Consider the following 71,475-nt stretch of genomic DNA (forward strand, 5'->3'; position numbering starts at 1 on the left):
TTAAGTGATGAGGTAAAAGCCTGTTTACAAAAAGTGGGTGAAAAGAGAGGAAGTGGAAGTAATGAGAGTAAACACATTTGGTTTTTTCTCTTCATACTTTGGTTGTGAAAGGAAAGAGGGACATAGGGTAGTATCTTGAAGTGTGAAGAGAAAAAACCAAGTATGAGGGCAAGAGTTGGGATGGAGAGTAAGACTTTTTTTCAGGTACCAAATTCCTTGAAAAAGGACTGAGAATGGACTGACCAAGATGAATAGGAATCTCAGCTCACTTCAGGTGCTTAATAAATGCTCATTTATTAAATACCTGGGCTACTTTCCTAATCTGAGATTCTTCAATCCTTAAAAAGATTTGTGATTTTCTGGGTTTAAATTCCTTAATCCCTGTGTAGCTTGAAACAATTTACTTATCCTTTCTGTAACCAAGAATCCTTTCTACAGTTTCTTCAGTATTGGTTGTCTAATCTTGTTTAGACTAATACTGAAGATAAGTTGTTGTCATTTTCTTTTTTTTAATTAATTTATTTTGATTTATCAACAATCACTCCCATAAGCTTTGGAGTTTTAAATGTTGTTGTCATTTTCCCAGTTACTTTGAGGACTGGGGTAGTGTCAATCAATAAGCATTTATCAGGCACCTACTATGAGCCAGGCACCGTGCTAGAAATGGGAAGTACAGAGATACTTATGAACATGCCCTTGTCCTCAGGGAGTTGTTGGGAGGCATACTATACACTTGTATACAGGCGTATTGTTGTTGTTCAGTCATTTCAGTTGTGTCTGACTCTTCAGCACCCCATTTGGGGTTTTCTTGGCAAAGATACTGGAGTGGTTTGCCATTTCCTTCTCCAGCTCATTTTACAGATGAGGAAACTGAGGCAAACAGGGTTAAGGGACTTGGCCAGGGTCCCCCAACCAGTAAGTGTCTGAGGCTGGATTTGAACTCAGATCTTCCTGACTCCAGGCCAGCACTCTTATCTACTGCACCACCTAGAAGAGCGAGTGCAACAGCACAGAGAGGGAAGGGAGAAATCAGAGTTTGGCTGATCCGTGGAGGGCCTGGAGGGGAATCACATGTAATAAGGCTGGAAAGATAAAATGGGGACGAGGCTGTGAAGACCTTTAAATGCCAGAGGAGTTTATATTTGATCCCAGAAGAATTGGGTAGCTACTAGAGTTTGAGGAGGGAAGTTAAACCTGCACTTTAGGGAAATCATTTTGGCAGCTGAGTGAGGATGTGTTGGAGTATCTAGACTAGTACAACATATACCAAAACCTTGGACTGTCCAGAGGTTCATACCCCCTGCCCCAAATGGGCGCCAAAGGGGCAAGAGGACCAGCTTTTCAGATAGATCTCTTGGGGGATGGGTACTTCGGAAGGTGGGAGGGCAAATGAAAGAGCTTGTTCTCTCTGCTGGGCTGGGCCCCAAAATGGGAAGAGGCCTCTGGCCACAGGAAACTTAGAAATGCTGACAGATATAGGTTAACAAAATGAGGAACCCACAAAGGGAAAAAATAACAGTTCATTTCACCTGCCAACAACTAAATTTCCTCCCCCTACTCCCCAGATAGAAGTGGGGATCTAATTAGCACCACAATTGAAAAGACAAGCCCTAGATTTGAGTCATATAGGATTATTGAGGTGTGGGGGGGATCTCTTAGGTGAAGTGGTTTTTGAAGAAGTGATAGGAGAGTAGAGGGGACTCATACATTAAAAGACAGAAGTGAAAATAAAAGATGGCAAACATTAATTTAGCTGGAATAGAAGGGTCAATAAAGGAACTGGAGAAAAGAAAACTTAGTGGGTGGCTTGACTGCTAAATGCAAATAGCCACAGGGCTGGTAGTAGAAAAGAGGACCATACTTCTTAGGTTTGGCCCCTACTGGGGTAGAATGAGGCATAGCAGTTGGAAGTTGCACTGAAGCAGATTTCAGCTCACGAGTAGCGTGGAATAGTGCACCAAGAGCCAGCCCTGAAATCGGAAAGACCTGAGTTCAAGTCATGCCCTGACTCTGTGACCCTGGGCAGATCACTTGACTTCTCAATGCTCTAGGCAATTCTCCATGATTATATCTTGCAGAGAATGTTCCCACCTGCATTGGAAAAGTTTCCTCATCCAGGAATTCCCTATTTCAAAGAAATCATGGATCTAGTCCCTATCCCTATGAGGGGGACAAAAACTTCCTAATAATTGGAGCTGTCGAAAGGTGGGTAATGACCTTTCTCCATCATGAAAGGCTGGATGGCTACTTGTCAAGATTTGTGTCTATGTATAAATTAGACTAGATGACTTCTGAGCTCCTTTCCAATTTTGAGGTCCTCTCTAAAGTTCTGTGAACAAGTGAGAAATAGACCTGCTGGCCTGAGTGGGGACAATTAGTGAAGGACAGAAAAATGTGGGTGGGTGTGCAGGAGGCAGGGATACCTTGGAGAAGGCTGTAGATTAGCCTGGATTCAGGTGGTGGCTCAATCAATCAATCAATATTTATTAAGCACCTCCTATGTGCCAGGCACTGTGCTAAGTGCTGGGGGTATAAAAAGAAGCGGAAGAGAGTCCCTACCCTCAAGGAGCTGACAATCTACATGCAAACAAATGTATACAAAGCAAGCTCTATATAGGAAAATTAACAGAGGGAAGGCACTGAAAATAGAGGTTGAGGAAGGTTTCCTGTTGAAGGTGTAGTTAGTGGGCACTTAACAGAAGCCAGGAAGGTAAGTGATTGGAATAGAGGAGGTAGAGTATTCCAGGTATGGAGCACAGTCAGAGAAAATTCCAGGAGTCAAGCTGAGTGTCTTGTTTGAGGAACAGCCAGGAGGCAGGTTATCACTAGATTGAAGACTACTTGGGGAGTAGGCTAGGTTATGAAGGGCATTGAATGACAAACAAAGCACTTAGTATTTGCTCCTGAAGTCAATAGGGAGCCACTGGAGTTTAATGAGTAGGGGTTGTGTGTTAGGATCAGATCTTTGATTTTTTTTTTTTTTTTTGGCAATGGGGATTAAGTGACTTGCTCAGAGTCACATAGCTAGTAAGTGTTATGTGTCTGAGGCTGGATTTGAACTCAAGTCCTCCTGAATCCAGGGCCGGTGCTCTATCTACTGTGCCACCTAGCTGCCCCCATGTTTTTTGAATTTTTAAAAAATCACCTTAGTGGCTGAATAGAGGATGGACTGGAGTGGGGAGAGAGCGGAGGCAGGCAGGCCCCCCAGCAGCTAGTGCAATGGGCCAGGTGGGAGGTGAGGAGGTCCTCCACCAGGGTGGGGGCAGCATCAGAGGAGAGGAGGGGGCACATTGGAGAGATGCAAAGGCGAAATCAACAGTAATAGGGAAGGTGGGCGGAGGGAGAATTTAGGGGGAAAGATAATGAGCTCAGTTTTGAACATATTGAATTTAAGATGTTTACACTGGACACCCAGTTCAAGGTGTCTGAAACGCAGCTGGAGATGTGAGACTAGGGTAGCAGAGAGGATGGGGCAGGAAAAGTAGATTTGAGAATTAGCAGCGTAGAAATGGTAGTTAAATCCATGGAAGTTGTTGAGACACCAGTGGTTGGCTAGAGGTTATGATCTGGAGGAGCATCCAGCAAAGGAGCGGTCAGATAGGTAGGAGGAAAACCAGGAGAGAGTGTTGTCCTGAAAACCTAAAGAGAAGAGGGCATCAAGGAGGAAAGTGTGATTGACCACATCCAAGATTGCAGAGAGGTCAGTGACATGGAGGATCAAAAAAAAGGCCATTGGATTTGGCAACTAAGAGATCATTGGTAACTTTGGAGAGAGTAGTATCGATGGAATGATGAGGTCAGAAGCCAGTTTGTAAGGGCTTAAGAAGAGAGTGAGAGGAGAGAAAGGGGAGGCACCCATTGTAGAAGGACCTTTTGGAGAAGTCTAGCAGCAAAGGCTAGAAGAGATAGAGGGCAGAGATAGAAGGATCAAATGAGGGTTTTTTCAGGATAGGGGAGACATGGGCATGTTTGTAGACAGTAGGATGAGCCACTGGACAGGGATAGATTGAAAATAAGTGATAGATCGGGAGTGACAGAGGGGGTAGTCGGTTGGAGATGGGATGGAATGGGATTGCTGAGCAGGTAGAGGGGTTTGCCTTGGTAAGGAGTGAGGCCACTTCATGGGAGACAGGGGTGAAGGAGGAGAGTGGCAGAAGGCATCTGAATGATAGGAGATGAGGAAGGAGGGAGTTCATGGTGAATGGCCTTCAATTTTTTTTCTGTAAAATATTTTCTGTTTTAAGATGAGAGAATGGGGGAAGGGGGAGCCATGGGAGTTTTGAGGAGGTATGAAAAGGTTTTGGAAGAGCCTCTGTAGAGAGTGGATGGTGAGTTGATGCAGGAGGTGTAGTAGGACTGCCTGGCAACAGTGAGGGCCCGGAAGAGGTTATGTAACATCAGTTTGTGGTAAATCCAGTGAGAACGGCTGCGTGATTTTCTCTGTCTTTGTTCAGCAGCACACGTGCAGAAGTGTGGGCAGTGAATGGTGGGAGGGATCCAAGGCTGAGGCTTGGCCAGGTGTCAGTGACAGTATGATAAGGGATTAGGGATTCAAGAGAGGACAGCATAGAGTTGAGCTGGTTCTCCAAGGAGTCAAGATGGAGAGAAGAGGAGAGAGAGGCCCGTGCAGGGAAGATGACCTGGGAGAGAATTGAGGTGTCAAGGGATTAGAGGTCATGGCTGTGGATGTAGAGAGTAAGGGCGGAGGAAGAATTTGCTGAATTTGGGCACTAATTGGGCAAGAGGGTAAGGGTATGAAAAGAGATCTTCTCCAGATCTGGAGCCCAAGGGACATAAAGAACAGAAACAACAGTGATCTGTTGGGTGACTGTTTTCTGTGCACCTAGGTCTGGTCACTGAGTGACCCTTGGCAAGCTGCTTAAACTCCATCCTGCTCAGACTCACCATCTGTAAAATCAAGGGATTTTAGTGGTTGATTTATTAAGTCCCTTCTAGCCCTAACGTCCTAGAATCCTTGATTGGGGTTTCTCCAAAGGTAGAGACAGTATCTCTCAGTATATCTCACTAAGACTGGAAACTGAGTGGTTTTTTATTTTTGTTTTTAATGTGGTCTCCCTCCAGGAAATGGGGTATAGAAATCTATCCTGCCCCATAGGAAAATTGAAGGGGAAAGGGATAAGAGAAAGGTGGGGAGAGATAGAAGGGAGGGTAGATTAGGAGAAGGGGTATTCAGAATGCATGCCATCTTGGGGTGGGGGGGAGGGATGAGATGGGGAGAAAATTTGGAACTCAAAATCTTATGGAAGTAAATGTTGAAAACTAAAAATAAACAAAAAAATTAAATAAATAATGTGGTCTCCCTCATCAGAACATGAGTTTTTTTTAAAAAAAAATTTTTATTTTTCCTCAATTACATGTAAAAACAATTTTTAACATTCATTTTTTTTTAGTTTTGAGTTCCTCATTCCATCCCTCCCCTTCCCTGAGACAGTAAGCAGTCTGAAATGTGCAGTCATGTAAAACACTTCTGTATTATTCGTTTGATACAAGAAAACTCAAACAAAAAAAAAGGTGAAAAGTAGTATGCTTCTGTCTGTATTCTAACAACATTGTTCTTTCTCTGGAGGCAGTTAGCATTTTTCAACATGAGTCCTTTGGGATTGTCTTGGATCACTGTATTGCTCAGAATAGCTAAGTCATTCACGATTGTTCATCATGCAGCTTTGCTGTTACTGGGTACAATGGTCTCCTGGTTCTGCTCACTTCACTCGGCGTCAGTTCATGTAAGTCTTTTCAGGTTTTTAAGAAATCATCCCACTCATCATTTCTTAAGGCACAATAATATTCTAGAATGTGAGTTTCTTTTCTTTTCTTTTTTTTTTTGGGAGGGGCAATTGGGGTTAAGTGACTTGCCCAGCTAGTAAGTGTCAAGTGTTTGGTCTGAGGTCAGATTTGAATTCAGGTCCTCTTGACTTCAGGGCCAGTGCTCTATCCACTGCGCCACCTAGCTGCCCCTGAATGTGAATCTCCTGAGAGCAGGAGCTGCATTACTTTCCTGTTAGTATGCCCAGCACTTGGCCCAGTGCCTTGCAAATGGTCAGAGCTTAATAAACATATTCATTAATTCTTTTAGAGCTGAATGTGTTACTTGTATTTCCTGCCTTGTAGTCCTCGTCCTGCCATCTGAGATCACAAGTGTAGTCCCTCCTCCTTTAAGTGTAGACCATCTCTTCCTTCGGGATTAAAGGTCTCTGAGGTAGGGGAATTGTTTTCCCCCATCATATGGGGAACTCCTGAGAGACTTCCATCAGACTTAGTGTTTCCCAAGGGTGTAGACCAGGGGTGAGTAACCAGCAGCCTCAAGGCCACATGTGGCCCTCTAGGTCCTCAAGTGGGGCCCTTTGACTTTAACAAATCCTTTTATTAAGGGCTATAGACAGTGTTTCTCTGGCTCCCAAGGTAAAGGCGATGTTTCTCTATGTGGTTAGGGTACCTCTGAATGTTTCCCTAATCCCTGAAAAAAGCTGTTTATGATGACTCACAGGGCTTAGGCAAAGGGCTGGCGATCATGCTAGGGGAAGGAAGATGTGGGTGTGGGTGTGAAGGGACTGAAAGAGGTCCCTCTAAATTAAGCCAGGCCCCTCCCAGTATACGCCTTCTCTAGGGCTGGGACCGTAGCAATCTAGTGTGGTTGAAGCAGGAAGGAGAAGCAGGTACAGGAGGTACCCTCCAGAAAACTCAGCTAGAAGAGTGGCTAACTGATAGTGCGACCACAGAGGCCGAGGACCATGAAGCCCGTGGCTCTCCAGGACTACATCTGCTCATTGGACCCAGCCTCCCTGCCCCGGATCCTGAAGATATGCTCCGGGGTGTATTTTCAGAGTAAGTGTGACCACCCAGACCTGGCGCAGCACCTCTGCTTCGTGGGTATATATATCACTCACCTGTGGTATCCACCATTGCCTCTGTTTCTTAGTTCAGTAGAGAGGAGGACCCTGGCTTCCTTGCCTCCTGAGCAGAGCAGCTCTCAGTAGAAGGGGGTACTGAGCCTTCCTCAGAAGACAGTGTCCCTCAAAACTTTCTGGATTGGGGTCAGTCCCATCGTGAGGTTCTCATAGCAAATTTTTACTTATGTTGAGCCATTTTGGCCAGGGGGTGGGGTGCAATATGATAAGGGGTTCAAGAGAGGAGGACAGTGTAGAGTTGAACTGGTTCCCCAAGGAGTCAAGATGGGGAGAAGAGGAGAGAGTGTCTAGTGCAGGGGAGATGGCCTGGGAGAGAATTGAGGAGTTAAAGGACTGGTGGTCATGGCTGTGGGTGTGGAGAGTAAGGGTGGAGGAAGAAGAATTTGCTAAATTTGGGCACTAATTGGGCAAGAGGTTGAGAGTGTGAGAAGAGATTTTCTCCGGATCTGGAGCCCTGAGGGACATAAAGAACAGAAACAACAGTGATCTGTTGGGTGACTGTTTTCTGTGCACCTAGCTGTGGTCACTGAGTGACCCTTGGCAAGCTGCTTAAACTACGTCCTGCTCAGACTCACCATCTGTAAAATCAAGGGATTTTGGTGGGTGACCTGTTAAGTCCCTTCTAGCCCTAACATCCTAGAATCCCGGGTTGGGATTTCTCCAGAGTGATGGTGGTGGTGATGGTTGTTTGTCCTTTGTTCTTGAAGAGGACCATGACATCAGGCAGGTGATGCCATGACTTGCTAGTGAATTGGATTTAAGTGAGGGAGAGCTGTGCAAAGTTAACAGCCTCAGTTTCTCCTCTGGAGCCATCTGGGTCCAGTGGGGACGTATAGATGAGGACTACTGGACATGGCCCCCAATTGACTCACTGGAACCATCTAGAAGGCTCAATGGATAGAACCTTGGGCCTGGAGTCAGGAAGACCCAAGTTCAAATACAGCTTCTGACAGTCACTAGCTGCGTCCAAAGGTACTGCTACATTATCTCTCAGTATATCTCAGTAAGACGGAAAACTCAGTGTTTTTCTTCATTGGTCTTCCCTGCTAGAATGTGAGCTTCTTGAGAGCAGGGGCCGAATTACTTTTGTATTTGCATGCCCAGAGCTTGGACCAGTACCTTGAAAATGATCAGAGCTTAATTAACACATTCATTCATTCATTCATCTATCCATTCATTTATTTGCTCATTCAGGAAATAAGATGCTTGACTCTTGACTTGACTCTTTAGGGCAATGCTGAGTCAGAAATGTTGCAGACAGGATTTGTGGTCAGGTACAGGTTTAATGAGATGATCTGTGAGATTCTCTTGAAGTGGCTATTAGTAAAGTCAGTGTTTCTGTTAGATTCCTGCAACACCCTGCTTGTACTAGAGGCATCCAGGTGGGACAGTAGGCCTGAAGTCAGATAGAGTTTAGTTCAGATCTGGCTGCCTAATCCTAAGTCACTTTACCTCTACCATCCTCAGTTTCCTCAACTATAAAATGGGGATAATAATAGCACTTAGCCACCAGGGTTCTTTTTTTTTTTTTTTTTTGGCCAGGCAGTGGGGTTAAGTGACTTGCTTAGGGTCACACAGCTAGTAAGTGTCAAGTGTCTGAGGTCGTATTTGAACTCAGGTCCTCCTGACTCCAAGGCCAGAGGGAGCTCTATCCACTGTGCCATCTAGCTGCCCAACCACTAGGGTTCTTGAGACAATCAAATAAGATATTTGTAAAGCATTTGACACATAGTAGGCACTTAATGAATGTTTGTTTCCTTCTTTTCTAGAGCAAATACCTCTCATGGCCTTGGTTTTCTCTTCTGTAGATTGGGGAGGAATCCTGCACTAACTGCCTTAAAGGATTATTGTGGGGAAAGTGCTTTCTAAAGTGTACATATAATAGCTTCAAGAAGGAACTTGGCACATTTTAGAACATCTGGGAGAGGGGAAATAATGAGAAATAAAGAGAAGAGCATTGAGCCCCCTGACTTCTATTCCCTAAGCTGATCTCCCAGGGAAAACTTTGCTCTCTGTCCTCCCAGACCCCAGACCAAAGGCTTAGAGCAGGGAGAGAAGCCAGTACCCCAGTTATCCTGGGAGAAGCCCCCCTAGGACTTTACACAGAAAGGCTGACCTCCAGTGTCACTCTGAAGAGCATTGTGTCTTGGAGACAGGTAGAGGGTTATAGGATGCTAGGGAGGACACATTGAGGGAAGAGATGGGAAGGCTGTACAAAAGGCTAGAGGTTCGTAGGAAACAAGGAAAGGACAGACTGCAGGGTAGGGGGTTCAACCCAGCCATCATGGCCCTGAGGGAGAAGGGAGAAGGAAGAAGGGAAAAGAAAGGAACCTAAGGCCAGTGTCTTCAAAGGCTGTCTTCTTTTTTAGATCCCCAAACATTTGCATTGGTGCTTCAGCCTTCCCAGGCCAGAGAACCCACACCCACACCCACACCCAAGTTCCTTCTGCTCACCGAGGTTCCCACACCCTTCAGGTCACCTCTGGCCTGCCCTACCCACTTGTCAGGTTGCTTACGCTCTTCCGTAGCTTGATGACCATATTTCTTTCTCCCTAGGTCCATATGCCCATCCACTGGAAAATCCTTTCGTTCATTCAACAAACCATAACTGATGTAAAGTACCCACTGACTTGAGGCTGAAAAAGATAAAAGTTTAGATAAGACACAGCCCCTGCCATCATGACACTTAGCTTCAGTAAGGTCTGTGATGAAAATACCAGTGTCAGTGTATCTGATCGCAGAAGCTAAGAGGTAAAACAAGGTCAGACCTGGCTGATGCAAATATGGGATAAATACTGAGTACTAGAGGCCTTTTTTTTTCTTTTTTTAGGAGGCAGGAAAGTGTAACAGAAGGAGCTCTGGATTGAAAGAGGACCTGAGTTGGAATTGCAGCTCAGGTGCTGCAAGTAATTCAAATTTAGCATTTATTTTTTACAATAATTTTTATTGATAATAAAAGCTCTCTAACCTTTCCCTCCCCCAATCTCTCAGCTAAAGATGTTGCCTCTTACTTTATTGAAAAAAGAATTGAGGGCATTCAACATAACCTCCCTTTTCTCTGATTTTCTTTATCTCAAAACCCCCTGACATCATCTCTCACACTCTCTTCCTTTCCACCCGTCTATGACAGAGATAGTCCTTCTTGGCACGGCCAACCCCTTTACATGTGCACTTGATCACAACCCCTTCCATCTTTTCCAGTAGATTGCATCCTCAATTCAATCATCGCCATCCCCCACATTCTCAAATCTTATCCTGTCGTCTGGTTCCTTACCTTCACACATGTCCAAATCTCCCCCAACCTTAAAAAAAAAAACTCAACTGGAGCTATCAAGCTATCATCCACTCCTCCCTTTCTCAGCCAAACTCTGAAAAAGCTGTCTAGAGTTTTTATCAGATTGCACGCCGTCTTGGGGAGGGAGGAGGGGAGGGAAGGGGAGAAAATTGAAAACTCCAAAGCTTATGGAAGTGAATGCTGAAAACTAAAAATTAATTAATTAATTAAAAATTTTTGAAAAAGCTGTCTATATTCCTATTCTGCCACTCCTCAACCCTTTGCAATCTGGCTTCCAAATTCTATCACTTACCTGAAACTGCTCTCTCCAAAGTTACCAAGGAGCTCTTTTTTGTTGTTGTTTTAGATGAGTGTTCCTTTCCTCCCCCCCAGAAAGCCATTTATATAAATTTTTTTTTAAGAAAAAGGAGGGAAAAATCAGCATAACTGATCAATTAAGTGAAAAAAAAATCTGAAAATATATGCAATGGAAAACATTTGTGAACCTCCCATCTCTGCATAGGGGTGCAATTGGTGATACCTTCTCAAGTCTCCTCTTTTGATCCATGTTTGATATTTGCTTGATCTTTGTAATTTTGCAATATTCACTTTTGACTTTTTGGTACACGGTTATTCTTTCCGTTGACATCATTGTGTAAATTGTTTTCTTGGCTCTTTACTTCCCTCTGTGTTAGTTCATATAGTTCTTCCCAGGTTTCTCTGTGTTCATCACACATGTCATTTTTTATAGTAACATTCTTACAGTAACATTCCTTTACATCCATGTGCTGCAGTTTGCTTAGCCATTCTCCAATCATTGGGCATCTACTTTGTTTCCAGTTCTTTGCTACCACATAGTTACTGCTTCAAACATTTTGCAGCATGTTTTTAGAGGCAGGTAGGTAGTACAGTGGATAGAGCATTGGGTCTGGAGTCAGAAAGACCTGAGTTCAAATCCCACCTCACAAGCTGTATGACTCTGGGAAAGTCATTTAACCTCTGTTTGTCTCAGTTTCTTCAACTGTAAAATGGAGATAATACCTCCCAGGGTTGTTGTTGTGAGGATCAAATAAGATAATATTTGGAAATTGCTTGGCACATGTAGGAGCTATATAAATAATGCTAGCTAGGACTGTTGTTATTATGTTGGCATATATGAGGACTTTCTTTTTATTAGTGACTTTCATGGAGTATATGCCTAGTAGTAGGCTCTCCGGGTCAAAGGTTATGGACAATTTAGTCTGTATTTTCATAATTCCCTATTGCTTTCCAAAATGTTTGTGCTAAATCACAGTTCCACCAACAAAGCAGTAATTTCCCAGTCTCCCCAGAACCTCTCCAACACTGACCTGACTATTGCTGTCTTCTTTGCCAATTTGTTGAGTATAAAGTGAAACCTCAGGGCCTTTTTTTAAAATTTGCATTTTTCTGATTATTAGTGATTTGGAGCATTCTTTCGTATAATTGTTAATTGTTTGCAATTCTTTTGTGAATTGTTTGTTCACATCCTTTGACTACTTATATATTGGATAGACTTAGTTTTATTTAAATATATGTGTGTTTAAACAAAATATATGTTTAAATAAAATGAAAAGTTATAGATAGAAAGATAGATATACATATATGTGTCTGTTCTGAGCAAATATTTATAAATCATCTACTATGTTCAAGCACTTGGGATACCAAGACATCCTCTAATTTCCCTTCAGATTTATGCTCCTATAAAACAAAAATGAAATCGTTTCTGCCCTCAGGGAACTTATAGTCTATTGGGGGAAGCAAGTAGAAAAATAAATATAATGGGGGCAGCTATGTGGTGCAGTGGATTGAGCTCCGACCTTGGAGTCAGGAGGACCTGAGTTCAAATCCGGCGTCAGACACTTGAGACTAGTTGTGTAACCCTGGGCAAGTCACTTAACCCCGATTGCCTCACCAAAAAGCAAAAAAAAGAAAAATAAATATGAAATATATGCGAGGTAAATACAAAGTAATTTTTAGGTTCTTGGGTGAATTGAGGATTATCAGCTGGGATAGGGGCAGTTATCCATGAAGACCTTATGTAGAAAGTGGTAATTGCAGAAAGCTAGGAGGTTCTTCAAGATGGAGGTGAGGAGGCAGACGTTCCAGGCATAGGGCCAGCTGGTGCAGAGGTACAGAGATAAAATAGGAGATGAAATGATTGGTCTAGGGAATGGCAAGTTTGTTTGGAAAGTAGAGCGCATGAAGGATTGCACCGTGTAGTAAGCCTGGAAAGATCGGGTGGAGCCAGCTTGTGAAGGTTTTAAATGTTGAACAGATGAGTTTGTATTTTATCCTAGAGGCAAGAAAGAGCCAGTGGATCTTCCTGAGCAAGGGTATGGCATGGTGAGTGCTTTAGTGATATCAGTTTGGAAGAGAGCATGAGGGCTCAGGAAAATGGAAAGTTAGGGGTAAAGGACAGCAAACAATAGGAGGCAAGATGCTGGATGACTTTGTTGTTCAGTCGTTTCTGGACTCTTTGTGACCCCGTGGACCATAATGCCAGTACTGTCCAGGGGGTTTTCTTGGCAAAGATACTGGAGTGGTTTGCCATTTCCTTCTGCAGTGGATTAAGGCAAACAGATGTTAAGTGACTTATTCAGGGTCACACAGCTAGTAAGTGTCTGAGATCAGATTTGAATTCAGGTATTCCTGACTCCAGGCCCACCTAGCTGCCTGAATACATCTATGGAATTCAGGGAGTCCTCTTGGTATATATTATAAATTACCAAAATTTTGAAATCTTAGAAGACTGACACAATATGGTTAAGAGAGTTAATGAGGAATCAGAAACCCAGAGTTGGTGGTCAAAAAGTTGATTTGTGGCATATGAGAATTATAAAATCTGATTTAAAAGACAACTATGATTTTGGCAGGAAAATGGTCTCAATAGCCATTTTGTCTCAGCAAAGACAAGAGACTTTTTTATGTTTTGGGTTTTTTTTTATGTTTTCAAAGTTGCTGCTGAAATCCTTGGGCTCAAAATTGAACAAGGCAAAAATTAAACATAGAGGGTGGTGAGGGCGAATATTACAGTCTATAGTCAGAACCCCACATCAAGAACTGTTAACCTTCCTAGAAGCTCAAAATGTACAGCTGCATGAATTTTTTCTTGGTAATTCAATTAATTAGTAATTATTAGTAATTAATTAGTAATGATCAATTTGGCAGCCTCTACAACTGTCCTATGGAAGGATCCAAGGATGGCCAGGAACTTTTATTGTAACTGTGACCATCCTATAACACATTTAGAAGTTTTCAGAAAAGAAAAAAACCAAACACCACTATATTATTTGTGTTGTAAAGCAGCCACTGGCACAGACTGGCAGTTGATCTGGTAAAATGTCGGCCTCCTTGGACCACATACTTTGAATTGAGAGTCTATTTTGGATATAATGATGTCTAGGCTCTTTAAAGAGGGCTAGATCTTTTAAAATAAATGCTCCATGAATTAGAATACATATATTTGAAAACCACCTAGGTTAATTATACAGAACAGTGTCTGATTCTGTGATCTAAACTGTGACATGTACCACAGCTGACCTCCGAAGCTTGTCATCCAAACCATTTAATGAGTAATATCTCATCCAAGGGCAATTTAAGAAGAATTCCTTCAGTAGGTATAGAATGAGCAAAACTGATCAAAGTTGTATTTAACTGAAAAGCTTGAAATAAATATATAAAAAGAATGTTTTTATTTTTAAAAAAGTCTTAAAATGCTCATATCATATGATATTGATTGTATGGTAACTTGCCATAAATGTTCGCTTGGTGAATATTTGATATCGTCTTTACTTTATTGCCTTCTGGTTATTATACATTGTATGAAGCTCTCGTCAGATAGCTTCATGAGATCCTAAGCCTACAGGTAGAAGGGACTTCAGAGGCCCCTGAATCTAACCCCCTCATTTTAGAGGTGGGGCGACTCATCCAGGGCCACCCAGGTGAGAGCCTATTCAATGTGAAGTTTTTTTAGGAAACTATCTGCTTAACATGACTAATGTGAAACTATGTTTAATATGATTATATAGCCAATATCAGATTGTGTGCTATCTTGGAGAGGGGTTAGAGAAGGCAGGGGGAAAATTTAGAACCCCAAATCTTATAAAAGTGAATGTTGAAAACTAAAAATTAATTAATTAATTAAAAGAAAACTATCTGCTTAGTTGTTATTCACAGATCAGTTTTGGTGGGATATTACTAGAGTCGTGTAGATTAGACTGTACCTGATGTTCAGATATTCTTTTTCTTCCTCAAATAAATTTATTTAAATCTCTCTTTCTCTCAGTCTCTCTCTCCTTTTTCCCTCTCTTTGTCCTTTCTCTCTTCTCTCTCTCTCCTCTTTCCCTCTCTTCCTCTAACCCCCCTTACACACACACACACACACACACACACACACACACACACACATACACACACACAAACATGTATCACTTTGGTATTTGTGTGGAGAACATGTTAGGAAGGAAAGCATATTTGATCCCCCATATCCAATCCATTGCCAAAGTCTGTTGATTTCATCTTTGAAACATCTCTCAAATACGCCTTCTCTCCTCTGACATTGCCGCCATACTGCCGCCATTTTGGTGCAGACCCTCATCACTTCACACCAAGACTATTGCAGTAGCCTGCTTACTGGGGTCTGCCTGCCTTACTCAAGCACCGAAGAGATTTTCCAAAACACATCGCTCCCCTGCTCGATAAACTCTAGTAGCTTCCTGTTGCCTCCAGGACCAAATACCAAACACTTTATTTGACATTCAAAGCCTTTGATGACCAAGTCCCTTCCTACCTTTCCTGTCTTCTTACACATTTACACTCCCAGTATGTATTCTCTTCAATCTAGTGACACTGGCCTTCTGGCTGTTCTTTAAACAAGCTTCTCCACTTCTCAGCTCTGGGTATTTTCCGTGGCTGTCACCCATTTCTAGACTGCTCTCCTTCCTCCTTGATGTCCTAGCTTCCCTGGCTAAAATCCCATCTTTTACAAAAAGCCTTTCCCAATGCTCATTAATTCTAGTGCCTTTCCTCTTTTAATTATTTCCTATGTATCCTGCATGTAGCTTATTTGTACATAATTGTTTACTTGTTTCCCCCATTATATTGTGAACTTCTCAAGGGCAAGGACTGTTTTTCACCTTTTTTTTTGTATCCCCAGTGCATAGCATGATATCTGGCATATGGTAGGTGCTTAATAAGTGCTTATTCACTGACTGACTAAGAGTGAAGTGAGGCAGGGAGTCCAGTTAGGAGGCCATTGCAATAGCCCATTCCAGTGGTGATGAGGGCTGGAACTGGGTTGGAGAGAAAAGGACAGAATGAGGTGTTGTCCAGGTAGAACTGACAAAACTTGGCAATTAATAGGATGTGAAGAGTGAGAGAGAATGAAGAGTTGAGAATGGTGACTCCAGGTTGTAGACCTGAGCTCGGAAAGTGGTACCCTCTGCAGAAATAGGGAAGTTAGAAAGTGAGGTGGTTAGTGGGGGAAATGGTGAATTCCATTTTGAACACCTTGTGGGAATTCTAAAATTTTCCAGTCTGCAAGAAAAACCACTGAGGCAGAGCTTTGAGCCAATGGCATTTTATTAAAGGTCCATGGCCCCCTCTAATGAAATGGACCTCAGATCTTCCTCATACTCTGAGGTGCCCCTTTCCTCCAGGGCCTTAGTTTTATAGTGCTTGATACTCCGATAATACAAGTGAAGTAGATAAAAAAACACAGAATCTCATTGGTTGATAGACCTTGCCCTTGACCTTCTAGGAGGGTCTACACAAAATACAGAATCCCACTAGTGGACAAACAGGCTAGTGAGGAGACCTTAACAGACCTATATTGACCTTTCAGGAGGTCCTACCAGACAGATGAGTATACCCATGGTCTGGGCTGTTAAACAGATTTCAAAACATCTACCTAGGTAGATGGGCTGGTAGAAAGGCAGGCCTCAGGCTGGCAACTAGGGTGACTCATTGGCCAAGTGTTAATGGGCATTTCCCCATGTTGGGCAATAGAGAGATGACAAGGCACAGAGGGGCAACAGAAATAGGTGGGGAAGCTTTCCATGTAATTGAGTCACCTCAGCCATGCTGGGCTTGGTCATCATAACAAGGAAAAACAAGGGTTGAGGTCCTTTAATTAGCTTCCTATGATTAAGCAAGTGAACTTATAATCTTCAGTTCATACCTCTGGGGCCTATTATAAGCTCTACAAAACTTAAAATCACTACCCTTCTGGAATCATGTCTAACTAATTAATATTGATTGAATAAAATAGGTGTCCAATTAACCATCTATCATAATCTTGAGTTCAAGATACCTATGGTACATACAGGGAGAGATGTTTAACAAGCAGTTGGTGATGGGAGATTGTAGCATAGGAAAGCTTCCCATATAAAGTTCTCAGAGTCATTTGTATAGCAATGATATTAAAACCCACAGGAGCTGATGAGATCACTGAGAGGGTATGCATTTCGAGAAGAGAAGAGGTCCCAGAACTGAGCCCTGGAGCATGCCACTGATGGTAATCATGAAAAACAAGGGGGAGGAGAAGGTGGTCGACAGGGTCAGATACTCTAGAGAGATCAAGAAGGATGCAGTCTGAGAAAAGGCCATTGGATCTGGCAATTAAGAGAGCATCAGTAACTTTGAAATGAACAATTTCAAACAAAGTAGATGCCATCCAGTGGGGGAATGGTTGAACAGGATTTGGTACAGCTTTATTCTATGATGCCACAGAAGCCTCCTTACCCTGGAAGTGCACTCCACTCCTGGACTTCTCATACTTCTCTCCTGAGGCCTCTTTCTCTGGTTGGTTGATTCTCCCTAGAACTTGCATTATAAGGAAAGTGACCATCTCTTCCTGACCCTCCAGATTTTTTTTCCAACATGCCCCTAGACTATCGGTACTCCCCACCTTGATGTTCAGTTTCCTTTTATGTGTTGTCTTCTTCCATTAGAATGTAAGCTCCTTGAGGGCAGGGACTGTCTTTCTTCTTGTATTTGTATTCTGAGTGCTTAACACAGTGTCTGGTGCATAATCAGCACTTTTTTTTTTTTACTTGAATTGATGCCAAATGAAATAAGCAAAACCAGGAAAACAATATACAAAATAATTATAACAATATAAACAGAAAGAACAACCACAAAATTATTGAAACTTTATATTGTGAAATTAGAGAGAACATACTTGACCCAAAGAATAAGAAATAGGAAAAGACCTCCTCAGAAAAGTTCAGGGCTCAGGAGTGTATAATGGCAGATTTTTTTGGGGGGGGATTTATTGACCAGTCTTGCTAATTTTTTTTCTTCCTTTTAAAAATATTGTTATAAGAGATGGCTCTTGGGGAAGGGGAAGGGAAGGAACACAGGGGGAAGTCTTGTTGATGTAAAAAAAAATGAATGAAAATCTATTTTTTAAAAAGAAAAGAACAGTTTCTGTCGAAATGGGGCAGGAAATCAGAGGGTCAGAGGTTGTAAAGTGAGTGGGATGTAAGAAAATGGAAGCCTTGAGTATAGATGGCTTTTTCTAAGAGTTTGACTCTGAAAGGGGGGAGAGATACAGGATTATAGTTTGAAGGGATGTTAGGGTAGTGAAGGTTTGGTTGTGGACATGAGGAGGGAGAGAGCTCCAGGCATCGGATAAAGCCAGTGAAAATACCTAGAGGTGAGAGATGGAGTGTGTTGTGAGGGGAATAGCAAGGAGTCCAGTGATGAAGAGTTGGTAGAGGTGGGTAAGGAAGGATTTGTATCAATCATCTGCCTCCTTTTTGATGAGGAAGTGTTAATCTTTCCATAGCTGCCTTAGTTCGATGTCAGTATTGTACTGGCTCTTAGGGTATTTTGCAGATCTGTTAAGGTCCATTTTATAGTTCCAAAAGTGTGCATGAAGATTGGTATTGAATGGATGTTATTGTTTTAAATGTGTTTTTCCCATTCAGCTTTGATTGTAGGATACCAGAAAGTCTCAACATACACAGACATCACTTTGACATTTTTATACTAGTTGTGTATTGCCTAGAGAAGATCAAGATATTTATAATTATTGTCTTCCTCCTTGTAATGTTCAGATTCAAACTCAAAGTCTTTGGGCTCTGTCTTTCCTTAGAGTATGTTAAAAATTTTAATACGTAAAAGTCCAAATGATATTTTCTTATTGTTTGAGAAAGACTCCACAAGATGAAGGAGTCATCTAATGTGTCTTTTGATGGAACCAAATAGTTTGAAATCATCAATATTTATCAAATGATGAATTAATAAGAGGTTTTGAGTTTCAACTCCCTTTTTAATTAGGAAACCATACTTAATTATATTTGGGAGAGATGATAATGGATCTAAGACTAGGACAAACTATGTCCCTAAAAAATGACACATTTTATAGCATCTTTTCTTGAAATTATTGTGTTGGTGATATGTTTTACATAGAGAACAGTTTTCTGTATAGACATCAAATGGATATCTCACTAAACTTATTTTGTATATTTGCAGGACATGAATAAGCCATGGGTACAGAACTGAGTTAAAAGCTTTGTGGTAACTAACAGAGGCAATCTAAACATTATGGAACTTTTAGGAAGCTTGTTTCATAATTACCAAATCAATAATAAGTTGTTCTTTATGCCTCTGGGACAGCCATACTTTTTTTTTGCTCCTTAGCCAATTTATTATTATTTTTTCCATGTTAATAGATTTTTTTTTTAGTGACACAAACTGAGTGTATAAAGTATCAAAACATGTAGAGGTCCTGTAGGTGGAAGGGCCATGAGTGTTCTCGTCATATCATAATATGTGTGTGTGCGTGTATGTGTGTGTGTGTGTGTGATGGGTTCTAAGAGGAAGCTAGTAACATGCTTTGCTAATCAGTAATTCCTGAGTCAATATGAAGGACGTGAGCTGTTATGAACTATTTCTGGCTCTGCTATTTCCCCATTGTTCCGAGAAGCTAGTATTTATTTCCTCCCTTGATGAAACCATTTGCTTATTCGTTATACTAATGCTGCCCAAGCTTTCCATTTCTCTCTTAATTGAACCTTGTGTTTTGGGTAGGTTGATTTCTTGACCTTACACATGATCAGATATTTTCCAGATCCTCCTGTTTCAGGGTTTCTCTCTCACCATCCATTTCTTTCACTTCCCAAGCCTCTATAGTCAAATTTTGGGTTGTTATTGAATGGTTGACTGTTCCTTGCACTGTTTTGACTTGTTACCCTTACCCTTTGATTCATTGATCCTTAACTTTTTGCTTCCTCTTAGGGATTAAAGGGATCTAGAGTTTCTGATAGGTTTTGTTTCCTTCTTTTTTCTAGTCAAACCCAGTTGGACATGGGTTGGAGAACAAAAGGCCTGTTCACTGGTTCTTGTTTGAGTGGCTCTGGTCCCAGAAGGGAGATGGTCAATCAAGGCTGTAGGGGTTGGGGTGGGGGTGAGGGGCAGGGGCTGACTGGGACTCAGGACACAACTGAATGGGGAAAACTGAAGAATGTTGGGGAGGAAGGAAGAGGGTTGGACTAGGAATCAGAAGGCCAGAATTCCAGTCCTGGTTCTTCCAATAATCATCTATGTGACCTTGGGCAACTTACTTTAAAACTCTTTTGCCCCTGGTTTTCTTGATTGTACAGTTGGGGTGATAAAAGCCTCATCAAGGCTGTTGTAAAGATCAAATGAAATACCATAAATCTTTTTATAAGCCTTAAAACACTTTTTAAATGTAAGTTGTTAGTAACATATTGCTGCCCCTGTGATTTTTTCCATAGGCTCCATCTATGAACTTGGTGGGATTGAGTGCTGTTTGTCCACTGGAGACCTCATAAAAATCATCCAGATTAATCTCAAGAAAGTGATCTGTAAGAACCCCAAAACAGGCCACATCACCGAGCTCCCTCCTGACTTCCCAGGTGAAGCGGAAACCTCTCCCTCTCTCCCATCCCCCACTACCTTCTTCTCATTCACCTAAATCAGGGGTTCTTAACCTAGAGACTATGAACTTAGTCTTGGTGTTTTAAAAATATTTTGATAACTGTATTTCAATATAATTGGTTTCTTTTGTAATCCTAGGGATTTTATTTTATGCATTAATAACATTATTCTGAGAAGGGGTCCTAGGCTGTACCAGCCTTACAAAGGGGTCCAAGACCCTAAAAAAAGTTAGAGTCCTACACTGAACCCTAGCCTGTGCTCACATTCTTATATTTAAATGTATGCATGCATGTGTGTGTATACATATATATATATATATACACATACACATATATATATATATACACACATATACATATATATATATATATATACATGACTGAAATCAATGCAAGGTTTATTAACCACTTACCATTTGCAGAGCATCTGCTAGGGACTGGGAGAATACACGATATTTGGTCTTGGCCCTCATTTTGTTTGGAGAGTCTGACACATATGATGAGAACAGTAATAATAATGATTAATGATAATAATAACTAGCATTTACATAGCTCCTTAAGGTTTGCAAAGCACTTTATAAATATTATCTCATCCTCATAACCTTGGGAGGTAGGTACTATCGCCATCCACATTTTACAGATCAGGAAACTTGAGACAGGCAGTGGTTAAGTGACCCGCCCAGGGTTAACCAGCTATGTAACTGTCAGAGGCAGGATTGAACTGACTCTAGGTCTTCATAACTCCATGCTCCAGCACTATACACCATGCCCTTAGCCGACTCAAATAACGGTATCTCAGATACCAGTAATGTGAAATAATCCATGATAAATACATTCTAAAGAAACAAAGTGCTCTGTGAGGCTTGAGGGGAAAGGATCATTCCAAATAAGGGAGTCAGGAAAGGTTTAAACTGGACTTTGAAGGATGACCAAAAATTTAACTGATTACACTGGGAAGTCAGGATATTTCAGGTTTAGAGGTGGGGAAGCACTCTCAGCATTTAATCTCATATTTAGGAATGCTAGGAGTGAAAGTGTGTTGGAATTTGGGCAGCTGAATGCAGCCAGGGGTTCTGCCACACTAGCATATCTGACTGCCCAATTCTCTGTCAGCACAGGGTTCAAAAAGGTCTCCCCATGATCCTCTCCGTGTGTCTCTGAGTGTCTGTGTAGCTGGACAGTTGACCCTGTCTTGGCCTCTCTACCTGACCCTGTCTAATGATCCTGTGCCTTGTTGTTCTAAGGTTCTGTCTGGGCTGCTCGGAGCCAATCTGTGTGACTCTGTTATAAGCTCTTCTCTGTCCTGCCACCCTACCTCCTTCCCAAACAGCCAGTTACCTCAGCAAACCATCCCATACTTTGGTTCCTCCAAGGGATGTTTCAGTGACATTAACTCAGTGACTTAATTCAGTGGCCCTTAAACTTCACCTGAATCTGCTGTGCTCTGTCCTGGAAAATTCTCTTCCAAGCTGTGGACAGTGGGTGCTTCAGGGGGCAGATAAAAAGGATGGACTGGCCAGGGTTATGAGAATGCCATCCCTTTATTCTGTGTCCACTTGAGCTGGAGGGATGCTCTTTTTTTTAAAATATATTTGTATTTATTTCATTAAATTTTCCCAATTAAATGTAAAAAAATTAACATTCATTTTAAGAAATGTTGAGTTCCAAATTCTCTCTGTCCTTCCTCTCCCCTGCCCTTTGAGAAAGCAAGCAATATTGTGAAGTCATGTAAAGCATATTTCCATGTTAGCCACGTTGCAAAAGAAAACACACACACACACACACACAAACAAGAAAAATAAAGTTTAAAAAGTATACTTCAATCTGCACTCAGAATTCTTCAGTTCTCCCTCTGGAGGTGGAGAGCATTTTTCATCATGGGGTCCTTTGGAATTGTCTTGGATCATGCCTTGATCAGAGTAGCCAAACCTTTCACAGTTGATCATCATTATAGTATTGCTGTTACTGTGTACAATATTATCCTGGTTCTGCTCACTTTACTTTGCATTCCTTAATATAAATCATCCCAGGTTTTTCTTAAAGCATCCTGCTTGCCATTTCTTATAGCACAATAGTATTTCATGATAATCATATGCCACATCTTGGTCAGCCATTCCCCAGCTGATGGGCATCCCCTCAATTTCCAGTGCTTTATCACAACAAAAAGAGCTGCTATAAATATTTTTGTACATATAGGTCCTTTTCCTTTTCCTTTCATCTCATTGAAGTATAGCCCTAGTAGTGTTATTGTGGGCTTAAAGGGTGTGCACAGTTTTATAGCCCTTTGGGCATAGTTCTGAATTGTTCTCCAGAATGATTGGACCAGTTTACCACTGCACCAACAGTTTATTAGTGTGCCTATTTTCCCTCATCTCCTCAAGCATTTGTGACTTCTGATAGGTGTGAAGTGTTACCTCAGAGTTGTTTTAGTTTGCATTTCTCTAATAAATAATGACTGAGAGCATTTTTTCATATGACTATAGATAGCTTTTAGTTCTTCTTCTGAAAGTTGCCTTTTCATACCCTTAGACCATTTTTCAATTGAGGAATGGCTCTTGTTTTATAAATTTGAATCAGCTCTCTGTATATTTGAGAAATGATGCTTTTATCAGAGAAATTTGCTGTAAAATTTTTTGACATCCCTTCTGTGTATCCTTTAGCAAAATATAGTTTCCCTGATTATTCCTTTTAATTGTGTGTTTTTGCTTTCACTTTGTCTGAGATCATTATTGCTACCCCGGCCTTTTTTACCTCAGCTGAAGTTCTTTTATTTGAACTCTTTGTGTGTCTTTCTGTTTTAGTTGTGTCTCTTGTAAACAACATATTGTTGGATTCTAGTTTCTAATCTATTCTGCTAACTGCTTTCATTTTATGTGTGTGCTCATCCCATTCACATTCACAGTTATGATTACTAACTATATTTTCCTCCATCCTATTTTTCTCTGTTATTATCTTTCTCTTTTTATCCTGTCCTTTCTCAAAAGTCTGTTTTGCTTCTGATCACAGCCTTCCTTAACCTGCCCCCCCTTTTGTAACCCCCCCCCACAATAATTTTTAAATTGTCTGTTCTAAATCTGTTTTCCAGGTCAGTTGCTCTTCTGATGAGATAGTTCACTTTTTTTTTTTTCTTTTTGGTGAGGCAGTCAGGGTTAAGTGACTTGCCCAGGGTCACACAGCTAATGTGTCAAATGTCTGAGGTCAGATTTGAACTCAGGTCCTCCTGATCCCAAGGCCAGTGCTCTATCTACTGCTCTACCTAGCACAGTAATTCACATTTTCTTTTAGTTTTTCATTCTTTTTACATTGATTGTTTCTTGATGTATCATGGAGGCATTGCTTTCCACTTGCCCAATTCTCTTTTTAAGAAGATCTTTTCTTCAGTGAATTTTTGTACCTCTTTTTTTTTCTATTTGGCCTATTCTGCTTTTTAAGGAGATCTTTTCTTCAGTGACTATTTATGTCTTTTTTACCATTTGGTCAATTCTTTTTTTTTTTTAAATGTTGTTTTCTTCAATCTTTTTGTGCCTCTTTTACCAAGCTGTTAATTGTCTTTTCATAATTTTCTTCCTTTACTCTCATTTCTTTACCTAATTTTCCCTCTACCACTCATTTGATGTTGAAATTTTTTTTTAGCTCTTCCAGGAATTCTTGTTGGGCTTGTGTTCAATTCACAGTTTTTTTCTTTGAGGCTTTCTTTGTCTTCCCATTGTCTTCTTCTGAGCATGTGTCTTAGATCTTCCCTGTCACCATAGTAACTTTTATGGTCAGGTTCTTTTTTTGTTGTTTGCTCATTTTTCTACCCTATTTCTTGATTTTGAACTTTATGTTGAAGTTGAGTTCTGTTTCCAGTGTGGGGGAGGAAGGACACTGTGTCAAGCTTCAAGCTTTTTTTTTTTTTTTTTTGCACTGCTGTTTTTAGAGATAGTTTTGGGGGTTTGGAAGTTTTCACTGCTTCCAAGGTGGTATATTGTGGGGAGAGGTGTAGTTCTCCTAATCTAGTCCTTACCCAGGAAAGGCCCCTGATCCCTTAGGATTACAATCAATACTCTGCAGTTATTTAAAATGGAATTTCTCTATCTCTTCCTGCTGGACTTTGTTGGTAATATATAGAAATGCTGATGATTTATGTGGGGTTTTTTATGTCCTGCAACTTTACTAAACTTGTTAATTGTTTCAATTAGTTTTTTAGTCAATTCTCTGGGATTCTCTAAGTATACCATCATTTTGTCTGCAAAGAATGATAATTTTGTTTCTTCATTGCCTATCCTTTTTCTTTTCTATTTCTTTTTTTTTGTCTTACTGCTATTGTTAGCATTTCCAGCATAATATTGAATTATAACAGTGATAATGGACATCCTTGCTTCATCCCTGATCTTATTGGGAAGGCTTCTAGCTTATTCTCATTACAGATAATGCTTGCTAATGTTTTTAGATAGATACAATTTATCATTTTAAAGAAAGCTTCATTTATTCCTGTGCTTTGTAGTGTTTTAATAGGAATGAGTGTTGTATTTTGTCAAAAGCTTTTTCTGTATCTATTGAGATAATCATATTATTTTTGTTGCTTTTGTTATCAATGTGATCAATCATGCTGCTAGTTTTCCTAATATTGAACCAGTCCTGCATTCCTGGTCATGCTACTTGGTCATAGTGTGTTATCCTTGTGATACATTGCTGTAATCTCCTTGCTAGTGTTTTATTTAAAATTTTTCATTGATATTCATTAAGGAAATTAGTCTATAGTTTTCTTTCTCTGTTTTTGCTCCTGGTTTAGGTATCAAAACCATATTAGTGTCATAAAAGGAATTTAGTAGGACTCCTTTGCCTGTTTTTGCAAATATTTTATACAGTATTGGAATTAATTATTCTTTAAATGTTTGGTAGAATTTACTCATAAATCCATCTGGTCCTGGGGATTTTTTTTCTTAGGGACATCATTTATGGCTTGTTCAATTTCTTTTTCTTTTTCTTTATTTTGTTTTTAGGCATTTGGGGTTAAGTGACTTGCCCAGGGTCACACAGCTAGTAAGTGTTAACTGTTAAGTCTGAGGTTGGATTTGAACTCAGGTCCTCCTGACTTCAGGGCTGGTGGTCTATCCACTCAGCCACCTAGCTGCCCCACTCAATTTATTTTTCTAAGATAGGGTTATTTATTATATTTCCTCTTTTGTTAATTTGCACAATTTATATTTTTGTAAATGTTCATCCATTTCACTTAGATTATTAGATGTATTGATCTATAATTGAGCAAAACAGCTGCTAATAATTGCTTTAATTTCATCTTCATTAGTGGTGCATTCACCCTTTTCATTTTTGATACTGGTAATTTGGTTTTCATTTTTCTTTTAAATCAAGTTAACCAATGGTTTATCTATTTTATTGAATTTTATAAAACTAGCTCCTTGTTTTATTTATTAGTTCAGTGTTGTTGTTGTTGTTTTACTTTTAATTTTATCACTGTCTTCTTTGATTTTCAGGATTTTTATTTTGATGCTTAATTGGGGATTTTTAATTTATTTTTTCCCTAGTTTTTTTTTAATTGCATGTCCAATTCATCGATCTGCTCTTTCTCTTTTTTTGACCAATGTAAGCATTTAGAGATATAAATTTCCCCTTATGTACTGCTCTGGCTACATCCCACAAACTTTGGTATGTTGTCTCATTATGATCATTATCTTTAATGAAATTATTTATTGTTCTTATGAGTGAGCCCTTATACATGGTCAATTTTTGTGAAATGCCACATGTGAAAGGTATACTCCTTTCTATTTCCATTCAGTTTTTTCTAGTGTGATCATATCATATCTAACTTTTCTAAAACTCTATTCATCTCTTTAATTTCTCTTATACTTACTTTATGTTTAGATTTAGCTAGTTCTTGCTACCTTTGCCTTTTTTACCTCGGCTGAAGCATAATTATTTTTACTTATTTTTACTCTGTGTGCATCTTTATCTTTCTTCTAAACAAAATATTGTTGGATTCTGGTTTCTAATCCATTCTGCTATCCACTTCCATTTTATGGGTGAGTTTATCCCATTCACATTCACAATTATGATTACTGTGTATTTCCCTCCATCCTATTTTTTCTGTTTATCTTTCTCTCTCTTTTTCTTTTTTTTCTAACTACTTCCCTCCTCAAAAGTCTATTTTGCTTCTAATCACCGCTCCCTTTAATCCACCCTCCCTTTTATCATCCCTGCCCTCTTATTTCTTATCTCCTTCCCCTCCTACTTCCACAATGGGTAAGATAGACATCTGTAACCCAACTGAGTGTGTGTGTGTGTGTGTGTGTGTGTTTGAATGTGTATGTATATATGTGTATGTGTATGTGTGTGTGTGTGTGTGTTTATATATTTCCCTCTTTGAACTCATTCCAATGAGAGTGAGATTCAAGTGTTGCCTGCATCAGACCTCCCCCCCATTTTCCCTTCTGCTGTAAAAGCTCTTCCTTGTGCACCTTTTATGTGAGATAATTTCCCCTATTCCTTACCTCCCTTTCTCCTTCCAGTGTTAGTTAAGTTTTAAACTATTAAAGCTTCAGACTTCACTAAGACTTTCAGGGCACCCCATAACAGAGCGGATGAACACAAGGCACATGGGGGGAGCCAAAAAGGCCTTCTGGGGAAGATGGGGTTTGAGCTCAGCCTTGAAGGAAGCCGGGTAAAACTAAAAGGAAAAGGTGAGGAGACCGCATCCCACGGAGGGGCTCAGCTTGGCATAGAGGTGGGAAATAGGGGGTCATGTGCGAGGAGTGGCAAGTCGGTCAGTCTAGCTGCATTGTAGAGCATGTGGAGGGCAGTTCGGCACCAGTTAGTCAAAGGCCAGGATGTGATGAGCTTTAAATGTCAAAAAGAGCATTTTATATTTGATCCTGAAGGGAATCGGGAACTGTCGGAGTTTATTATTGATTTGTTGCTTTGGAAGGGAGGGTTGGGGGGAGGGTAATATTATATATAACAAGTTCTGTTTTGAATGTGTTAGAAGTTTAAGATGCTTATGAGACATTCAGTTCAAGATTTACAGAACAGAACCCAGTATCCTCATCCCTAAACTCACCCTTCCTCTTCACCTCTCTGTCCAAGGGCGCCATCTTTTTCCTTTTAGTCAGCTGCATTGGCAATGGAATAATTTTCAGTTCTTCATTCTCATTTGTCTTCTGTAGCCAGTCGATTTCCATATCTTGTTTGTATGACTTCCTCAATATCCCTTCCGTCCCTCCTCTTTTCTCTTCTACTTCAGCCATTTTAGAGCTCAGACCCTCATTACTTCAGCTATTACAATCGCCTCTTCATTGCTCTCCCTGCCTCTCGCCTCTTCCCTCTCTAATCCACTCCTTAAGACAGCTGCCGAATCAGTGTTCTTAAAGTGAAAGTCTGGCCACATCGGTCCCTTGCTCAAGAAACCTCAGTTTCTCCTTTACTGGTGAAGTACAAACTCCTCTATTTGGCACTTAAGACCCCTCCATCCTATCTTTCCAAGCTGATTACACACAACTGTCCTTACTTTCCAGCCCCACTGACCAATTCATTGTTTCCCACATACAACACCTCTTCTTCTCTACCTCTGCGTAGGCTGTCCTCCATACTTGGAACATTCTCCCTTCTCACCTCTGCCTCTCAGACCCTCACTCTCCCTTCAATGCTCAGTCCCTATGCCACCACCTTAAATATGCCTTTCTCAATTCCCCCAGTCCCTACTTCCATCACTTTTGCATGCTTATGTTTTACATACTGAGTAATAGTAATGCTTTTGTAGTATGCAAAACCTAGCAGTATTTTGCATACTAAATTTACTTATCTGTAACTATGTTGTGTAACTGTAGTAGGATTGAAGTTCTTTCTAGCTGCCTTCCAGCCCTCCTTCTCAGTTCCTTGAGGGCAGGGACGGTTTCATTTTTGTCTTTGTGTCATCACCACCACCCACAACTGTGCCTGACTGATTGCTAGGTGCAACATTCCACCTGTATTGCATATATAAGTTGCTTCACTCACAAGCCCACACCTGGGGAGGGTTACACACCCTTGGACACATGGACACATTCATAGTGTCACACATACTTTTTGCCCGTGCATGTCCCCTGCCCCCTAGCTAGGTGTCTTGGATATTTCAAGGCAAATAGAGGCCTAGCATCTGAGATAGCTGATGGTTCTGTGTCGGTCAGGTCAGTTCTGCTGGCTAATCTGTCCTGGCAGGGGCCTGAGACACAGAATCACAGAATCTGAGAGTCAGACGTGATCTCAGAAGCCATCTAATCTAACTCACAAAATAAAGGAATCCTCAGCACAACGTACCAGACAAGTAGTCATTCCATCTCTGCTCGAAGATCACCAAGGAGAGGGAGTCCACCACCTCTGAGCCAGCCCACTCCACTCCTAGGCAGCTTTGATTGTGGTCAAGTTTTTCTTGACATCAAGCCTTGAGTGACCCCCTTTCAACCTCTGCCCCCTGCTCCTGGTTCTTCCCTCTGGGGTCAGACAGACCTTGTCCTATCCCTCTTCCACACGACAGCCCTTCAGGAATTCAACATAGCTCTCATGTCCTTCCTAAGTCTCCTTCCTCGGGCTGAACGTGCCCAGTTACTTCAGCTGATCTTTCTGTCCCAGGACTCGAGGCCCTTCCCTGTGTTTTCTGCTCATCACTGTCCTTGAACTGTGATGCCCAGAACCGAAGGTGTTACTTCAGATAGAGTCTGATAAAGGCAGAGTACAGAGGGTTTACTACGGCCTAAGCCCAACATTACATTATCTTTTTTTTGGCTGCCACATCACATTGCTGACTCATGTTGTACTTCCAGCCCACTAAAACCCTCAGCTCTTTTTTTCAGACACAACTCTTATCTAGCCATACCTCTTCTATCCTGTACTTACGAGGTTGACTTTTTGGTACTCGAGTTAAGGGCCAGTGGATAGAGCACTGGGCCTGGAGTCAGTAGGACCTGAGTTCAAATCCAACCTCAGACAATTAGTAGCTCTGTGACCCTGGGCAAGTCACTTAACCTCTGTTTGTCTCAATTTCCTCAACTGAAAAATGGGGATCATAATAGCACCTACCTCCCAGGGTTGCTGTTGTAAGGATCAAATGAGATAATATTTGTAAAGCAATAATCCTGTCAAAAGGGACAGTCAGCTCTGGCACAAACTGTTCTTAATGGAGTATCGCTGGCCGTCTGTGATTGCTGTTTCCCTTTTTGATGTTCACCAGCCACCTCTCTAATGATCTGTTCTGGACTTCCCTAAAATTGAAGACGAGCTTACTGTTCTACCATTTTGAGGCTGTTCTCTTTGAAAGTCAGGACAGCGTTTGCCTTGCTCCAGTCTTGCAACATCTCTCCCATTTTCCAAGATCTCTCAGATCTTACTGGCAGTAACTCAGCAGTCACATCCACCCATTCTTTCTGGGCCCGAGAATATAGTCATTCAGTCCACTGAAGGCAAGTGACTTGAACTCAGCAAGGGGTAGCTAGTGTGTCTCTTACTATTTCCTTTTGTTATTTCCAGAACAAAGGCCATTCTCCTTGGCAGAGAAAACAGGAGTGAAATGAGAACTGAGCAGCTCTGTCTTCAGTCTGTTGTTAGTTATCATTGTTCCATGTACCCGCAAGCAGCACTTCTATTCCATCTGTGAACCTCACCTTTCCCCCAGCATAGCCCCAGAAACCCCAGACCTCAAACCTGTTTTTTTTTTTTTGCTTGGCCTTAGCTTGCCTCACCAGTCTTTACTTGTTTTGAGCTCCGGCATTCCCAATACACGTTTTACTGGACTGTGCTGTGTTCCTCTATTTCTGCTGTTACATGCCTTGGCTCCCACCTTCTGTATAGATCTTTTTACAAGCTAAGTCCGAGTGTTTAGGACCCTGGGCTGGCACCAAGTGACACAGACATTCTCTGCTGTCTTTTCCGCAGGCTACTTTAGCTCGACTGTCAGCCCTCAGCTCTATGGCACCCTGGACAAGCTGATGTCTGCTGCCACCCAAAATGGGGCACTACCTATCTACTTCAGCTCAGGGCGTGACATCAAAGTGGAGGGCAGAGTGGTACCCAGAGACCAGCCCCTCATGCTGATGGCTGTGGAGACATACCAGGGTATCCGCCATGCCTGCTGCATGATGAACTCGGGAACCCACAAGTTCACCATGTACCTACCTCTGTCTCTGCGAGGGACTTTTTACAGCTGGGGACCCGGCTTCCCACAGACATTACTCCAGACGTTGCAGGACCCTGTTCTGCTGGATCAACCTTTTGTCTGCCCCACTCTCCACTGGAACTCCCTGATCCTCCAACCTGAGTATGAGATTGATGCCATCATGCACAGTGAGTCCCAGGGACCTTTTAGGCTGGGTGGACAGTCCTGGAGAAGGGGCACTGAAAGAAAGTGTGGAGGGTGAAAAATTCCCCTCTTGTCCCATGAGCCCTATGTAATCTGTTCCAGAACTCTAGAATACGTTTTAAAAGGAGGAAGCTGAGGCCCAGAGAGAAGTTACTGGCCATGACTACTCGGCTAATAAGTGGTAGAGGGCATACTGTGTCCCAAACACATACAGGATGCCCGCTGGTGGGCACCCTCCCTTTCCTTCTAGGGATGGGAATTAGGGGGAATTGTAAGCTCAGTTGGTACCATTTAGATGGGTAGCACTAAGTCTGATCACAGCTTCATCATCACTTGCTTTTCTAATTCTGGAACATGCTTTATGTGGAAGAAGCATTAGCTCCGGAGCCATCCTAGAATGACAGAGACCTATGAATGGTCTTCCACACTCCAGTGAAGACACCAGACACTGAATGAGCCCCAGCCACCCCGGGCTTCCCACCTTCTGCACCCCATTCTCCTTGCCACACCAGTTTGGTCCTAGGAAATCAGCCTTTTTGCCTCTTCCCCAGGCTCCCTAACCACCATGGTGGAAATCCTAGTGTGATCTACTGCCGCTCAGTTCACTTCTTCCCTCCATTATGGAGGCACATCCCTTGAGAATCTCCCATGGGCAGCACACAATGAAGTATCACCCAGAGTGGAGGCAGGGAGGAGCTGACCTTTGCTGGTGATTAGGAAAGTTACCCCAACAAGGCCCTGCCTTCACCCTGGGAAAGATAGAGGGGTCTGAATCAGGATCCAAGGGATAGTATGGATAGCTGGCCGGGTGAGGAATCAGGGTTACTTAGAAGACCAGAATCCAAGGGGTTGAGAGAGGTGGGGCTTTCAGTTCAGAATTATATAGCATGCATATCTATATCTATATCTATATCTATATATATATATATATATATACACACACACATATACACACTTATTTAGCACTTTTAAGGTTTACAAAGCACTTTATATACATTATGATCTGTGAGGTAGGTGCTACTGATATTACTGCCATTTTACAGATGAGGAAAACAAAGACACTTGCCCATGGTCACATAGCTAGAAAGTGTTCGAGTTCTTAAAGTACTAGAAGGGCTGACATATCAATCAATCAGTCAATAAACATTTATTAGGCACCTACTGTGTGCCAGGCACTGGATTAAGCACTGGGGATGCAAAAAGAGGCGAAAGACATTTCCTGCCCTCAAAGCGCTCGCAGTCCAATGGGAATATGGAAGCAAATGACCCCAAAGTAAATTGTCTCTGTTTTGTTTTTTATGTATTACAGGGCTTGCCCACCCTGGAACAGATGTATCTTTCTAATTATTCTTATCTTAAGCCAATATCAAAACAGTCCATCATTCCTTGCTTTCCTCCTCATTGTTGTTAATGTTTAGTCATTTTAGTCACGTTCAACTCTTCATGACCCCATTTTGAGGTTTTCTTGGCAAAGACACTGGAGTGGTTTGCCATTTCCTTCTCCAGCTCATTTTACAGATGAGAAAACTGACATAAACAGGGTTAAGTGACTTGCGCAGAGTCACACAGCTAGTGAGTGTCTGAGACTGGATTTGAACTCAGGTCTTCTTAACTCCAAGCCTGGTGCTCTATCCACTATATCATCTAGCTGTCCTGCTTTCCTCCTCCTAATTCCTGCAAGAGCCTAAAAGTTGCTAGGCAAGGTGGGTGGACCACAAAGCATGTGAGAGAGTATTGGAGGGGCATTAGCTCTGATAGCAGAGCCAAAGGTTCAGGTATCCCTGGATGTGGCTATTAAGCCACAGGACACAAGATAAATAATTTAAGGTGATCGTGTACACTGAACTGGAAGTCAGAATGAAAGGCTTGACAGGATGGGACCAAGAGCTAAAGCCACCAAACAAAGCTAAGTAGGTGTAAAGGCGAAGTCCCACACATGGGGTGAAGGCTCCAACTGGATAGGTATAGGATGGCAAGGCATTGCCAGAGTTTATGCAAAGAACACGTGGGGGTTTCAGTGAACTAAAAACTCAGGATGAGTCAGCTGGGTAACGTGGGGCCAAAATAATGTGATGTTATGTTAGATCTTCTAGGAGAAGGGAGGGAAGAAAAGTTCCACCGTCCCTTGCTGTGGTCAGGGGACCATCAATAGTCCCACATCTGGAGTGTTATGTTCCATTCTGGGCACCACATTTGGAAACAGTGTAAGCCTGAGTGAGTCCACAAATGTAGCAGAGGGAAAAGAGAATAAGTATGTATATATGTGTGTGTGTGTGTGTGTATGTATGTATATATGTATGTGTATGTATATGTATATATGTATATAATTATATATGTGTGTATACACATAGATACACATAGCACCTAGAGAGAAAGGGAATAAACGTGTGTTGAGGGGGTGTGATGTGGTATGGTGTATGTGTATATAAAATCTACTGTGCACACATCACTTACTAGGTGCCAGGCACTGTGTTAAGCACTTTACAAATATTTTCTCATTTGATCCTCACAACAACCCTGCATAACATGTGCTATTATTATCCCTGTTTTACAGTTGAGGAAACTGAGGCAAACAAGTTAAGTGACTTGCCCAGGGTCACATAGCTAGTAAGTGTCTGAGTTGAACTCAGGTCCTCCTGACTCCCGGCCCAGAGCTCCAACCACCATGGCCAGATTACTTCATCACTCCAAACCTTAGTTTTTTCATCTCTAAGTGGGGAGAATAATCCTGGCGTTTCCTCCCTCATAGGGTTGTTGTGAAGAAAGAGCTTTGTGAACCACAGTGAGTCTGGAAGAAGGTCCTGGAGGGGTCTCAAATTGGTGGGGTGACCAAATCGCTAGATGTACCCCTTTCCTCCCCTCCCGAACCTTCCCTCCTTTTGCCCCCAAGGCCTCCCAAAAGTGGTAGAGGGAAGGTGAGTGGAAAGAGAGGGAACAAAGAGACAGATAGCAATGTGGGTGTCTGTCACAACTAGGGATTTCTGGAAACTGGAAACTCCCTCATTTCCATAGGGTTCTAGATCCTGGGCAGCCCTACCAAGGCAAGGCGTCCATGGACACAGCAGCGTGTCCCAATGCATCCATGCCCATCTAGCTGATCCCTGAGATGAGGGAGAAGCTATTACAGAGCATTAAGTCACTTGGCCCATATGGCACAGGACATGGGATTTTGAGTCAGAGTGCAAAACCAAGGTGAATTGTTACTCCCTCTCAGACCAAGGTACCTTTTGGACCTGTTCTCGTATCTGTAATATGAGGGGTTTGGAGTAGATGACTTTTAATATTCCTTCCAGCTCTGACTGTCCCTATGGAAACTGTCTTTGGGTAAATGTCTTTCCCTCTCAGGGTCTCAGTTTTCCTCTCTGTAGAATGAGATGGTGGGACTGACCTGACTTCCAAGACTTCTGAGGATCCTTCTAACTCCTTCACACAATGGCTCAGCCTTTTAGGCCATTTCTTTTGAAAAGAGGGAAAGGGAAAAATGGCCTGAGATGCTGGGCCTTCCTAGGAAATGAACTTACTCGAATAGGACCTGGAAGGGATGGGAGGAGATATGTCTTTTGCTTGTTGGCAGCGGGTGGTGTCACCAGGGCCTGGGGACTGACCCTCACCTCCATCCACAGTGCGTACAGATGTTGTGAAGATCCCGTCTATCCTGGAAGTAGATGTGGAGGACATCACTGCCTCTTCAAAACATCTTCATCAACAATTCATCAAACCTTTGCTGCTAAGTGACGTCTTGGCCCAGGGTGGGCCCTTCCCAATGCGGGTAGAGATCCTAGAGGTCCCCGATGGTCCCCCTGTCTTTCATAAGTCCCTGAAGAAGGGTCAAGAGCTCATGATTCATGGCCCAGCCTCCCCACCATGGCGGGTCCTGGCCTCCGGTAGGAGCCGGAAGACCCCTCGACACTTCCTCATTTCAGGAGCCTACCGGGGCAAATTGAGGCGCCGGCCCCGAGAATTCCATACAGCTTTTGACCTCCTGACTGCCCTGGCACCTGGCTTTCCACTCTATGTGGTGGCCACACAAGACTGGGAGGATGAGGAGGGTGACTCCACTTCCCTGTCCCTTTTCAGAGGTGACCGATTGGAGGTGTTGGGGAAGGACGAGGGCCCCAGTGGGGAGGTTCTGGTCTGTAATCGACTGAGTGATCTGGCTGGGGAGGAGGAAGAAGAAGAACAGAGAGAGGAAAAGGAACAGCTCTTGCTGCCCCTGTACGCCTCTTGTGGTTTTGTGGAAGAGATGAGTGATGGGAAACGCTACAGTCTGGCCAACCTAATGACCCAGCTCCCACTGCCCTGTGAGGTCAAGGTCTTGAGCAAGGACCCTTCCCTTTCTGAGGACCCACTGTCCTCCTTACTTGGCCTACGGCTGGAGGAGAAGATCACAGAGCCCTTCCTGACCATCAGTCTATCCACTGACCCCAAAATGTGCTTTGAGATCCCCCCTAGATGGCTAGACCTGACTGTGGTGGTGGTCAGTGGGTCACCGGAGGAGCAAGGAGAGCCATTGTTAACCTGTACAGTGGAAGAACTGACAGACGCCTTCTACTACAAACTTCAGACCTTGCAGGACTGCAGTGCCCAGGCCCCTCCACCCAGGCCCCCCAAAACCAAGCAAAAGCACAGCAGCTCAGCCAAGGTACGTATCTGAGAGACCAGTGCTAAGGTATGGACTGGTATGTTGGGGAGAGAGGATGGGTGAAGGGGATAACAGGTGGAAAGTCATAGAACCAGGATGAGAGAGTAAGGTCACGGAGTCCTCTGTCCTCACTGCCCAAAGGCCAGTATGTTTCATTTCTCCCCTTCCCTTAGGATTCTCTGGTCCCCTTAAGAGGGGCATCTGCTTTCTCTACCATTGGCTCAAGCCCACACCTTTTGTATTCCCCTGATTTTAGGGGTCCCCTACATCCCAGTTCCATTTAACCACATCAGCTTTAATAAAGAAATAGCTGCTTCAAAGATATGGCAATAACAAACATATAAGCATTATCCCCTTGATACCTAGGAGGGGTATAATTCCCCCTATACCACCTCAGTCTCTGGAGAGGGGAGGGAGGTTAGGTTCACAGTTTTATTTAATTCCTCTATAGCTTGGTCCCACAAGTGTTAAGCCCTCCTAGGCTTGGGTTTCCTAGGCAATGGAGGCAGGGAGTGATGTGATCAGATTTCTCTGGCAGCAGCGTGAGGATGGGATGGAGAGGGCAGAGACACTAGAGGCAGGCAGACCAGCTTAGAGGCCATTGCAGGCCTCCAGAGGAGAGAATGTGAAGTAGGTTGATGGCATTGGGAATGGAAAGAAGAGGACCGATGGGGAAGAGAGATTGTTGGAAGGACCTGATAACTGATTGACTATGGGGACAGAAAGAAGAGTCACAGCATCATAGAGCGACAGCTGAATGGGACCTCAGACACCATCCACGCTCAACCCCTTCTTTTTATTTATTTATTTTTGACTAGGCAATGGGGTTAAGTGACTTGCCCAGGGTCACAAAGCTATTAAGTGTTATGTGTCTGAGGTCGGATTTGAACTCAGGTCCTCTTGACTTCAGGGCCAGTGCTCTATCCACTGCGCCACCCAGCTGTGTCCCCCTTCTCTGATAGACGAGGAAACTGAGGTCCAGCGAAGTTGTGCGTAGCTCAGTGTCCCACAGTTACTAAGTGGTAGGGCTGGAATTTGAACTCGGGTCCTCTGGCTAAACGTCCAGGACATTTCCCACTGTACTGAGTTGCCTCTTGCAGATGTCTCTGAGATTTTGAATGTACATGAGTGGAAGGATAATGGTACTATCAGTAGAAACAGGGAATTTGGAAGGAGGGACAGGGTTGGGGGAGAGAGATGATGAGTTCAGTTTTGAACGTGTTAATTTTGAGCTGTTGGTGGGACATCTGGGTGGGCGTTATCCAGCAGGCCGTTTGAAATGGGATATTGAAGGTCAATAATCTGTCAACAAGCCTTTATTAAGCATTTACTATGTGCCAGGCCCTGTCCTAAGCTCAGAGGATACAAAGAAAGACAAAAGACGGGTCCTGCCCTCAAGGAGCTTACAATCTAATGGGGGAGACAACATGCGAACAACTATGTAAAAACAAGATGTACACAGGATAAATGAAGGAAGGTGCTAGCGGGAGGAGTGTTCAAGGAAGCAGGGGTGGCTAAGAGATGGAAATGAAGAGAAAGAGCATTCCAGGCATGGAGGACAGCGCGGAGACAGGAGATAGATCGCCATGTGCAAGGCCAAGGATTTAATATTTGACCCTACAAGTAATAGGGAGCCACTGGAGTTTGAGTAGGAGGTGGGTGACATTGTCACCTATACATAGTCTTAGGAAAATTGCTTTGGCAGCTGAATGGAAGATGGACTGGGTTAGGGAAAGACTTGAGGAGAGAGGTGATGAGGGCCTGAGCTAGTGTTGTGGTTTTATGAGTGGGAGAAGGATCAGGTACAAGAGACGTCGTCAATATAAAAACGACAATATTTGACATTACATTGGGTCCGTGAGGTAAATGCAGGGGAGGAAGAGAAGATAAGATAGAGGTCACGATCCTGGGTGGCCAGGAGGCTGGTGGGTGCCCTTGACAGTAATCGAGAAGTCAGGAAGAGGGGAGGGTTTTCAGGGAAAGCTGAATTGTTTTGGACGCGTTGAGTATGTTCAGGGAAGAGTTCAATGCGGGCAATACCCCCATTTGGCTGTCAAGGCTGCAGAGGTGATAGCTGAGGCCGTGGGAGTAAATGAGATCACCGAAGTAAAAACAAAAACAGAACCTGGGGGTGGAGCACCAGGTTCAAGGGGTGGGGTGCAAAGCTGGTGGAGACCAAAAAGCAGCAGCCAAAGAGCTAGGGAGAGAAGCACAAGAAGGCGGGGCCCTGAAATCTGAGGAAGGGTGAGGTATCCAGAAGGAGGGGGTGGCCAGCAGGGTCAGATGCACAGAGGGGTCAAGGAGAATGACAGCTGAAAAAGAAAGGCCTTTGGATTTGGTGACTAGTAGGTCACTAGTGACTTTGGATGAAGCAGTGTCAGAGAAATGATGGGCAAAGGCCAAATCATAGGACACAGAGTGAGTGGGGTGGTAAGAAAGCAGAGGAAGCCAACTTTTTAGGAGTTTGACTGCTAAGGTATCAAGAGAATGAAACTTCTGGGGAACAGCAAGATTGGCTTCCCTCAGGGCTTTCTTCCTGTTTTTTTTCCTCTTCCCTTCTTCTCTTCTTCCCTCCTCTCCTTTGAGCCTTCAGCTCTGAATATTCAGTAAGAGACCTCGGAGCACAGACTTTAGGAAAACTGGCCCCGACACCACCTATCTGCCTTCCAACAACCTGTCTCAGGTCACCTCCAACCTCCAGAAATGCCAGCATCTTCCCAGCAGGCAGACCCCCTTTCCCTTGATTTTCATACTTGTGTTAGACTTCATTGCCTGACTTTAATTAATCCCACTCACCTGCCTTTAATTAGTCCTGCTGCCTGGTTTCTTGGGCTGAGGCCAATTTGGGGGCTCTTCTCTCCCATGCACAGCCTAAAGAAGCCCCAGAGCGTGAGAGAAAGCCCTTAGTGAAGCTGCCTGTACTCCCCACCAGAGACACCAGAGCGTCATCCTTGCCACAGGCCTCCAAGCACTGCTCAGACCTGTACAGCAAATCCTTCAAAGTTCAGAAGCCACTCGTGAAGAGCCCAGGTATGTCACCAGCGACCTACCCTGGGGCCCAACCTCACAGTGTCCTCACCCAAAACTGCCTACTCCTTTCCATGCAATTCCATCCAGGACGGTTAGGGGGGAGCAGGGGAGGAGGGTAGGTAGGGTCCAGAGCCCCCTGAGCCAGGAGTGGAAGCATGGGCCGACACTTAGCTGAAGACTCACCCTCGCTCGCTGCCTGAGAGTGCCCTGGACCCCTTTGGCAGTCTAGCGAAGATCATGGGCCCCTTCTCAGAATTGTTTTTAAACACATAAAATAAAAACATAAGAGATTACAAAGAAAACCAATTACAATGAAATGCACTCATCAAGATAGCTGAAAAAACAAATTCCCAGCCCCCAAGTTAACAACCCTTACTCTAGAGATTCTCAGACCTACTCAGGGCGATAGGATGGCCTCTCGGCAAGGCATAGATACCTCTGTCCAGTGCAGCCTTCTGCTTTCAGACCGGTCAAAGTACTACCCCCATTTTACAGATAAGGAACCTGAGGATTCAGAAATGAAGTGACTTGGTAAGCAGTGAGAGAACCCAAGTTTTGAATACTAGGTCACTCGATGTCCATCTTGCCCACTGTTATGTGGCACTAGGCTGGGCATGGTATAGAGAATTACTCAGAGAATGGCCCAGAACTACTCACAGAGAACTGGGAAAGGCAAATCCATATGGTGAACTACGTGTACAGGATGCCCCCAAAGTCTTAGTTCCATTGTAAGCTATTAAAACTTAAAATGGCGCTAAGGCTTTTGGAACATTCTGCATATATGATATAAATGTTTTTATACATATATGCATACAGGTATTAATATGTGGTTTTAAGCTACTAAAGCTTAAAATGGTACTAAGACTTTGGGAACATTATATATAACATGTATATATGTACATATGTTAATATTTTATATTAATAGTTTTAAGCTGTTAAAACTGAAAACTGCATTAAGACTTTGAGGACATATCGTCCACATACACACATATGTACATAGTATACACACCCATATATGTACATATGTATATGTGGGTGTACACACCCATATATGTATATCCGTACATACACACAACAGACAGTTGGGAGTTTGGAGTCAGAAGACCTGGATTCTAATCTATTTTCTAACCGTTACTATATCTATGACTTTCAGCAAGCCACTTAATCACTCTGGGTCTCAGTGTTCTTATCTGCAAAATGAGGAGGTTAGATTAAATTTCCTTCTAAAGTCCCTTCCAGTACTAAATCTTATAAAGATACTGGACAAAGAAAGCATTTAGTGCAGTTTGAGATAAAGCCTAGGAGGAAAGCAATGGGAGTTCTGTCCAAAGTGGGAAAGAATTCAATTTTGGGAGTCTGCATTAAGGGACCAAGGGTGGGGGGAAAGGGGGAGGAGGGAGATTTTCCAGGAGTTGTTTGATGGGAAGGAGATGGCTCAGACGAGAGAATGAGATGAGCGGATGGAGTGGGTGTGGGGGGCTAAGCCAGAGAGGAGTGGAGGGGGGACAAGGCAAGGGGGGGGTGGGCTGTTGTTAAGGGGTAGAGAACCCCAAGCCTTCAGAAATATGCAGTGCCTTGATTATTCACCTTATTTGGGGCTGGTACAGAAAAGAGAAAATCTTCTGATGATTCTGACCATGACTACGAGGATCCTGATGACGAGCTCAAGCAAACCATCAAGATGATGGCAGAGACCATACTTCCCTACTGTGACCACGACTACGAGTGTCTGGATGACTAGTTGAAGCAAACCATTCAGATGATGGAGGGGACTGGGCTTCCCTACAAGGACCGAGAGAGGAAGGTGTTGTCCACCCAAGGATGACAACTCCACCAGCTTCCCATTGTTCCATTGTTCCGAGGCGTCCAGATCGGAACCAGCATGAGGGTGGGGTGGAGGAACAGTTCCTGACTCAGAGATCCAGACCCTCCACACCACTGTCCTCCGGTCATCTTCATGCTCCCGTGCTCCTGGGCTTCTCACTGATGAAGGTTCACTCTATCTAGTCCAGCCCAGAACCACATTGCTGTTGCCCTCTTGGAATCTTCATGCCGTGTTGTCTTTGGTGTACCCCACATCCTTTCCAAGTCTTGTTCTGGGAACAGTAATTAAATCATCACTACCATTCCTAGAAAAGAGTGTGTCAGTCAATGGTCCTTTAATTTCACTCACCTCCCAGTGGTCAGGACAGCCAAGCCAAAACACATTTCCCCACCCATCACTCCCATGTGTATTTTGTCTTCCCCTGTTAGAGTGTAAGGTCCTTCCAGAAACAGAACAATTTATGCAATAACAACAACATTGTGAGGACAAAGAACTTTGAAAAACTTGAGAACTCAGAGCAATGAAATGGCCAACTGCCATTCCAAGGGACTCTTGATGAAGTGTGCCTGACGGAGTGGGAGGTGATCCACTCAGAGTGCTGCAGAATAAGACAAATTTTTTTGGACATCGCCAGTACAAGAATTTGCTTTGCTTGACTGTGCATATTTGTTACAAGAGTGTTGCTTTTCTCTTTTCTTCTCCAATGGGGGAAAGTGGGAAGAGAAGAATAGATTTTTTGTTAAGTGAAAAAAACCTAAATAAAAAAATGATTATAAACTCTTTGAAGGCAGGGACTGCCTTGCTTTTTGTATTTGTATCCCCAGTGCTTAGCAGAGGACTTGGGAAATATTTAATCAAATAAAAAATAATTTAAAAAATAAAAAGAGGAGGGAAAGAGGTGAATAAAACAGAGGATACATTTAAAGAGGGTCTTAAGTATCTTAAGTGTCTTAAGTATAACAACTTTAAGGAGGGTGGATTTTGAAGAAAGGCTTAAAAGAAAAAATAGAAAGTAAATGAACCTATTATTTATCTCTAGATGACAGAAAGAGGAGAAAGGGAACAAAAGCAGATTACATCAAAGCTGGACCTCTGGTTCTGAATTCACTCTTCTCTCTCACTGCCCTGTTTAAAAAAAAGAAAAAGAAAAAGAAAAAAAAGGAGTAAGAAACAAAGATTAGGGAAAGTAGAGGAGAATAAAATGGAGAGAAATACATGATTACAATCATAACTGTTAATATTAATAGGATCCACTCACCTCTAAGACTGAATACAATAACAGAACGTATCAGAAAGCACACTCTTATAATATGGGTTGTCCCAAAAGTCTTAGTGCAGTTTCAAGCTATTAAAATTATTGAAGTCTAAAACTGCATTAAGACTTTTGGGATGCTCTCTATATAAAAGGAACACACTTGAAACAGAAAGATGCATGCAGAGGCAAAATATACTATGCTTTAGCTTGAGTAAAAAAAGGTGGTAGTAGAAATTATGATCTCAAACAAAGCAAAGCAAAAAAATAGACCTAACAAAGTGATAAATAGGAAAACTATTTTGCTGAGAAGTACCATAGACAATGAATAAATAAAAATTCTACATGTATATGCACGATTTCAAGTGGCATATCATGTAAATACCTAAAGAAAAATTTAAATGAGTTTCAGGGAGAAATGTTGACAGTAAAGCTATAATACTATTGTTATAGCTTTATGATAATAATAATAATAATAATAATGGCTCAATTTACCTTTATGAGATCTGGATAAATCTAACAAAAAAAAAGATAAGAATCTAAATAGATTCTGTAAAAGTTAGATATGATAAATCTCTGGAGATCACTGAATGGGAATAAAAGGGAATATCCATATTATTCAGCTGTGTATGATACCTTAAAAATTGACACTGTATTAGGGCATAAAAACCTCAAAACAAATAGAGAAAAGCAAAATTATGCAGCATACATTTTATGGACCATAATGTAATAAATCTATATTCAATAAAGAGTATCTGGAGAAATGATTACAATTAATTGGAGATTAACTTAATCCTAAAGAATGGGTGTATAAAATAACAAATCATAGAAATAATTTATAATTTCATTAAAAATAATGATAATGAAACAACATACCAAAATTTTGTGGATACAACCAAAGCAGTCCTTGAGGGAAAACATAACTCTAAACACTTGAGAGAGAAAGAGAGAGAGACCAGATCCATAAAATGAGCATGCAACTAAAAAAACCTAGGAAAACTATAAATTTTAAAAAGAATTTCTACTAAATAGAAATCCTCAGAATCAAAGAAAAGATTTACAAAATTAAAAGAAAAAATGAGTTAATAAAACTAGGAGCTTTTTTTTGAAAGCAGATCATTAGCTAACTTGATTAAATACACACATGCACACACAATTACCAGTATCAAAAATTTTTAAGTGAACTCACTACCAATGAAGTAACAAAAAAAAAGTTACGAGGAAGTATTTTACCCAGTTAGATGCTAATAAAACTGACAATCTAAATGAAATAGATGAAAACTTATAAAAACATAAATTGCCCGGATTAAACAGAACAAGAAATTCCATATAAAAAACTATATTGGCTATATGCCAAGACACTCACAATAATTATATCAACATTGCTACAAAACACTCTTAACCCAAATACAGATATCGAAATAATTGAGGAAATATTAATTGCTCATGATTAGGTCAATCCAACATAATAACACTGGTATACTACCTAAATTAATATGCTTATTCAGTGCCATGCCAATCAAACTACCAAAGGATTACTTAATAGAGCTAGAAAAAATAATAACAAAATTCATTTGGAGGAACAAAAGGTCAAGAATATCAAGGAAAATAATGGGGAAAAAAGTAGGAATAAAGGGAGCCTAACAGTACTAGATTTCAGTTATATTACAAATTAGTAAACATTGAAACAATTTGATATTAGTTAAGAAATAGAAGTTGATTAGTGGAGCAGATTAGGTACACAGTATACAAAATAAATGAGTACAGTAGCCTAGTGTTTGATAAACCTCCAAATCCCAGTTACTAGGAAAAGAACTCACTTTTTGACCAAAAAAAAAAAAAACTTGTTAGGAAAATTGGAAAGCATTCTGGCAAAAACTAGGTATAGACCAACATCTCACTGTATACCAAGATAAGATCCAAATGGGTACATGGCTCAGACATAAAGGGTGACATTATAAATAACTTAAAGGAGCAAGAAAGAAATTAACCTGTCAGATCTATAAATGGGGGAAGAGTTTGTAACAGAACAAGAGATAAAGAAGATCATAGAAGGTAAAATGGACAGTTTTAATTACATAAATTTTGAAAGATTTTGTAAACAAAAGCAATGCAGCATAATAAAATTAGAAGTGAAGCAGGCAGATGGCAAACTAGACATTTTCTCCAATTCCCACAACCTCTCAAACCTTTCCAAAACAGAAATTATGTGACAAAGACAAAGTAACTTCAACTGTCTCTAAGGTCTAGGACACCAGAATCCATAAGAAAGTAAAAAACAAGGGGCAGCTAGGTGGCGCAGTAGATAGAGCTCCAGCCCTGGAGTCAGGAGGACCTGAGTTCAAATTTGATTTCAGACACATGACACTTACTAGCTGTGTGACCCTGGGCAAGTCACTTAACCCCGACTGCCTCACTAAAAAGCAAAAGCAAAAAAAAATAAAAAATAAAAAACAAAAACCTAGAAGCTGATGCTCACTAACTCTGAGGTCACTTGGGAACTTTCAAGGCAGATGTAGTTAAAAAAAAAAAAAGATCAGTAAGAGAATATAAATCAGTGGTGGGCTGCATAATCAGGGATGTGATGGGGAAGGGGCCCTAACGTGGGATAGTGTCCTCTCTGACATCTACAATCATTGATTGGCATTGTTCTGGAAATTAGATACAGTGGAAAAGCGGAATCCACAGGGTAAGCCCTACATACAAGGTAGTTGCAGAAAGCCCCTATAGGGGAGAGCCTAGAATGGGTACCTTGGAATCTTTAATCGCATGAAAAATGCAGAGAAAAGAGAGAGACCAAATAATTATAGGGATCATGAATCAGAGAATGAGAGTCTAGAAGTAAACACAAAGAAAAATGAACAATGAAGAGAGTGAGAGAAATCCTTTTTGGAAAGGGGCATGTTATATAAAATATAAAATTTGAGAAGGGAGAGAACATTAATTACTTGTTCATCCTTTGTTTTCAAAGAAGACCAAGGAGATCACAGAGGTGATGTCTTGAGTTGTGTGTGAACTGGATTTATGAACACTAATCACTAGATGGATCAGGAAAGGCTTCCAATGGATGGTGACACATGAACTGAATGAATCTGGAAGGAAGCCTGGGTTTCCAAGGGGTGGAGATGAGAATGGAGTGCACGCCCAGGGATGGAGGTAGGTTGCTTGAGGTATGGAGATGGGATTTAGACTGTCTATACCTCTCAGCAGCCCACTTTTATGGTTTAATCAGCATTGCGTTATGCCCAAGACAACTAAATCCCTTCCCCTTGCTAGCAAAGGGGGCAAAAAGGTCACTGTTGGCAACTGGGTCTTTGTGGCAAACTTTGACCTTAGGTTGGCTTCTGCCTGCCAATGCTAAGGAAAGCAAATTCATTAGGATATTAAGCCAGGCACAGACAGAATTAGGAAGATGAACCTGCCAAAGCCACATGTAAAAAAGTTTGTATTCTTAGTGGTTGGTGTATGCGTGCCCAGGCTCTCTTTTCTTTAAATGAAAACTCTGGTACTGATTGACTGATTGCAAGTCAGGAAGTTTGGATCCTAGTAGCCTAATGGAGACCTTAGGCAAGAGGGATTCTGTTTCCTTATCTGCGTGCAAAATGAAGAAGTTAAATGATATTGTCACTGAGGACCCTTGCAACTCTAACATCCGTGGATCCAAAAGGAAGCAAGATTTGGTTGTTTTTAGAATTGAAGAATGTGTGGGTCTGACAAGGTCACAGCCCAGTGAACAAGTTTATTTACTTTTGACTGGGTTACAAACCACAATGCTTAGCACGCTGGCGATTGGTTAGTGATACAGAAACACAGGCAACCATTCAGGAAATACCTGCGTGCACAGATCTCCTTTACTGTGTGATGAGGGACCTTTTGTTAAAGTCTGACAGCACTTCAGATTCTTAGCGCTGACAAAACTCATTTTCCCCTCCAAGAAGCCCTTCCTGCGAAGCCCCAAATGAGCACCATCTCAGGGCAAATTTATTCAGTGTTCCCTCCCTTCCTCCTTCTCTGTTCCTCCCATCTGTCTCCACCGTCACCATCTCCACTGACTTCAAAAGCCTCACAGAATTTAGACCCAGAACGTCCTTAAGGACATTTTGTTCCCCACCATCCCTAACCCCCAAATTAAGAGGAAATTTCTGCTTCCCATTTCTCCCTTTCCAGTCTGCGTTGCACACACTGTTACACAATCTTCCTCTGCACAGTCCTGAGCGCCGCAGTCCCATGCAGCCGGGAATAAAGATGTCCAACTAGAGATCCCAGCACTCATCTATTCTATGAGGATAATACCCGAGTGCTGCCTCTTCCATTAGGCACTTTGCAAACCTTACAGCTTCACAGAAATTTAGACAAACAAAAAGCCTTTCTATTTTGCCTGTAGAATAAAGTCCAAAGTCTGTGACTGACTATCCAGGGGACTCCACAGTTTGGCTCTTATCTCCCCTTCCAGCCTCGTCTACACTACCCGCCACCCCTCACCATGCCACACTCCCTGCCCGCACTGTTCCTGACATGCCACAGTCTCCTACCGTGGAGCCCTGTTCTCCTCGACTGGAAATGCTCATTCCCTAATCTTTTTGTTTTTGGTGAGGCAACTGAGGTTAAGCGACTTGCCCAGAGTCATGCAGCTAGTGAGTGTTATGTGTCTGAGGTCGGATTTGAACTCGGGTCCTCCTGACCTGAGCCGGTGCTCTATCCACTACGCTACCTGACTGCCTCCCCTTTTTTCCCCCTGCTCCCTAATCTCAGTCGATATTCTATCTCCTTCCCTCAGAGCCCACCTAGCTCAGACGCCGCCTCCCCCTCTAGGCACACTGATCATTCTCAGTTAGAAGCAATGGCCTAGGTGCTGTTTCCATAGAGCCTCCAGGGCTTTCAAACACTTTATACGTGTGAATCTATGGGCAGCAAAGTGGTGGGAAATACTGGAGCCAGAGGCCCCAGACTCAGATCCAGCCTGAGGCTTACCACCTGTGGGTCCACAGGCAAATCACAACCTCCGTCACTTTCGGTTGTGAACAAAGGGGGTTGGACTAAATGTTCTGAGGTCCCATTCCCTATCCATGAGCCCGTGATCTAGGACAGCATTTCCCAGCTAGATGTTCGTGGAACGTGAAATTGTCATGATGTGAACAAGTGTTACTAATTTTGAAAACTAGTGATATTTTCCCTTCTAAAACAGATCACAAAATTATGTACCAGAAATACTTGGGAGGCATTTGGGGGTGGGGGTGGAGTGGTAACAAAAATACACTTAACACTAGTCATCTGACATTTGCCCCTTTTCTTTCTTGCCTTTATCTCAGAGGGTATATGTCCATACTGCTAGCCTATCAGCACATATGGATTCTACCAATATTTTTCAAGCCCCAAAATATCCTGCAGCCAAATTAATATTGGTAAGACATCTGGAAAATGGTGATCTCAAGAAGAGGTGTCAAACACTGGTCTACGGTGTCCTGCAGCACTCTGGAATATGCTAAAACAGATTAAAATGTAATTGGAAAATATTTCTAAAAGTACAGTAGAACAGAGGTAATGTTCTGGTTTCCTAAGTCAACATGTGACCCTCAGACATCCTTATGTAAGGTTTCATGGCCCCGTTTCTGAGTGTGGCAACATCATTCCAGAGAAACAGAATCTGTAAACTTCAACAGTGGAAAGACTGGTTCTGCTAAGTGATAGTTAAAGGGGCAGAGACCGAAAGTCACTTGCTACCAAGGACCAGTATGAAGTTGGGACCAATATGGCGCCCCTGCAGTCTATGCCAGAAGAGGCAAACTGACTCCCTAGTGCTGCATAGGAAGCAGATTGAAATGATTAACAACATAAATAAAAACACAAAACAACAACATATTAATTGCGGTTTTCTAAGTCAATATGCTTAGAGAAGGAAATGGTAAACTACTCCAGTATCTTTGCCAAGAAAACCCCAAATAGGGTCACAGAGTTGGACACAACTGAAATGACTCACCAAGTCAATACATGGCTGCAGGGATCTGTTTCTATTTGAGTTTGACACCACTGTCTATGACATTAGAGCCACGTGACATACCAAACACGGAGCCCAAGGTTTAAAGTCTTAGAACTACCACATTCTGTCAAGGAATCAAGAGTCTAATTCCTACTCTGCCCGAGTCCACACAGGAGTAATTAAAGCACTTTAGAAAGTCTTGTGTTTACAAAAATATTCATAGTAGTACTTCATGTAGTAGTAAGAAAAAAAAAAGGTTCATTGAATGGAAAATGGTTGCCAAATGTGGCATGTGAATGTAATATAATATTATTGTACCTTTCTTAGGAAAGGATGGAAAGGAATAATTCAGAGAAACAGGGAAGGCAGCATCAGAACATGCAGGACTCCAGTGAGACAACTGAAGACATCAGAAGAAGACTAAGCTCAGGGCAAAGGCAATGATCAAGACTGATTTCAGATGACTGGTGCTGAAACATACCAAGGCCAAAGGTTCAAAGTATATACACCGAGATTAAAAACAGAAAGGAAAACTGTGGTATGTACCAAAATATCCACAGCAACACTTTTTGTGGTGAGTGAGAAATAGAAACAAAATTAACGTCCATCAATTAGGGAAGTGGATGAACAAATTCTGCCCTGTGATCGTAACAGAATATTACTGTGCTGTAAGGAACAAGGAAGGAGGAATTCAGAGTTACAGGAAGATCTATACAAACCAATGCAGAACTGAAGTAAGCAGAATCAGAGTGACGTATAAAACAAGACGACTGCAACGTAGATATAATGACAAGAAAAGGAAGAAAACCTCTTGACTAACTGAAAAAACGGTAAGAGATCTGGAGAACGGATAATGAAATAAGCCGATGGTGGGGAACCTGCAGCCCCCGAGGCCACGTGGCCCTCTAGGTCCTCAAGTGCCACCCTTTGAGTGAATCCAAACTCCACTGAACAAATCCTTTCATTAAGGGGATTTGTTCTGTAAAACTTGGACTTAGTCAAAAGGCCTCATGCAGCCTCAAGGCAGGCCGCAGGCTCCCCACCCTGACAGACCATTCTTCTCAGCAGAGGTAGGGGGACTGGAAAAGCATCCAGCTTCTCTTACTGCCTGCCACATTGCCTGGGGCTCCTCTTCTAGCCTCCTGTGGCCAGACTCTGCTCAGCCGCAGGACTTTCACACAAACATTGGATGCCTCCACCACCCTGGTGCCGGCCCTCAGTGCTTCCGGCTTGGATTACTACAATGGCCTGCTGGTGGGCCTCCCTGCCTCAGGTTCTCCTCACTCAGCTGTCAAACAGATCTTTAGCTAGAGAGTCCATAGGACGTCAACCCTCCCTTGATCTAGTCAACTCCAGGCCTATCACCCCGGCGCCAGACGTGAAGTCCCACTGGTTGTTCAAAGCCCTTCCCAGCCTGGCCCCTTCCCTACCTTTCCAATCTTGTTAAATCTTGCTTAACTTAGTTCAGGTGCTCTGTGATCCAGTCTCCTGGCTGTTCCGGTAAGCTCCATTTGCTCACTCCAGGCATTGGCACTGGCTGTCCCTCGTCCCTGGAACTCTCTTCCTAATCCATCTCCAGGCTTACCTTCTAAAGGAAGCCTTCCCCGATCCCCTTTAATGCTAGTACTGCCTCTCCAGTGACTGTTTCCAACTGATACCATCTACATCCTGTTGTACAACTGCTTGTTTCTCCTCCATCAGACTGAGCTCCTCCAGAACGGTGACTATCTTTTGCCTTTCTTTGTATCCCCAGTGCTCAGCACAGTGATCGGCACCCAGCAGGCACTTTAATAAGTATTTGTTGACTGTCCAATGCATCACCAAACCAGCTGTTTTTACATGGCTATTTTTCTTTGTTAGAAGAGAGTGCAGCAGATCTAGAAATGAGTGTGATGTAAAAACAAAAGACACTAATAGAACTTACTTTAAAAAAGGCAAGTCTTCGACCCTAATGTTCTGGTGAGTTAATGAAACAGGAACACTTAAAAAATGTTAACCCAAGATCAGGTCATGTTTATTTTGCACTCTAACTAATGATCTTCCCATACGTTCTTCAGCATCACGTTCATCAGCATTACTACAACAGGTGCACACACATCCGTCCAGCCACCCCTGCTGCCTGATCTGGAAGCCATGGCCAGAAAACAAGGCCCCGCTGGCTGGCCCCAGGACATTCAGGCCCGCCCACTTTTTCTGAGGGAGGGAAGCTTTAAGACACAAGTTTTCAAACCCTCTTTTAAATAATATTTTCCCCTGACTCCTATGGTGCCTCCCTCCACCAAGTCCAGACATTTCTGCGAGTTTGTGCTAGTTGACTGGTAAGTGTGCTTGGTGTCAGCTGGGGCGTCAGAAGGAGATGGGGAGCAGAAGCTCTGAGGAAGCATATGAGAGTGTCTGTGGAAAACCTTGTCAGTCACTAGATCAAATGACGCACGGTGGGAGCTGAGGCTCTTGTGAAAACAAAACTAGCTGTTGAGTTACTCCGCGTCTGTGGATTTGAAGTGGTCATCATCCACGGTGGAATAGATGTGTCCCTCATTGCTGAGAAAATCGACAGCTTGCCTGGAGGAGAGAGAGAACATGAGCTCAGCTCGCTTCAGACGAGCGGTTTGTAAAGAGAGAGAAGCTGGCCAGAGGCTCCCCCCACTTCCTGCCGATACAGACCACAGTTTGGTCACCCTGTTTGCACAAGGCAGAGGAGAAGGCAGACTTGAGCACAGGTCTCTCATGGGGCAGGGGAAAGCTGACCAGAGTCTGTGGCTACAGGAGGCTAAAGAGGAGCCCCAGGCAATGTGGCACAGTGAGCGAAGGTGGAGTCTTGAGTGGGGTTCAGGCCTGGCCTCCGCTACTGACCAGCTGTGACTCTAGCTTGTGCTACTTCCTTCCCCTCCTTGGCTTCAGTTTGCTCATCTCTTAACCTATTTGTGAGGTTCTGTAGTGACTGTTCTGTGAAAGTTCTGTAGGACTGGCAGAGAGAAGTTCATTTCCTGCAGCCCCAGGCAGTCTCCCCGTCTCCCCCTCCCCTCCCCTCCAAGGGCTCCGCAGCCTCATCTCAATCCTCTGAACCAAGCCTAAAGGCTGGCACATAAACCCTCCTGGGGTTTGGAGCTACCCTGTGACAGCTCTGGCCAGAGAAGGTCCTCACACAAGCCTCCTCCGACAGCCTGGGCAGTTCAGACACCATCTGTTAAGTCAGTATGCGTGTTCTGGAGGCCTGACTGGAGGGGAGTCAGTGCACTTACTTGATTACAGACACATTTAGGTTGTGAAGCTGAGACTTGAGATCCTGAAAGTTCATGCCTTCTGGCCTTGGGCATGCTTTAATCAAATTCAGCACCTGTGGGGAGAACCATCAAAATCTGACTGACTGATCACAGAAAATCCACTATAAACACACCACTAGGAAAAACTCGGAAGAGAAATCGGTTAAGCCAGATGGAAACCCTGATGTGACAACATGACAAAACACTTAAAAGTGCTGAGTACGTGCACCCTGTGCTGGATGTGACACACAGGACACCAGACGGCCTTGTGCAAGCCACACGTCATTCTGAGTGACAGAACAAAGCGTTGTGTGGGGTTGAAGGAGACGGAGTGTGGGGCTGGGAGTGGGGACGGAGGAGACAGGCAGGGCAGGCCGGTGCAAGGAGCCAAGGGCACAGCAGTCTGATCCTGCCCAGGGTGGTAGGGGTGGAAGTTAACAGTCATCCAGAGTTCAGAGTGCTTGGAGGGGAGAAGTCACAGACTTCAGTGAGAGCTGGAAGTAACCCTGGTGACCATCTAGTTCAAATCTCTGCTAAGACCGACCTGATCAGGGGTTATCCAGCCTCTGCTTGGAGACCTCCAAGAAAGAAGAACCTTCATGGTCCGGAGCGGCCATTCCACGCAGGGACAGCTCGAGCTAATGAGCTTTCCCTGACGTGAAGCCTAAAGCCGGCCCCTGCCAACGTCCCCCATTGCTCCTGGTTCTTCTGTCTGGGGCCAGAGAACAAGTGTGATCCCCTTCCGTGTGAAGGCCCTCCAGACTCTAACCCTGGCTCTCACATCCCCTCTGCTCCAAGGCCAGACCTGCAGCCCTTCACCACCCTGGCTGTCCTCTGGACACCCTGCAGCTCTTCAGGGCTCCTCTTAAACCACAGCATCTGACCAGGATGGAGGAGCGTGGGACCACCACCTCCCCACTCCTGGAAGCCCAGGAGTTCATACCGAGCTGGGAGTCCCCCAACTCCCTAGACATTTTTCAGACAAGCTGCAAACCACACCTTGAATTTGCAAAGTTGCAAATAATGGTAGGAAATAAAAGCTGAAAGTCGGAATGGAACCAGGCTGAGAAGAGGGGAGTGTGACTGTCAGGCAAGGTGAACTTTCCTCTGCAGTCCCATGAAGCTGCTTGGGATCTTTGTGAGATACGAGCAGAACCACTTGTGGAAAGGATTATTCTGGGAGCAGTGAGAAGAATGGAGGGATGAGGAGACCTGGAAGGAGGTTACTGTATCAGGGCCCTGACTGTGGAATGAAGAGGGAAAGACCAGAGACATGCTGTAGAGATGCAGCTGATAGGACCTGCTCGTGCAATACACACAATGACTACAACAACTAGGTGGAAAGAACACCACCAAACTGATCACTGAGCCCCTGTCATGACCGTGCTTGGTGCAAAGAAGACATATGAGAATGAAGCCCTCTCCCTTCCAGGCGGGGTCAAGGTCCGTGGGCGTGCAACACCATGGAATCTATTAAGAATCAGTGGATGCAAGGGTTAGTTTTGCTGAACTGCTTCTCCCTTTGTCTCTTTTTTATTTTAAGGGATGGTGGTCTGGGAAGAAGAGGTAGGAGGGACATACTGGGAAATGGAAGTTGTATAAAAACAAAAGACATCAATGAATTAAAAAACAAAACCAAAAACACCTCACGATGAACAAAGGACCCGCTCAAATGGCAGTGCCACCAAGCGAAGGAATGAATTCAGAAGAGCGAGCAGGGGTGGGGGGAAACCTGGGCCATGCTGACAGTGATGTTCTGCAGGAACAGCTGGGGGAGAGCTGATCCAGCACCAAGTCCCCAGAGGCCTGAAACGGTGAGTGACAGTGGGCAGAGCAAGGCCAGGAGCTCCAGGGTTGCACTGAGGTCAAGGGTGAGTCTGTAAGTACAAGCAGAATGGAGGAGGTGGAATGGAAGTGAGGGATGGTCCAGGGACCACAGATTATAACAGAGACAAATCAGCTTGGTGCTAGGGAGAGCAGGAACAAGAGGAGGCTTGGGTGAGGGAGAGGAGAGCCCCAAATATGAGAGATGGGGCAAGCAAAAGAAGTGTAAAAAAGCGACCGCGCCGCAGCGGAGCTGAAGTTCAGCGGGAGATGAGCAGCGGGAAGATCTGGGGTCACCAATGCAGACACTGAAATCCCTAAGAATAGTTCCTTGATACCGACAGCCAGAGGGCCCTCCAACAATGGCACCTTTACACATCTATTGAGCAATCACATATGAACGGGAGACACTGCTGGAGGGGAGGCTCCAAGGCTGCATTTTGATTTAGCAAGTTTTAAAAATTAAAGAATAGAATGGAATCCCGCATTCTCCTTCTAAAAAAATGATACTAGTAAAGAAGGCAGGGAGGGATTAACTCACTGAAAAACGAGAGTAGGGGCAGCCAGGTGGTGCAGTGGACAGAACACTGGCCATGCAGTCAGGAGGACCTGAGTTCAAATCCAGCCTCAGATGCTTACTAGCTGTGTGACCCCGGATGAGTCACTTAACCATGACTGCCTCCAAAAAAAAAAAAAATACAAAAAAGAAAAAAAAAGAAATAAAATATGGGAGAAATAGCAGCACATGCATGGCATTAGAATATCATAATTAGTGGGCACATGAGCCAGGATACTGATGCTTTCACACACGAGGCTTACCTGGTTCTGGGTTACAGTGAGGCCATTTGCCGGCATAAGACTACTCCCACCAAAGCTGTTTCCCCCAAAGCTTCCTGGATCCCTTATTCCAGAGGTGCTGAGAGAAGGTCTTCCTGCCAAGGGCTAAAGAAAAAAAAAGGACACTTAAAGTACTAGGTTGGGAATCAGGAGACGAGTTCTAGTCCAGCCCTGCCGCCAGCCTCACAGGGCAGCATTCCACTCTCTGGACCCAAGTTCCCTCCCCTAAGGTCAAGTTGCAGGGCCTCTTGGAAGGCCCCTCAGACATGGGAAAGAACAATTCTTCTGTACTCTTTTGCTCTAAGATGTGTAACATCAGTTGAGGTCAGTGTTTCATAATACTGGGCAGGGTGTTTAGAGTGAACAGAGAGAAAGAACAAGAGTCAGATTTTTTTTTTTTTGAGTTTAGGTTTTTAAGATGGAAGGGTCTTTGGTAGTAAAAGTTAGACAAACTGGCAAAAATCTGCCATGAACAAACAGTTGTGAAACCCTGGACACAATGATCTCCAAGGCAGGGCTAGTTTGAAAAGGATATTGGTGGGGGGAAGCCCAGCTAGGTGGCACAGTGGATAGAGCTCTGGCCTTGGAGTCAGGAAAACCTGAATTCAAATCCAGCCTCAGACACTTGACACCTACTAACCATGTGACCCTGGGCAAGTCCCTTAACCCCAATTGCCTCACTTAAAAAAAAAAAAAAAAAAAAAAAAAGGATATGAGAGGGCTTAGCAGATTGTAAATTCAGCGTGAGCCAACAAAGCCAAGAAAACCCTGGGCTGCATTAATGGAAGCGTCGTTGCCTGGACTAGGGAGGTGACAGACCTCCTACCCTCTGCTGAGTTCAGACTATTTCTCGGAAGACGTGTCTGGTGAGAGGTACCACATTTTAATGAGGCCACGGATGAGCTGGAGGAATAGGCAGGAAACTTGGGGTGGGGTGGAGTGGGGCAGGAGAGGACAGGAGAGTACAGTCTTCAAATGCTTCAAAGACCGGAAGAGAGGAGATTACTCTGCTTGGCCCTAGAGACCACAATTAGCAGGAAGAGGCAAAAATTACAAAGAAGCAAATCTAGGATTGGGGTGACGAGTAATGCCCTTCCTAACAATTAGAGCTATGCACAAGTGAAGGGGTTCTTTCTCAGTGGAAGTCCTCAAGAAAAAACTGGACGGAAAAAAAAAAAAAAGCAAAACTGGATGACCAGTTGTGTATGCTGTCAAATTAAAGAATCACGGAATCTGAGAATTGGAAGGAAGCTCACTACCCATTCAGTCCAACCCATCTTGGACAAATTCCCACTGTACCAGACCCAACAATGGTCTTTCAGCCTCTTCCCAGGAAGCCACCACCTCCAACTCGGCCCACCCCCTTCTGGGCTGCTCTAACTGGCGGGAAGTCATCCCTGACGCCCAGCCCAAATTGGCCTTTGGTCCCTTCCACCCCACCCCCCAAAGTCCAGCCCTTCTCCACACTACAGGCTTCCAAACACTCTCAGACAGCCACCGTGCGCCCCCTGAGCCTTCTCGTCTCCAGGCTAAATAGCCCCACTTCACGTCACTGTCTGGGTGGCCCTCTTCTGGCACTCTTCAGCTTATGGACAGCTTAGCCCCCAGAACTGAACACAGCACTCCAGACAGAGTCTGACATGGGTAGAGGACAGGGGACTGTCACCACCCTACTCTTGGAAACAATGCCCTGACTTACACAGTCCTAGAAGGTACTGCCTTTTCTGGCTACCACAGCTGACTCACATCTAGCGTGCAGTCTGCTAAAACATCTAGATCGTTTTCAGAACTGCTCCCTAATCATGCCTCCCAGCTCATTTTTTGTACCCAACAGTTTAGATCTTTGGGTTTATCAAACATTAAGTTATTGTGGTCATTTAGTTCAGCATATTGCACACCTCGTCTATTCCACTGATCAACCTCTCTATTTCTTATCCAATACCAGATTATTTTGTTGAAGTGTAGTTTGAAATCTAATACTACTAAGCTACTTTTTTTCCTCTTTTTTTTCCATTGATTCCCTCGATATTCTTGACTTTTTTCTCCTCCAGATGAATTTATTATTTTTTCTAGCTCTATAAAGTAATTCTTTGGTATTTTCATTGGTATGACACTGAATTAACTAATTTAGAGAGTACTGTCATTTTTATATTGGCTCAACCTGTCCATGAGCAATTGGTACTTCTCCAATTGTTTAAATCTGTCTTTATTTCTGTGAAAAGTGTTTTGTAATAGTGTTCTGAGTTCTTGTGCGTCTTGGCAAGTTGACTCCTAAGTATTTTATACAGTCTGCAGTTATTTTAAATGGGATTTTTCTTTCCATCTCTTGGAGCCAAATTTTGTCAGTAAAATGCTGAGGATTTGTGTGGGTCTACTTTATATCCTGCAACTCTGTATAGTTGTTCATTGTTAACTAGATTTTTAATCGATTCTCTTGGGTTGTCTAAGGACACTATCATATCCTCTGCACAAAGCTGCTTCAATTTCTTTTTCTTGTCTTATTGCTATAGCTAGTATTCCTAGTACAATAATGATAGTGGTGATAATAGACATCTGTGCTTCACCTCTGATCTAAATGGAAAGACTTCTAGTTCATCCCTATTACAGATAATTCATGCTTTTGGTTTTAAATAGATACTTATCATTTTAAGAAAAGCTCCATTGTGATTCCTATGCTTTCTAGAGTTTTTAATAGGAATACATGTTGTATTTTGTAAAAAACTTTTTATGCGGGGCAGCCAGGTGGCGCAGTGGATAGAGCACCAGCCCTGAAGTCAGAAAGACCTGAGTTCAAATCCAACCTCAGACCAAACACTTGACACTTACTAGCTGTGTGACCCTGGGCAAGTCACTTAACCCCAATTGCGTAAAAAAAAAAATTAAAAACAAAACAAGATACTTTTTATGCATCTAGTAATATAATCATATGATTTTTGTTGCTTTTGTTTTTGATATGGTCAATTAAGCTGATAGTTTTCCCAATACTGAACCAGTCCTGCAACCTGTTATTGCATATGAATGTTGTGATACATCTCCTTGCTAGTATTTTACTTAAAATTTTTGTGTCCATTTTCATTAGGGCAATTGGTCTATAGTTTTCTTTTCCTGTTTGTGCTCTCCTCAGGTTAGGTATCAAAACCATATTAGTGTCATGAAAGGAATTTGGTAGGACTCCTTTATCTATTTTTTCAAACAGTTTATAAAAGTATTGGAATTGTTCTTTAAATGTTTGGTAGAATTTGTTTGTAAATCCATCTAATCCTGGATTTTTTTTCTTAGGGAGCTCACTGATGGCTTGTTCAATTTCTTTTTCTAAGACAGGATTATTTAGGTATTCTATTTAGATTTTTAAAAAATTCATCCATTTCATTTAGAGTGTCAATTTTATTGGTGTATAATTGGGCAAAACAGCTGCTAATAATTGCTTTAATTTCATCTTCACTGGTGGTGCATTCACCCTCTTCATTTTTGATACTGGTAATTTGATTAAGACATAAGGTTTTGAATGCAGTCAACATCATGGATTCATTTTGCTTAACTCTGCAAATGCGTTACAAGGGGTCCCCGCCCACCTCATTTCTTCTTCTCAGTTTATAAATTGAGAAGATTGGGAAGAGATAGCACTAGCGATACAAAAAAGGGGGACAATCTAACATTTTAAAAATTCACAGAAATTCAGAAGGAATCATAGACTAGCAATTCAGTTCTTAAAGTAATATACAGTAAGATGAGTGAGTGTATGAAATTGATTCCTGGATACATAGAGAATCCTCTCTTTGTGTGCTTCTATATATAGGTAAATGTTCTTTTTATGGTGTTTAAGTTCAGAAGAAAAAAACCATACACACATATCCTCTCAGCTCTAAATCTTATCCTATTTCCAACATCCTAGAGAAAGAAAAACTGATCTGCCCTATGTCTATCTTGTTTGCACATAAATGTTTCTATTTTGTTTCCCCCATCAGACTGTGAGCTCCTCCAGAACATTATCTTCTGCCTTTCTCTGTATGTCTAGCAGGTAGTACAGTGCCTGGCACACAGTAGGTGCCTAATAAATGCTTACTGATGGACTGACTGACCAAAGAATTACCTTCCAGAAGTACTCACCTGGCTGACAGATTGGCTTAGTACCATATGGGCATTGACAGTTTCCAGGATATGGATGGTAAACTCATTCATGTCCTCTAGAGGAAGAATCTTAAATGCCACCAAGCTCTTTTTGTTCTGTTAAAATAACAAGACAGTTTAGGACAAAGAAGGGAACACAGCAGGAGCTCTCTTCAAGCTGCCTCTAAGGCAGGATGACGCCAACATGAAAGTCAGTGATGGCCTGGGCTTCTCCTGCATCTGGTTGTCTAGAATGATGAATTATTGACCACAAAAGCAACATTAAGAATCAATGGTAAGGGGGCATCTAGATGGCACAGTGGGATAGAGCATTGGTCCTGGATTCAGGAAGACCTGAGTTCAAAACTGACCTCAGACGCTTGACACTTACTAGCTGTGTGACCCTAGGCAAGTCACTTCACCCCACTGCCTTGCAAAAAAAAGAATCAATGGTAGTCAGATTTTCCAGACTGTCCCCCAAAAGTCTAGTTAACCCTTAATAGCCTGCCGTATCCGATTAGGCCAATTGTGGACCCTAATGACCACGTGTCACCCAGTTTTTATGCAAAATAGATGTAGTTTCATCTTAGGGTATATGAACACATCCACCCTCTTTCTACAATGAGATGAACGACTTAGCTGCCCCTTCCTCAGTCTGAGCTCAGGACTCTGGCCCCTGTCTTCTTCCCGGCCTATGTCTGACCAGGGTTGCCTTATTTCTCTGACTCCCCAGGAAGTTGAGCACAGGAGCTACACACATCCTTTGGGAACTTTTCTAGGGGCTTTCTGTCTCCAGTACTCCCCAATTTCATTGGGGTAAATCCTCTTTCCACTAATACAGACTGCAAGTTAAACATAGAATCTGGGGTCTGCGTCTTCTGAAGCATCAGATTCATAAATATAGCTGCTCTGTGGAAGTTTTCCTTTAAGAGCATTTTGTCATAACTATCAGCAAAGCTCTGTACTTATTTACAGGCACAAGGGGACTCTGGGGACACGGACACAATATTCCAGACCAGCTTAAATTTCTATTTGGATTTCCAGGTAGCTGACATCCTCACAATTCACAGGCAGAGACAGAAAGGGGCTGAAACAATACTTAATATTAGATGTCAAGCAGGCAGGTTTTTAACATAGAACTGAGGGAGGGGGGAAGGGAGATTAAACTGCTGGTCTGCTGTTACTGACAGTATTGGTCTTCTTAAAGAAACCTAAGAATTTCAGGTCTGAGAACAGACCCCACCCCTCTGCCTCTTCCCCCTTAATTTTTATAGGAACATAATACTACAAGACTACTTTACACTGGACTTGATACCACAGCTTAAGGGATCTTAAGTAACTGACTTCAAGTATCACTACTACCAATCTCACATTCATAGAGGATAATTACAAGGTGCTTTTGTCACAAGTGCCTTAAAAACAAGTAGTATAAATACTACTCCCATTTTATAGGTGAGGAAAATAAGTTTCAGGAAAGAAAAGACCTGGCCAAGCTCGAATGGCTGCTAAGTGTTGAAGATGGGATTTGCATTTAGGTCTTTTTTGGGGGGGGGGGGGCAATCAGGATTAAGTGACTTGCCCAGCATCACACAGTTAGTAAATGTCTGAGGTTGGATTTGAATTCTGTTCTTCCTGACTCCAGGGCCAGTGCTCTATCCACTGCACCACTTAGCCGTCCTGCATTTAGGTCTTCTAAATGTGAAGTGAGCAGAACCCACGCATGTGTTCTTTCCACTAGACCCAACTGTTATTTTCTAAGTGCTCACTGAAATGGAAAATGAGAACTGTTTTCTACAAAAGAGACAGGAGAAAATGTAACACTTCATGAACTGTTCTCAAACTCACAGGTTTTAACAATTCTGACACAGCCCAGAATACTGTGGGACAAATACAGACCACGTTTGGTGTGTATAAAAGGTAAATGTTTTTACTCTGAAGAGTCATAATTTGCCAGAAGATGGGGTTCAAGAACCTATTATTTATTCCCAACACTGACAGTAGTGGTTATGTGATGGTGGGCAATTCACATCATTATGAGCCTCAGTTTCATCACCTGTAATAATTGTACTATCTGCCTCCCAGGGTCACTGTAAATGAAGCACTAGGTTAACTGCAAAGTGGTATATAAACGAGTGATGATTATTACTTATGTCCAACATTACCTGGAAAGACCTGAGATGACCAGCCACTTTCACATAGGTTTCTGGTGGTACCACAGTATTCTCACTGCTTGTGTCCTAAGAGTAGGGGAGGCAAAAATCAATCGGTGAGTTTTCTATGGTCATTGGCTAATGTGTCTGTTTAATTACCAACATGGGTAAGGAAAATGAAAGTTAAGAACAGGCATAGCTGCATGGCAAGAGAGGTTATTTCTATTCTTTCCATAACAGGGGGTCTTGAAGTTAGAATGAAGAGCCCTGTCACACTCTTAGCTTTCCTAAGGACTCTGGGTCAGGTGCTGCCCTTCCCTGGTCTCAGTTCTCTCTCCTCAAGGTCCAGCTCAGACTCAACTTTAAGAAGACTTTAAGAATGAATGTCGAAATAGCTCAAGACTCCAACAGCCAATAACACTTCAGAGTGGGCAGAATTCCCAACACCAGTGGCATGCAAAGGAGTCTGGACTTTACTTGGTAGGCAGAGAGCCACATAAAGTTTTGGATCAAAGGAATAAGACCAAAAGAATAGTTAGGTTGGCAATATAATGTAAGATAGATTGGAAGAACTGGAGTCAGGGAGGCTAGTCAGGAGGACGTTACAATAATCTAAGCAAGAAGGAAAGAGGACTTAAAAGAAATGAGTCTATTTCTAAAGGTAGAATCACTGGCACTGAGAAAGGTGTAGAGCGAAGAGAGTCCCTGTGGGGCAGTGGGCAGAGAAGACTTGAACTCAAGTGACCCTGCTACAAGCTCTCAGTGGTACAGGCAATTCTCAAAGCGCAGAAGTCACACAACAGTTATGGATCTGCATTAGGAGAGGTCATTTCCTCAGCAAGGACTTCCCTATACCAATGAAGTCACAGGTCCCCCCCCTCCAAGAAAACAAAGGCAAGAGAGGTTGTTATTAGGCTTAACCTGCACCTCTCACCTCACGCTAAATGGGTGACTAGCCACTCTGTCTCTATGCATGGCAGAATGCATACATACATTTGGCCTGATGAAGGACTCAGCCTGGGCACTTAATAGAGTGTACCTTCATCTTCACATTCTATCCCCATCCACCTTTAGGAAAGGTATTCCAAAGGCTCTCATGCAGAGTCTTCACATTTGACTGACCCTATGAGGTATAATGAGACCGTCTGGCAACGTGGTCCCAGAGACAAATACAGTGGTGCTGTCTGACTGAACAGGTGCCTCTTCCTGGGCTACCTCTCCCCACAGCCCGGCCAATGTGGGCTCATGCTGCTTCTTTCATCCAGAATGAAGGGGTTTTCCCATCCTTCAAGGTCCATGCTCCACCTACTCCATGAAGCAAGGCTGGGTGACTAGGGTACAATCCAGCCTTTGCTTAAAGACCTCCAGTGAGGGGGATAGCACTATCTCCCCACCCAAGGGAGCCCATGGGGCCAAACAAAGCAAATTTCTTTCATAACCCTCCAAATACCTGAAGTAGGCTGTCATCCTTCCCCTTCCCAAAAGCCTTCTTTTCTTTAGGCTAAGCATAGCTCATTCCTTCAACTGATTCTGATATATCATAGTCATCTTCAGTAGCCTCACAACCTTGGGCTCCCTCCTGCAGACACATTCTAGTTTACCAATGTCCTTTCTAAAATGGGGCATCCCAATACTCCTGATGTGGTCTGATTGCAGCAGAGTCCAGCAAAGCTATGCACTTTCCACAAGCCTGAGACCGTGTGGAAGTTCACTCACACCAAAGGATCTTTCCCATGCATCCCCACGCACTTACGTCGGTGTCCACCCACTGTCTGACGTCCATCGGCGCAGCCGTCATGTCATCGATTTTGTAAACAATGTTAGTCGGCGCCTTCTCTGCTTGCCGGATTATTCCCACAATAGTGACCTACGTAAAAAGGTAGACAATGATTTTCCTGAGTCCCAGGGTGAAACTTATGCCCTTTTAATCACAAACCATTATTCAGGGATTCTACCAAGATGTTGTTGCCATACCTGTGAAATCTCAATCTCCCCAATCTTAAATACTTCATCAATCAGGCTGGCAGAAAGGAGCTGTGATATGGTGCAAGGGACAATGTGCTGGGCTCGTGCTCTCTGTAAAGAAAACACACCGGTCAGTCTCCCTCATACAACCACAGGGATCTCAAAGAAAAACTCGATCAGCTGGATACTAAGGATCAGCAGTGAAAGACTGAAACAAAAACAAACAAAAACAAACAAAAAGACAGAGCAGACTGAAAGCTGGAGTTCTCCTCTGTCTATGAGAGAAACAACATGTGCGGAGTTGGATCCCACTCAGGACACTCTTGTGTTTGGTTTTCACCTCACATAGCCTCTGAGATCTTCATTACATCTGTTTTTAGCACAAGAAAACTAAGGTTCCATTAATTTACTCAGTGACCCTAGGCAAGCGTCATAATTTGGAGGTAAGGGGATGAAAAGAAAGAGTCCCAAATTTATTTCAGCCCACACAGAGAAATTTCTTGCAATATTGTTGTGTACAAGATTACAAAGGATGCACTAGTTTCTTATCATGAGGACAATGTACTGATCCCAAGCCACATTTAGGTAAGCACACATTCTTTAAGTATCCACTGCATAAAGCGTCTCAATTCTAGCTAAGACGACTCAAAAGGGCTTTGGGAATACCAAATACTTATTTTTTCCTAACTGAGCCAGGAGGTAGACATCAAATTAGACCAAGGTTTTACTGAATCTTGCCCCCCTCCCTGCTCCCTCTTGCTTCCAAGACCACGTCAATTTGGGGCCACACGGGCTAGGACTTACATTTAGAAAACCAAACCCCTCCATATCCCAAGGAGGCAACAGAGCGGAAGTGACATTCTACCAGAATTAAAGAATTCCATTCTAATGGAAGGACTGACCCTTGTCAATACTGACACTCCCCAAGAAAACAGATTCAGAAGGAAGCTATGGCTAAATAGGAGGCTGGCTCAAGGGTTTTCCTAAAGGAAAGAACCAACAGAATTGGCTTTATTGTGCGCCCAACAAGAAACGTTTCAAGGAACACATGATGTTACCTTGCTGTGCTTTCTGTGATGAGCTTAAGCAAAAAGACCCTTGTGAAGGGAACTGTAGCTTATGGGCCAACATTTACTGCAGAGAACGAAGAAGTAGAAAATCCACATAAAGAATCTGACAAGCACCACCAAACCAAGTTTATGTGTATTTTGATAACTGGCATCTTTAATATGAAGTGGGGCCCGGAGGAGGTTGGAAAATGTAGTTCAGGTTTAAGACACAAAAGAAGCCAAAAGCTTGTAAGCTACTCAGAAGCCTGTCAACTGGAAGTCATGAAAACTTTTTCCAAGAAGACACTTAAAGGTACGGGATCTAATGAGTAAATAATATGACAAAAAAATAAAACTATCTTTACAAGAAACTGAATACTGAAATAGGGAATACATCAGAATCAGCCGTCTATGTGCAGTCTAATCAGCAGCTAGTTTTAGAAAAGGTCAAAATCTACAATCCATCCCTTCCAAAGCACGAAAGTCTCAAAGGAAGATGGAGCCTTTGAATGTGGGGAACAGCAACTTACTCAAGGAAAGATTCACTAGCTGTTTTGTTAATTTTAAAAATGAAACCATATTCCTGGAGAGTCCTCAGAAGTAGAGGTAGAAGACAAGAGAGAGGTATGGGACCTATTTTTCATCCTGAGACAGTACTTCCTCCTTGCACCACTGTGAGAAGGCTAGATTGCAGAGATGACTCCATGGGAGCTGTGGCTACCGTTGAGGAGTGATCCAATTTATGTGAGACAGGCCCCACCCCATCACTAGGTTCCCCTTTCCCTTCTGTGGCTCTAAGCAAAAAGGGAAGGCTCTGATACTTCCAGTATCTAATCAGGAAGCCCTTTCCTACTCCCTAAAGTCAATCATTGGCTATTTTATTTACAGTCTGTGCTGATCGACTGAATATTCTGTTCATTCCTCCCTTTCTGTCCTTATTGATTCTCTATGATACATAAAATTAATTTGAGCTAAAAAATTAAGAAAAATAGAAATAAAACCATAGAAACAAATACAAATTAAAGGAGGACTTGACAAACATTTATTAAGCTTATCTCCACATCCTCTCCTGCCCAGCCCATCCCCTAGACATCCCCACATTACCAAGTCAATTCTGTTTATACTTAAATATCACAAATGGGTATTCATTTCTAAGCAGGGAGTCACTTTAGGAAGAAGTAAATAAAACAGTGCCAACTGTTTATCTTTATTTTCAACTTACTGATTTCCTTTCAGCCTGAGAAGCAGTAGGAGTGCCAAACCCCCCTGGGGGCTGTGTGTAGCCACCACTTACGTAGGAAGTGTTCCCATAGCCTCCATCAAATCCACCTGGCATTAACAGCAGACCAAAGACATCAGAATCACTTTTCCTCGCTGGAGTCAAGAATCCTCCATCCCATAGTGGACACCCGGCCCATCTTCCCCCACCCCACATCAGGGCCAGGCATCTCTACCCACCTGATCTCCTTCCTGTGTCCGTCCCCCGCCTTCATGATCCCCCACCCCCAGATTAGGGCCAAGCCTCTCACCCCACCCACCCCTTCCTGTGTCTGTCCCCTCCTTCATGATCTCCCACCCCCAGATTAGGACCGGACATCTCTCCCCACCTGGTCTCCTTCCTGTGTCCGTCCCCCGCCTTCATTATCCCCCAGCCTCAGATTAGGGCCAAGGCTCTCTCCCCACCTGGTCCCCTGCTTAGCACCCCATCTCCAGACCCCTTTAGAACCTCTATCCCCAGCTGCCCCCGCCTATTATCCCCAGACCGCTGCCAAGCCTCTCTACCCTGAGAGCCCCCCACTTCAGCACCCCTATCCTCGGAACCTAGACGAGCCTCCCACTCCACCTCTTTGTACATTTCCCTTTCCCCTTCTGTGCCCCCTCCCTTAAAGCCTCTCGCCCAGCTCCTCCATTACTGTTCCACATGGTGGCCACAGCGCCCCGAGGGCTGTAGCGGGGCCGCGTCTGCAAAGTCCGCTGGGAGCCCGAGGAATCCCGCAGTTTCTCCACCTAGAAGAAACCTGACTTCGCGCCACAAACACTATCCCGCGAACGGCCTTACTAATCAACTTGCTGGCTGCTTTCCTTTCCGCCTCTTTCAGCCAATCAACGCTGACGATACTCCAGGTTTACCCAATGGGCTTGGACAATGCTAGTGAGGCGTGCGCACACTTTGGTCCCGCGAGAGAAACGTGAAGTCTTCGCGGCCATATTTAGTACGGGCAAGGAACCAGTTCGAGCTACAGGTGCTAGAAACCCAGGCTAGAGAAACATCCCTGGAAAGCGACCAATGAAAAAATAGGATCTTACCCTCGTGTGGTCCCGCCCCTCAGAGATGACGTAACCTGCCCCTCTAGGAACCTCTTTCTCAGGTCTAAGAGTCTCGCAGCTGACTGACAAGGGCGCAAGCGCAGACCACTCAGTCCAGTCAGGACTGGGCGGCCAGGATTGATCAGTGTCATCTGGCCTCGGGCGCTGCAAGTTCGGATCACCTGCAACCAGGAGGTGTTTCGAGGTAACTGAGTCCAACACTGACTCCTCCCACCCTTGTTTTACAATGGAGGAAACTGAATCCTAGAGAGGGGGCGTGACCAGCCCACGGTCCCACTGGGAGCAGCCGGGCCCGGCCTGAGCCTCTCCACGATGGGGCTGGTGTCTGAGCAGCGCCCTGTCAGATTGCACCCTCTGCAGGGGTTGTTATCGCCGTTTTGCATATGAGGAAACTGAGTCTCACGTGCGGGGGCGGGGCAAAGCCTGGGTTTGGCATCCAGGCCAACCCCCAACCTCAGCCGAGCTCCTTCACTCCCCGGGGTCAGGCTCAGACAGGCAGCCAGTGTTAATTAAAATGCACTTAATTACCGCCACCTACGTGCCAGGTGCTGAGGTTCCAACCGCAACATCAAAGAACAAGCACTAATTAAACGCCTCCTACATACCTGGCGCTGTACTAAGCAACCGAGACCCAAAGAAACAACAAAGAAGGTCCCTGCCCTCAAGGAGCTCACAGTGGAATAGGGGAGACAACGTGTAAACAGCTATGTACGAACAGAATGTTTGCAGGGTAGATGAAGGCACTTGCATTAAGAGGCACTGGAAAAGGGTTCTTGTAGAAGGTAGGATCTTAGCTGGGACTTGAAGGGAGAGCATTCCGGGCATGGAGTTGTCAACCATTTGGTTTGGTCCAAAGAAACAATCAGTTTTCCCCTTAACCGAAGGTTTGCACTAAGAACAAACAGAATGGGGTTCACCTTTCCAAAGGTTTGACCAAGGAACAAACAATCAGGCTGTACATGTGCTATAATGTGCTTATTTATTCTCATTAAGGCAAAGAATCATGTATGCATGGGAGTCAGAAAATAATTCTGAACTCAGAATAAACAAGCTGAAGGAGCCCCTTTATACATTTAGAGCAATCTCAACTCAGGGTGCCTGTGTCAACCAAAATTATAGTCTCCATGTGTTAACCATAACATCATGAGAAAGGAATTTCTTAATAGGATAGATTGTATATACAGTAAGATAAAAGAAGTGTGAAAGTATCAATTGAAATTGTAGATCCAGATGTTTGTGTTACTTTTATCATTAACATGACTATATGTGTATGTGTGTGTGTATCCATATATATCATAACATAACATGTGTCCATAAAATAGCAAGATAAAAAAAGTCCCATTATTCAAGCTAGTGTCCCGTTCAAGGCGCTTTGTCCTTGGTAGTCATAAACAGCAGAATGTTCTTGGTCAGCTTCATCTGGCGCTGTAGTTGCTGACATAGGAAGGGGCATTTTGGGCTCACTCAGAGAGCAAAGCAAAGCATGTCTGTTATGCCAGAGCACACAAGGCAGTATGGTAGGTTAAACTAAGAGTGGGCCAAAAAAAAATGTCTTTCTCCTGATTGGCCAATCCAGGTTTTAGGCCTTTCTTAGGTGGTGGGGAGCTCAAGAGTGGTTCACAGAGTACAATCAAAAGGCATGGAGTGAAAAACTAAACTTCCTGCCCCAAAGGAGCTTATGTTCTATCGAGGGCCAACAATATTTAAGTAGAACAAAATACAAAGTAAACTCAAGATAATTTAGGGGGAGATCAAGAAGGTCCTTGTGTAGGAGATAGCTCTTGAGCAAAGCTTGGAGGGAGGTATGGCCCAGGAACACTGGGCAGAGGCTGGGCAAAGGCATAAAAATAGAAAGCACTGTGAGTACATTTTAGCTGGAAGGTACAGTGTGTGAAGGGGAATAATATATATGAAGTCTGGAATGGTAGAGTAGAGCCAAACTGTGAAAGCTTTAAATGCAGTTTCAATCCATTAACTGATAAGGAAAGTTCACAGAATCTCAGGAGTTAGAAAAGATCTTAGATCTAGTCCAACCCATGATTGAACAGAAATCCTCTTGAGCAATGGAACTCTAGTGTGGGAGAGCTCATTGCTTTATGAGGTAACCTTTCACTTTTGTTGGCAATTATATTAAGTCTCAGTATGCCTTTCTGCAACTTGTGTTGGTTGTTAGCATTCTGAAACTAAATAGAATAAGACTAATCACATATGACAGATATTGAGAAAGATGCCTAAAGCGCTTACTATGTGACAAGCTCTATGCTGATCCCTGCTAAGGGCTGTAAATGCACGGAGAAGCAAAAAGACAGTCCCTACCCTTACATGCTAATGGGGGACGATAAAACATAAAAGGGATGAAAGGCGAGTGGATGTGTATCCATTCTATTTGGAGTGGAGGAGGGGAGGAAGAAGATGTGAGTCAGGAGCAGGAGGCAAGTTTGAAGTGCCTATAGCAGGCCGATTTCCTGAAGTGGAGGCTCAGAGCAGTAACCAGTCACTTGGAATCTGTTATTATCCCTGACTTAAACCTTTTCTCCAAGATTCAGCATCAGTAGTTCCTTCCATCTTCCTATATAGCATGGACTTCAGCCCCTTCACCTTCCTGAAAGTTTTAGCTTGTCAATATCTTTGCTAAAATGTGGTACCCACAACCAAGATTAGGAGGGAAGCAGAAAACTGGGAAAGAATTTTTACAGCCAGTATCTCTGATAAAGGCCTTATTTCTAAAATATATAGAGAACTAAGTCAAATTTATAAGAATACAAGTCATTCCCCAGTTGATAAATGGTCAAAGGATATAAACAGGCAGTTTTCAGATGAAGAAATTAAAGCTATTTATAGTCATAAAAAAATGCTCTAATTCACTATTGATTAGAGTAATGCAAATCAAAATGACTCTGAGATACCACATCACACCTATCAGATTGGTTAACATGACAAAACAGGAAAATGATAAATGTTGGAGAAGATGTGGTAAAATTGGAACACTAATACATTGTTGGTGAAGTTGTAAAATGATCCAAACATTTTGGAGAGCAATTTGGAACTATGCCCAAAGGGCTATAAAAATGTGCATACCCTTTGACCCAGCAATAGCACTTCTAGGCCTGTGTCCCGGAGAGATCATAAAAATCGGAAAAGGACCCACAAGTACAAAAATATTTATAGCAGCTCTATATGTGGTAGCAAAGAATTGGAAATTGAGGGGATGCCCATCAATTGGGGAATGGCTGAATAAGTTGTGGTATATGAACATAATGGAATACTATTGTGCTGTAAGAAATGATGAGCAGGCAGTCTTCAGAAAAACCTGAAAAGACTTGCATGAACTAATACTGAGTGAAGTGAGCAGAACCAGGAGAACACTGTACACAGTAACAGCCACACTGTGTGATGACTAACTTTGATAGACTTAGCTGTTCTCAGCAATGCAAGGATCTAAGACATCTACAAAAGGCTCATGATGGAAAATGCTATCCATATCCAGAGAAAAAACTATGGAGAATGAATGCAAATCGAAATGTACTATTTGCATTTTTTTTTCTTTCTACTGTTTTGTTTCCTCTTTCTTGTGGTTTCTCCCATTGGTTCTAATTCTTCTTCACAACATGATTAATATGAAAATATGTTTAACAGGAATGTATATGTAAAGCCTATATCAGATTGCACGCCATCTTGGGGAGGGAGGTGAAGAGGGAGAGGGAGAAAATTTAAAACTCAAAAGCTTATAGAAGTGAATATTGAAAACTAAAAAGAAATTAATTAATTTTTTTAAATGTGGTACCCATGGCCTCAGACTCTTGACACTTTCTAGCTGTGTGACCTTGGGCAAGTCACTTAATCCCGATTGCCTCACACACACAAAAAAAAAGTGGTACCCAGAACTGAATTTAATATTCTAGATCAGGGATTATCAACCAGAGGTCCATATAATCTCACTTCTAAATCCTTCAAACTGATTTCTCATCCTACCACTCTTCAGAAATCTTTCTCTCTGGTGATACCAGACTCTGACAGCAAATCTGATGTTTTCTCATATCCTTCTTGACTCCTGAAACTTTTTGACCACCCTCTCCTCCCTTGGCTCTCATGGCACTATTCTTTCATATCTGTCTACTTCTCATATTCCTTTGTTAGATCATCATTTATCTCTTCCTTTCTTAGTATAGGTGGCGTCTCATATATTTTCTTTCTTGAAGAACCTATTTTCGTATGATCTCTAATCAGATGATTCCTAAATCTAATATCCAGTTTCAGTCTTTCTTCTGAGACAGCCATGCATTGCCATCTGCCTGCTAGATAGTATCTCATAAGTGTCCATAGGCATCTTAAACTCATATGTCCAAAACTTAATTCATAATTTCCCCCCTACCCCATGCCTAAACTTATCCCTTCTCTGGACTTTCCTGTCTTTCTTGAGGGAACTGCCATTTTTCCTCTCACCCATGATCGTAACTTCAGAGTCATTTTTTTCCCTTGGCTAGGCAGTGGGGTTAAGTGACTTGCCCAGGGTCACACAGCTAGTAAGTGTCAAGTGTCTGAGGCAAGATTTGAACTCAGGTCCTCCTGACTCCAAGGCTGACGCTCTATCCACCTAGCTGCCCTTTTTTTTCAGTCATTCTTTACTTACCCCACATCCAGTGTCCCAATAGAAATCTTCAATTAAGAGAAACTGAGGTGCAGAGTTCCAAGCATGATCAATTTATTAGCAAAGCTAGCACTTGCTAATGAATGGGATCCATGGCTCCTCAGTAGCCAAAAACTGACAGGCAGAGTAGCTCTTCTATAATATTGAAAATGCAGAAGTGGTATAAACATTACGTAGGGTGCAATAAATAGACCATAATGCAAATTACATCAGAAGCAGAGAGTAGGGGTGGAGCTTGGGTTACAATTAGTCTGAGTCAAAGACAGTAATTTCCATAACTCTGGCAGTAGGGTAAACAAAGCCTCTGGAAAACCACATAGTCAGCAAAGTTTGTGACTTAGAATTTTTGTGGTTGGACTTCAGCCCATAAGAATAGGGAAGTTAAACTCTTACAAATTTTACTAAGAGGAGCTAGTTTAAATCTATCTAACAAGGCCTATCCAATCAACTCTGATTTTGATTCACAAATATTGATTCTGATTAGAGAGATTGATTAGATACAAGTCTCAATGAATATTTAATCATGGAATATCAATTTTCACATTTTACATTCTCCCCCTTTGATTCTTTGGAAACATGTTTCCAATGAATCACCATCTATAAACCAAATTAATATAATTAGGAATGATCAAATAATCAACATTCATTGCAATTAAATTAGCAATGGGGAAACTGTATAGATATATGTAATCAGGCTGAGGGGGGAGATTCACAGAAACATCATGAACCATAGAAAGCAATAACTACATACAATCCTTTATACAGGGTCAGAAAAGAACTATGAGGCTAGCGGGTTAGGTATCCCCTCTGCCTCCCAATCAGGAAAACATATAAGAGAACCAGGAAAAGAGATCCCATCATAAACTAGGTGAACCTATTTCTGTTAAAGAATTAACTTCTACGAGGAGGGAGGAGATAACATTGGATGTTTCAAAGAAGGATTTTGTTTATGCCACCAGGCTCCAAGGTTTCTAGGAGCTGTCTTTCCTTAACATTAGGAATTAGAAACATTCTTGGACATATTGTTTTCACATGTAACAGTAGTGTATCCAAGTATGCCAGCAAGGAGCAGGTTTCATGTGGGAGCAGTGCACTCAAGAGTCTAAGCATTTTGGCTACAAAAGCAGCTATAGCAAACAAATGTCTGAGTTTCCCACAAGAAGAAAACTGTCATGATGGCCTCAAAACCATCAGGCTAAATCTTAGTTATAAGATTTCATTTACCTTTATCTATAACTAGCATATTGACAAAGTCTTTTAGGGGGCAATTCCCTCTGGTACAGAGGCACATGAGGAAAAAGAGAAATAAGAATGCTGGCAAAGTCCTATGTCAAGTTCCACCAGTTCACTGGAAATTCTTGATGTAGATGAAAAAGTTCAAAGTTCCAATCTGTATTGCAGCCCCCATTGTAGAGTTCTTTCAGCGTACTTTGAAATTCTCAGATGTAGAAAGCAATAATATACATTTCTAGAACAAGCCACGTTCTCAGGACTGCTCTGAAGGGGCTTTTTCTTCTGCTTCTCAGGTTTCAAGAGCCTATAGGAAGACTTGATACAAACTCAATATAATTTAATACTAACAAGGTTTTGGGGATGCTGGCACCCCAAGAATGCCAAGGCAGTGTTGCCTGGAATGAATTCACACACTCGAGCCTTCTCATAGTCAAGTGGCAAAAAGTTTATTGTAACACTTTAGCAAAAGCAGGCAAGGGTTCTTATGGGAACCTGCGAGAGAATTAGGATGGTGCTGGGGCTTATATGGGAAAGGAATGCTATGGATGCCAATTAGGTAATCTAGGGGATTTTTTGGGAGCTATGGATGGGAAAGTGTAGGGAGTATACCAGATATCGAGGGAGTTGTCAGAGGCATGGTGCCAAGAGAGTCCTTGGGCCAGCCAGAGACAAAAATCCTTGGGCCAGGCACCCCTCTATCTGTTCTGATAAGAGAATGTATTCTGCAACAAGGGAAAAATTTCTCTATTGATAAATTGGGAGACTTCCAGAGACATGATCTTAGGGCCAAATGCCCAAGCACACCATCAAAACAACCTTCTAGCTCAAGCCTTATGATTCTGATTTTATTAATAGAGCTATAAGAACATCAAATTAAGAACACATGATTCAC

At 42.9% G+C, this 71,475-nt stretch overlaps 3 protein-coding genes across 4 annotated transcripts in view; 2 read left to right on the forward strand and 1 right to left on the reverse strand.

The window, feature by feature from the left end:
- The first annotated feature begins 6,609 nt into the window (after window positions 1–6,609).
- Window positions 6,610–40,736, forward strand: LOC114044910 (protein THEMIS2-like). The gene is made up of 6 exons (XM_027864691.1): window positions 6,610–6,843; window positions 19,965–20,105; window positions 30,030–30,437; window positions 34,077–35,095; window positions 37,966–38,125; window positions 39,733–40,736. The coding sequence occupies exons 1-6, from the start codon at window positions 6,750–6,752 to the stop codon at window positions 39,864–39,866; spliced, it is 1,956 nt and encodes a 651-aa protein (XP_027720492.1). The 5' UTR covers window positions 6,610–6,749; the 3' UTR covers window positions 39,867–40,736.
- An 8,430-nt stretch (window positions 40,737–49,166) lies between these two features.
- LOC114044977 (replication protein A 32 kDa subunit-like) lies at window positions 49,167–64,453 on the reverse strand. Its single transcript, XM_027864765.1, has 9 exons — window positions 64,288–64,453; window positions 63,597–63,703; window positions 61,335–61,436; window positions 61,114–61,227; window positions 59,373–59,447; window positions 57,211–57,327; window positions 53,086–53,208; window positions 50,422–50,516; window positions 49,167–49,741 (listed from the first exon to the last, which is right to left on the reverse strand). The coding sequence occupies exons 1-9, from the start codon at window positions 64,295–64,297 to the stop codon at window positions 49,657–49,659; spliced, it is 828 nt and encodes a 275-aa protein (XP_027720566.1). The 5' UTR covers window positions 64,298–64,453; the 3' UTR covers window positions 49,167–49,656.
- A 221-nt stretch (window positions 64,454–64,674) lies between these two features.
- Window positions 64,675–71,475, forward strand: part of SMPDL3B (sphingomyelin phosphodiesterase acid like 3B) — a 43,581-nt gene continuing 36,780 nt past the window's right edge. The window contains exon 1 of one of the 2 annotated variants that reach the window (XM_027864367.1): window positions 64,675–64,886. The gene's annotated coding sequence lies outside the window, so the exon portion shown is untranslated. The remainder of the gene's footprint in view (window positions 64,887–71,475) is intronic. The other variant, XM_027864365.1, reaches the window with a different exon arrangement.

The sequence above is a fragment of the Vombatus ursinus genome, unplaced genomic scaffold, assembly GCF_900497805.2.
Source record: "Vombatus ursinus unplaced genomic scaffold, bare-nosed wombat genome assembly UNPS02014775.1, whole genome shotgun sequence".
NCBI lineage: Eukaryota > Metazoa > Chordata > Mammalia > Diprotodontia > Vombatidae > Vombatus > Vombatus ursinus.

Coding starts and splice junctions, on each gene's coding strand:
- LOC114044977 (XM_027864765.1), bottom strand. Junction 59,448..61,113: donor GACAGTGGGTGGACACCGAC/GTAAGTGCGTGG, acceptor CCCTACTCTTAG/GACACAAGCAGTGAGAATAC. Junction 57,328..59,372: donor GTCATCTCAGGTCTTTCCAG/GTAATGTTGGAC, acceptor TTATTTTAACAG/AACAAAAAGAGCTTGGTGGC.
- LOC114044910 (XM_027864691.1), top strand. CDS start 6,750: ATGAAGCCCGTGGCTCTCCAGGACTACATCTGCTCATTGGACCCAGCC. Junction 6,844..19,964: donor CTCCGGGGTGTATTTTCAGA/GTAAGTGTGACC, acceptor TTTTTTCCATAG/GCTCCATCTATGAACTTGGT. Junction 20,106..30,029: donor GCTCCCTCCTGACTTCCCAG/GTGAAGCGGAAA, acceptor TCTTTTCCGCAG/GCTACTTTAGCTCGACTGTC.